Below are 72,089 nucleotides of genomic sequence, written 5' to 3'. Positions count from 1 at the left end.
CAAAGAATGATATAATTCCTCTACTGAAAACGGCACGGCAACAACAACAAAAGAGTTTCAGTCTTCAAGTCTAAGGCCTCTTAACCAAATTTAGAACGCGACTCAGAAATCCCCCATGCTGTTCACAGTCCCAATCACTGCGTGATACTTTTCGAAATCGGAAAACTAAAAAATCAAAATTTTTTTTTGTCTTTCATGGGCGAGTTTCCTGTAAGGAAGTCAAAATTTGTCTTTGTGCAGAAGAGTTTAGGCTTTGTGCAGAAGAGTCACCAAGCTTGGAAAAGATCATTAAGAGCGCGAGGCTTTCCAGTCAGTCAAATGACCTGTCGTCATAAAATCCCGGGCATGTTCAACACTTCAAAAGAAGGAGTTCAATAGCAGAAGACGAATTCCACAATCACAATGACAGATTGAGTGACAGGAGAAAAACAAAAAAACAGTTGCACTACGAACAACAACCTATCCAGAAAAACATTAGAAATAAAAAAATTTTCTTCAAATGTGGTTTTGTTGTTAACAGTTCCCAATACACACGCCGCATTAGTTATTTGGATTGCAAGGGATGCTATGTTTCAAAAAACTGCCACATCTAGGCTCATTTTTCAAAATGCAGAAGGATTTACATATGCCTTTCTGAAACTCCTCTGTGGTCGGTCCCCCACACGCTTGAATTGCAAACGCTAAAGCCGAAACAAAAAAAATTTTTGAACAAGTCTTTTTCTTGTCAATTTCCTCTCCTCGGCTTCCGCTGCAGCAATTCTAAGGTTACAAACCAAGCCAGCAGACTAACGACTGGGAGACAAACTATCCACCAGTTACATCCCACTAAAGTTATTTGCCTTTTGTCCAGGGTACAAGAGTCATTAAACCAGGTCTTCTGTTGTCACGTTTGTAGAGACGAGCTGGTTTTAAAACAAAGGGGACACGAACAGAGATTAGACTTTGTTTAAACAGGCGGTTCAAATTAGCGTAACTTGAGAATATCCCAGCACTCCTTACACAAGCAAGCCCGAGCAAACCCGAGGCTTCCAGTTTTTTACCACAGACACAGTGAGGCTAGCAGATTTTTGCGACCACGCGAAGCCCTACAGAATTTCTCAACTGTTGATTTGAGGAATAAAGATTAAGGTTTTTGCAAGGTATTACAATCAGCCATTGTGACGCAAATTTATCTTGATTTGCATTTAGCCATTTTACTCCGTCCTCAACTAATTTAAGCAACAAATTGGTAAGAACTTCTTGATTCAGAACCTTAGACCAATTCTTCTGATGTTCGTTGTCTGGTGTTTTAAGGGTTCCTGTCACTGAATACCACTCTTCCTGGCCACAATTTAACTAATTGTTTACGATGTTCTCTCCAAAGTGCTGTTCCAGTGCTTCACGAGCACCCACTGCTGAAGCTAAAAAAGCGTTAAAAGCAATTAGTTGTGCAGAAGAAACACATAAACAACCTATGTGAGGACGGAAGATCTGACTGAGTGCACAGAGAATCAGTGAAACACTAATTTGTAAATCAGGAAACTAGTAGTAGTAGTATTGCTGTAGCTGGATGCTTTTGGTTGAATGATGGCGTCCTTCGCATTTCTTGGTATTCTTGCACAAATACGTGGCCAAGCGGTTGAAACAGTGCACAAATATTATACAGTTTGTGTTATAGGTCGTATTAACATTTATTAGACAGATCGAATTGAATAAATGTCCAGAACTACCAAAAAACGAAAATATAGATGTAGTGACTTAAATAGTTTACAATGGTTGATATTTCAATCGAAAACCGCGACCAAGCAGGTGGTATGTAGGGATTCACAAAGAATGATATAATTCCTCTACTGAAAATGGCATGGCAACAGCAACAAAGAGTTTCAGTCTTCAAGTCTAAGGCCTCTTAACCAAATTTAGAACGCGACTTAGAACTCCCCCATGGTGCTCACAGTCCCAATTACTGCGTGATATTTTTCGATATCGGGAACCTAAAAAATCACAATTACTTTTTTTTCCTTCATGGGCGAGTTTCCTGTAAGGAAGACAAAATTTGCATCCGAGTTCAAAGCTGGTTGGCAGTTGAGAAGCAAAAGATTTAAGCTTCGCACGCACGAAACTAGCTCCAAGACAAATTTTAAAATAACCCTAATGGTAAAATTTAAGCTTTGTGATTCTGAAATCCCATTTTTCTTTGCCTTCCGTGTAACTCATTTCCTACCCTTTTTCAAGAACTTTCTATTCGATATCACGTTTGGATGAAGAAAAATTTTTCCTGCGATAAACCGACTGCTTGTAGTCTTGCAATTTGAAATTTCGAGCAAAACACTTAGATAGGCAGCGGGACTCTCACAAGTAATTATGAGGGGTATACCTTTCGTAAGTTCACCGCTCCTTGATATTGATATGCCCCGCCGTCTAGAAGAAAAACAAATGCCGTCGACTTTGAGTCAAATGCAATTCAAAATACCTCATTTCCTGCCCTTTTTCAAGCACTTTCTTTTCGATATCACGTTTCGATGAAGAAAAATTTTTCCTGCGATATACCGACTGCTTCTAGTCTTGCATTTTGAAACTTCGAGCAAAACATTTAGATAGGCAGCAGGACTCTCACAAGTAATTATGAGGGGTATACATTTCGTAATTTCATCGCTCCTTGATACTGATATGCCCCGCCATCTAGAAGAGCCAAAAATGCCGTCGACTTTGAGTCAAATGCAATTCAAAATACCTCATTTCCTACCCTTTTTTCAAGCAATTTTTTTTCGATATCACGTATGGATGAAGAAAAATTTTTCCTGCGATAAACCGACTGCTTGTAGTCTTGCAATTTGAAATTTTGAGCAAAACATTTAGACAGGCAGCGGGACTCTCACAAGTAATTATGAGGGGTATACAAGTTCACCGCTCCTTGATACTGATATGCCCAGCCGTCTAGAAGAGACAAAAATCTCGTCGACTTTGAGTCCGATGCAATTCAAAATACCATCATTTTCTACCCCTTTTTCAAGCACTTTTTTTCGATATCACGTTTGGATGAAGAAAAATTTTTTTGCGATAAATCGACTGCTTCTAGTCTTGCAGTTTGAAACTTCGAGCAAAACATTTAGATAGGCAGCGGGACTCTGAAAAATAATTCGGAGGGGTATACATTTCGTAAGTTCGCCGCTCCTTGATACTGATATGCCCAGCCGTCTAGAAGAGACAAAGTTACCGTCGACTTTGAGTCCAATGCAATTCAAAATACGACCGTTAATTGAATCAACACTTTCGGATACACCAGTAACAACAAGTTTCACACTCTTGTCTTCAACTGGATGAATATTATCAATAATTTGTGGAAGTGCGGTTACGGCAACAGATCCAAATTCCTTTTCAGCAGCTTTTACCATGGCCATGGCTGTTGCATTTTCCAGCGCAGTTAGAATCTACAGTTGCGTGTTCCATTTGCTCCAAGTACGTTCAACAGGAGCTCCAACCGCTATACTTTATAGCCTGACAAAAGTGCACAAAAAGGGAATTCCTTCATGCTCAGTGTTGTCTATACCGGGCAGTGGTTCTAAAAATTCGAACAAATTCCTCGCACCAATTTTTGGAAAGTTCCAGGTGCCAACAAGACGTCAATACTAAATGCACGAGGTAAACTGGAATCTACCAAAATGAGTTTCGATGCGAGCTTTGTTTTTTTGAACGTGAAGAGCCTATATACAACCATCTCAGGTTAATGAAGCAATTGAAATAGCCTTGAGGAGTTTGTACTCTAGTGACCACGCCCCAGAGATGTCAAGATCGACATTGAAATCACTCTTGAGACCAGTTGTAACAGCTGCCTGTTTTAAATGCTGTGACAATTGGCTTTGTCAGTTGAATATCTTAGCAAGGGGAGCATCGCTTGCGGCTACTCTGGAAAGACTTTTGGAAGAAATGATTTGAACATCAGATCAAGTCAGCGAGTGATATCTTCCACAAATGATAGCTCCCTGAAAATGATCTTGAAGCCTGTCCTGAATGCAACCGCAGAGACACTTATAGATAAAAAGGAGTCGAATGTGAAAAATGCGAGTGTTGGTTCCATGCAAAATGCCAACGTTTTTGGTGATCATTTTTAAGGAAAAATGAAAGACATGGTGTGGTACTGCTCTAATTTGCAGAAAACTTACAAATTAGATAGTAAACCGAAAACTGAAACAAAATTTTTCTGAAGATTTGTAGACGATATATTTTGTACTGTAAATGGTGAACCGGATAGTTTGCACAGAAAACTCAACAACCTTGACAGGAAATTGGAATTTACAATGGAGATGACAGATTAAAATGGTGATTAAGCCCTTTTTAGACAAGGAATCAAATATTATAAGCTGTAAATCAATAATATGTGAGTGGTAGCAGAAACCAACCCATGCGCGGTTCGTCTTGAATTTCTTTAGCTTTGCATCAATCCAATAGAAAAAATATCGAAGAGGGGGCTGCTCATATTTAGAAGCACCAGCACATGACAAAAAATTGATAAAGCGCTGAACAAAATGAGAAAATTTGTCTAAAAAATCAAAACCCGGAAGGTTGCAAGTCTAGAATTATTGTCATAATACGACTCCTCCATAACTTGATAATGATATATATATATATATATATATATATATATATATATATATATATATATATATATATATGATAATCCTATGTTAATGTACTTGTGTATTATAGATGTCTGATGTTTGATTCAATAAAAGCTTGACACTCAAGCCGTGTTCTCTGTCGTCCACACATCAATTTTATTGAATCATCTACATGCGATTCCACATCCTGAGGGAGTCTCCGACACCGAACCTCTTCCTCGCAGACTCACAAGGTAAGGCGTTGAGGTTTCCTAATTTTAACGTCTTGTCCGCCCCGGGAGCGCAAATCAAAGACTTCTACAACTTCCTTCCACAGCCAGGTCAGTACGAGACCATCGTGCTGTTCGTTGATGGGAACGACCTCTTCAACGGTCGAAACCCCTCATCAGCCTCTGAGTTGGACATTGCCAACGAACTCTGCCTCCTCGCTGACAGGGCCTGCACGCTCGCACCGAGAGTGTTTGTCATTGGAATCCCACCAAGACAATATCAGCCACAGAGGTCGAAACATACCAACCAAATTCTAGCGGCACAGGCCTCGGGTTGGTTGTTTCGAGGAATTTCCAAGGTCATCTACGACGAGGACCTCCACGTTCGAAGGGACCGGGTCCATCTAAATCACAGAGGACTCAGTGGGGTGAGAAGCATCCTCAAACAACGGGTCCTCAGAGCCAAGTTCAGCGAGCGAGTGGATCGAGAGGGCCACACGGGAACCTTCTACTGCTCACACCGCCGCTGCATTTGTGGCCTTTCTCGAAACTAGGCTAGTGTTCTAAGCCCCGATACTTGTTTAAGTATCACCGGCTTCACAAATACCAACCCCGATACTTCTTTAAGTATCACCGGTTGCTCCTCTGTTTGCGTATAACTTGACTTACATCGGTTCCCCAAAAGAAAATCGAGATGAAGTTCAAACTACCTGACCTACGGGCAACTCCTACCCCGGAACAATGGAAGTGGTTGAAACGTTGCTTTGCAGATGGACTGCGCATTAATGGCACCACCACAGATGCTGACAAGCTGGTCTTCTTGCGAACCTACGTAGGGGCCGACTACTTTGCGCTTCTTGAGAGTGCTACCGGCTACAACGAGGCCATAGCGACACTAGACAAGCAGTTCCTGAAGCCAACAAGGGTCCTATTCGCGCGTCACCAAGCCTTAAGTGCTAGGCAAAAGGAGGACGAAACTGTAACACAGTTCTTTGGACGTTTGAAACGCCTGGTCGAGAACTGCGGATGTGCCGACCTGGACATTCAACAGCACAAGGATTATTTAGCCCGCAATGCCCTAATTGCGGGACTTCGTTCCGACACGATTCGTGCGTGGTTGTTAGAGCTGGAGGATTCCAAAGCCGATATTGATAGCTGTGTTTCCTTGGCAAGTGCAATCGAGCTTTCAACGGACTTCTCAAAGTCTTTCAAGTCGCCTGAAGCATCAGTTGTTCCAGTTGCGGATACGAATTGTGCAACTTCCACAATGTCATCTACAAAACCTGGTACACAACGGCCACCCTTCAACGGTACCACCAAAGCAAAATGCAACTTCTGCGGTCTCAAGTCACACCCTCGCAACAAATGTCCAGCGAAGCGCGACACCTGCCACAAGTGCTCGAAGTTGGGTCATTGGGCGTCTGTATGTCGCTCCTCGTCTGCAGCCTTGTATGCTTCCCCTGACAAACGGAGACCAGAAACGGGGACCAAACAGTCGCATCAGTTCTTTGTGCTACAGGAGCGGCCAGCACTGTGCAGGCAGAAATTTTCTTCAAAGAAGCGGGAACGTCCGTTCAGGGAATGATCGACACTGGCTCGACCGGATCGTTCATTACTCTGGAAGCAGCTTCAAAACTCGCCCTCAAGATCAATGAGAAGAGGAAAGAGACAACTCTGGCCAATGGAGACACCTTGGTAACTAGTGGATCGACACAAACAACAATTGTCATGAACAAAAACGAGTATAACGTAGCGTTCACAGTCGCTAGGTCGTTGGTCGCAGACGTAATTATTGGACTGGACGTGCTTCGAAGGCACCATGAAGTGAACCTGATGTTCAATGGTCACCGACCAAAAACAAGTCTGATATGCGCCTCATCCACGCAACCTGGTTTCCCAACAATGCAAATTGACCCACCCGTAATTTTTTCGCCTTCGGTTTACAAAGCAAAGCCTATCGCTTCAAAATCCCGCAAACACAATATCGAGAACCGCAATTTCATGGACACTGAAGTTAAAAGGATGATCGCGGATGGGATCATCACAGTCTCCACGTCCCCGTGGCGCGCCCAAGCCTTCGTAAATAGAGATCACAAGCCCCGCATGGTGATAGACTACTCCGAAACAGTGAACCGATACACCTCCAAAGACGCGTTTCCCTTTCCGGATATGCAAGAGCTCTTGGACAAAGCAGCCCAGAATACTGTATTCTCCAAAATCGACTTGAAATCAGCTTATCACCAGGTCCCGATAAAAGAAGAAGATCGCCCATTCACCGCCTTTGAGGCTTGTGGCCAGCTCTTTGAATTCACCAGGCTCCCCTTTGGCCTCACGAATGCCGTCTCCGTCTTTCAAAGGGAGATGCTGTCCTTCATCAAACGAAATAAGTTAGAACGAACCTTGGCCTATCTCGATGACGTCATAATAGGGGGACGCACAGTGGAGGAACATGACGCAAATCTAGATCACTTAATGGCGGCTGCAAAGCGAGAGAGCCTAACCCTCAATGAGGCGAAGTGCGTTTTTCGTACCAAAACCGTCGCAATGTTGGGACACATTGTGGAAGCTGGAACAAAACGCCCGGACCCGGAGAGAATACGCACCCTCCTAGATTACCCGGTACCAGAAAACCAAGCCCAATTGAAACGCCTGGAAGGCTTCTTTGCCTACAATTGCAAGTGGATAAAGGATTTCTCCACTAAAATCTCAGCGTTACTCAAAGCACGGAAGCAAGGGGCTTTTCCCCTGGACTCCGAATGCAAGTCTACAATTCAAAAACTCAAGGTAGTAGTTGGAAGGGCCATTTTATGGCTTCTTGTACCAGGTGAGCCCTTGGTCCTTGAAACTGACGCCTCCGGCTCAGGGATTGGTGCAACCTTGAGTCAACAAGGAAAACACGTCGGATTCTTCTCCCGTACACTATCCAAAGCCGAAACTGCATACGCAGCTGTTGAACGCGAAGCGATGGCCATTGTTGAGGGCTTTCGACGATTCTCGGATTTGTTACGCTGCTCGAGAGTCCTGGTAAAAACTGACCAAAAAGCGCTCTCATTCATCTTCAGTCGCAATACGTCACGGATAAAAAATGAAAAGTTAGTCCGATTGAGACTAGAGCTCTCACAATACAATTTTGACATTAGTTATCATAAGGGATGCGATAACGTTTCTGCCGACGCCCTTTCCAGATTGGCTTCACTCGAGAACAAAACCTGCCAGCAACTTCACAGGGATCTTGCGCACGCAGGCATCACACGTCTCTACGAATACGTTCAGCGATATAAGCTTCCCTTCTCTGTCCAAGAAGTCCGACAAACGGTAACAGATTTTCAAACTTGTGCCCTCTGGAAGCCCAAGTTTTATCAGCCACCAAAACAACAACTCATTCAGTCAACTAGACCCTGGGAAGGTTATCCATCGATATCGTGGGGCCCAAAGAGATATCACAGTCTGGAAATCAATACTTATTGACTGTAATCGACGAATATAGTCGGTTCCCCTTTGCCTTTCCACTCCGCAAGATTACATCAAGCAGTGTGAAAGGCTGCCTTGCTCAACTCTTTTCAATTTTTGGTCCTCCGAGTTTCATACACTCAGATCGTGGCACCCAGTTCCAATCAGAGGAATTCCAAGAGTTTTGCTTCTCACGGGGTATCGGTCTCTCTCGAACGTCACCGTACCACCCCAAGGGAAACGGGCAGAACGAAAGATACAACCGTGTCATCTGGAAGTCCGTACAGTGCCTTCTCCACTCGGAAGGCCGGAAAGGCTCTGCCTGGGAGGATCTCTTGCCTAGAGCACTGTCCACCCTTCGAACCCTCATCAACACCGTTACCCGCGAAACTCCTCACGATAGGCTGTTCAACTTCACAAGGAAGGCAGGAGGAGGTGTCTTCGCCCAGGCGTGGTGGATTCGAGCCGGCAGTGATGCGTACTTGAAAAAGCACGTCCGAAACAAAGATGAGGTGCCTGTTATTCCTGTGAAAATAGACGAGGTCATAACACCGAATCTGGCGAGGGTGAGCTTCTCTGATGGTAGAATAGACACCGTCTCTGCCGGGGACTTGTCGCGAAGGCCAACCGACGACACCTTAAACATACCTTCGCCGGCGTCGGAGGACGTTGAGATTGCTAATAGGGGATCGCAGGATAACGATGTACCACTCATAGATGACGACCAGCCAGCGGCCACTGTTCCTGAAGAGACCGCCACGGCGCCGCGAAGATTTAACAGAGTCCGAAACAAACCTAAGCATTTGGAAGACTACGAGATAAACATAGAGTGACAAGAACTTGAGTGGGGAAGAATGTCATAATACGACTCCTTCATAACTTGATAATGATATATATATATATGATAATCCTATGTTAAAGTACTTGTGTATTATAGATGTTTGATGTTTGATTCAATAAAAGCTTGACACTCAAGCCGTGTTCTCTGTCGTCCACACATCAATCATCAATGGCGAATTACAAAAAAAATTATAAGTAAACCTCAACTGAAGAGAGGTGGCGAGAAAGTACATCAAACAAGGGACAAGAATCAGAGTTGAGAGCTGTTAAACCTTGATTATTCCTGCAGTACCCAGGTAACATCAGCCTTCAATTGAAGCAAAAATTGAAAAAAAATATGTTTATTGACAACCATCATCACGAACTAAATTTTTCTGGGTGCAATTCCTTCGATGTCTGACAAACTTGTCAACATTTGACAACGAGAATTTCGGAGCACCAAGATTTTCCTTCAGCGGTGGATCAACATATTGTGAAAAATTTGGGGGGCCCTCACAGCCTTTAATTATAAGATAATAGATCAATATCAGAGTACTGAAAAACTTATAATCAAAAGCTCTACAAGGTGGCTGCAAGCAACAACTGATTAAGCGGGACCAGTAAAAGAGCCTGTAATTAACACTGAAATATTAGTTGCAGACCATGTTCTGCCGAAAAACAACTTTTCGTAAGATCTTTGCGCAACGTTTAATCGATTACAAAAACCAAAATCTTCCATTGACAACTTATATAAGAAAAAGTTCTTTTTAACATTTTTTACAAATTTTATTGTAAAAACCTATTGGAATTTTGGAAAAAACTCGAAAATGTAAATAGATATTCAAGACACGTTGCTGTATATATGCATATTTGTATATATTTAACAAATTTGTAACTCCTGAGGATGCAAGTTATTGCGAAAACGTTCGAGTAATTTAACATTTTCATATCAACTCCTTTTAACATTTAAAGTCTCATTTTCGAATGATTCGAGAACAGAGGCAAATTTAGAATCAGTTGTGAGAAAATCGTTTCTATACATATATGGCAAGGCAAGACACAATTTCTTGAGCCGCGAAGCCACTTTACTTCATCCATTTTCACACAAACACAATTTGCGCGATACCAAATGCTGCACTTTTCTTAAAATATTGTCATCGTTTTTTACTGGCGTCCTGCAGATGGATGAATTCGGTTTACTTGGCAATGTCAAAGCATTCAATAAAATGAAACCGTTTAATATCTTTAGCCCTTAAGATATAGTTTTGTGCAGTTTTCAGCGCAGGATAAGTTTCAAGACATGATTACCCCCATATGCCCGTGTTCTTTGGAAGCAGTTGGGTGAGGTGTTGATATACAGTATAGTGAACCATAATGTATGACATGCTCATAAATTACATATTAAGCGCATAATTCGAAATTTTCATAAACAAAAAGGAGAACAAAAAGAGATGGTTACTAATAGTAAACCGGATTTTAACAATATAGAGAAAGCATCATAAATAATGATGGGAATCATCATAGAATTTAATATTGACGGGACACGTCAAGGAATATTTGTTCATGACGGGATTCGTCAAGCAGGTAAACCTGTTATCTGTTAGTTTAACTAACAGGGACCCATGCGGTAGAAAATAACTATGAGAAAATCCCACGGAGATTAACGAAAATGGGTAAAAATAACCTAAGATTAATTAACCATTGATAGGACTGAAACCAAAGAAAAAATTCAAACCTAAACCTTACACAATCGAGCTGCCTCTCTTTAATTGCTTTACATTTCTCATCTTCACAAATCTTCTAATATTTACAAGCAATTGATCTAATTTTGTATTAAACTGATTGAACTTTTACATTTGCTCCATTAAATTCAAGTCCGAAACTTGGAAAATTTTCCTCAGTAACTCCGAGGTTTAAAGCGCTTAGGAATAACATCCAACCCAAACCGTAACCGTTGACACTGCACGGATATTACACTGGCGACAGAGATTTAAAGGAAAGTTAACATTTTAAAATCTTTAACAAATTTGTCCGTAGGGAGACGCAAATAAAAAGCACTTTAACCCCAAAAACTCCGAGAATCGAATTATTCTCGATACTAACACAAAGATTTGGGATATCAAATCTTCAATTACCACCCATTTCCACCAATTTGTGTGGGAGTCAATTGCAGAAGCCACAGCGGGGGACATCAGTCACAGGACATCAGTCGCAGGAAAGCAAGTGGGAATTTACTCGCGTGGTGCTATCTTTTACTCGTTGGTGGAGACAGAAACTTCTCTGAAAGGAAAGACCACATCATACCAAGTGAGTAGAAATAAAGAGTTCTTTCTTGTTTTTGTCGTTCGTAATTGAAACTGATCGCCACTGCGTAATTCCTATTAGTCAAGGAAATATTTTTTTTTGACCTTAGTTGCTAAATTGAGTTCTAGAAAACGATCGGCATAACCATCGAAAAAAAACAGTGAGGGATAGTCGCCTTGTTGAATCAATTGAAACAGTTGCTGAAAGTTATATATTGACTTTTTCTGAAACTACCATTAAAAAAAGAGAATATAAAGCGAAAAAAGTTGATCAGGTAACAATCTTTAAAACAAGGAAAATCGAAGTTCAGCCAAAATCATATTAAAAAAACAGAAATCAATTGGGACAGTCGTCTATAAAACTGTAAATTAAAACTTCCTTAAAAAAAAGGAGAATAAATAAATAAGTAAAAAAAAGGAGAAATACCGTATTGAAATAAGCGTTAGATTTCTATAGAGAAAAGTTTTTAAACAGTAAAAAAACAGAGAGTGCTATAGGAATTCGAAGTTAAAAATAGAAAACACCTGCCGGTGACGATCTATTTGACAATTATTTTATAGAAACTATTAATTTCAACAACTCAACAAAGTTTTAAAAGGGCACGATACAAGTAGGGGAACGATAAAATGGCAACGGGCTCAAACTCTAGAATGCTATTACCGGAAGCATTTACCGGTTCAAACGACTTGGAAAGTTACGTGACGCATTTTGAGCTATTAGCGGAACTACAAAAGTGGAAAAGAACTGAAGGAGATCCGGCTCGCGAAGTTGATGAACGGCCGCATTACTTTGCACTTAGGCTACAAAAATTTGCCATAGAGTTCTATCGCACTGTACCGCAAGCTACACGAGAAAATTATGATGAATGCGTTAAAGCTTTTCGAGAACACTACAGCGAAAAACCTGTCGTTTTCCGGGGACGGCTAGCTCGCCGCGTACAGCAACCAGGAGAAAACCTGACTGATTTTTAGGGAAATTTAAAGCAGTTGGCTTTGAAAGCTTACCCAACGGAGTCGCAAGACATTAGAGACCATCTCGTTCTGAGAGGATTTCTAGAAGGAATCAACCATAGTCAGGTGAGGTTAGATCTCAGAAAGCAAATCGGCGACAAGGATATGAAAATTGAAACAGTTTTGGAATGAGCATTGCATCTGGAAGCTGCAGCAAGAATAGAGGAGGAAGAGCAAACACCAAAAGTTGCGGTAATTAGACGAGATGAAACAAAAGATTTAGTGGAGGCCGTCACCAAGCTTGTAAACCAATTGTCAGTAGATGACAAACAGCGAGAAAACCGTCGAAACCAATCTAGGGAGCGAAGTGGTTCCCGGGGACGGTGGGGTGACGACAGACGTGACAGAGGACAGCAACAAGATCGTGGGTTTAACGATCGGCGGCGATTTCCAACGCCAGGACCTAGTCACCGAGACAGATCTTTTGGAAGAGAGGAACCGTCTAGGAGGAACAACAGGCAGGGTTTCAAGTGCAGAGCCTGTGGACAAGAAGGACACCTTTCGAGGAATTGTCGAAATTGTTTCCTATGTGGAAGTTCCCAACACGTGAAAAGAAACTGCCCTTTTAAAAAGAAAACCACCGAGAACTGCAATGTCATTAGAGTTTGTTCGACAAACACAATTAAATGTCTAAACGCAGAAATCATACTTCATGGGAACAGATGCGTTGGATTAATAGACAGTGGAAGTAGTATATCGCTTTTGAGCTGGTCCACATACGAAAAACTGGGAAAACCGGGAATTGTACAAACATACACGAAACGAGTGTTAACAGCCAATAACTCAGCTGTCAAAATAATAGGCAGAGTAACGCTTTTGGTACAGATGCAACCAAGACTACCGGAGGTCGAACAAGAGTTTGTGATAACGGCAGACGAAGGTATAGAATGTCTACTGGGAATTAATTTCCTGAAAACCAATAAATGCGTATTGAACTTACACGAAGAGAAACTATAAAGCAGTCACTTTAAAGTTTCAATACCGCTCACCACAGAGAAAACGCAAGGTGTTCAAGTTTTTGCGATTGCGGGACAAAACACTTATATACAGAGTAAAAACGAAAATCTAATCAAAATTAGATTAGCTGATGAAAACGGAGAAGAAATTCCGGGAGTGGAAGGATTAGTGGAAGCAATTGGAGATTTTGAACTAAAGACTGGTTTGCTTTTAGCCGCCTGTATGATATCAATGGAAGATGGTTGGAGTTTGATAAAAGTGTTAAATCTAACGGACGCACCAGTAACCGTGCATAAAAGCACTAAAGTGGGCACTTACTTTGAAAACAAACAGAACTTAGTTGTGAATGGAATTTTCACAAATCAAAATAAGCCAAAAACATTAGAAATTTTTCAAATGGGAAAACACGCAAACTTGGAAGGTTCTAAACTAAATGACCAGCAGAAAGAGAAAGTACAGGAATTGTTCACGAGACATCAACAAGTCTTCTCACGAAACTCAAATGACTTAGGATATTGTGACAAAATTAAACACCAGATTAAACTCAACAAAGATGCACAGCCGTTCAGAAAAAGTTATTGCAGTATGAGTTTTGACAAAAGAAAAGCAATGAAAAAAATTGTCGAAGATCTAGAGGATGCAAAATTAATTGAACCAACCCATTCGTATTGGGCAGCACCATCAATATTGGTGAAGAAGAAAGATGGTAGCTACAGACTAGTTGTAGATTACAGAGGTTTGAATAAACAAATCGAGAAAACCAGTTGGCCGCTACCAAGAATAAATGACGTTATTGATTCTCTAGATGGAAATTGTTACTTTTCCAATATCGATTTGACATCGGGATATTTTCAAATGGCACTCGATGAAGTGTCACAGAACGTGACAGCCTTTGTAACTCCAATGGGACTCTACAAATGGAAGAGACTACCCATGGGTTTGGCGTCAGCGCCAGGAGCTTTTCAAAATTTAATGGAAATGATCATGTCGGGACTCTCCTATGAAGTGGCTCTAGTATACCTGGATGACATAATCATCTTCGGTAGATCCTTTGAGGAGCATCTCAACCGCCTAGATCTCGTACTTGGGCGATTTAAAGACGCTGGATTGAAAATAAAAGGCTCAAATTGCAGGTTTTTTCAGGAAAAAATTCATTTCCTGGGACACATTGTATCAAATAAAGGCGTAGAAGTGGATCCGGAGAAAGTAGCGGCAGTCAGTAAAATGAAAAGCCCACGAACAATAAAAGAATTGAGAGCTATATTAGGACTAGTAGGCTTTTACAGAAGATTCATACAAGATTTTGGAAAAATAGCAGAGCCGCTTTATAAGCTATTAAACAAAAAAGAACGTTTTACTTGGAGCAAGGAATGCGAATCAGCAGTTGAACAACTAAAACAAGCTTTACAGAAAGCACCGATTTTGGGTTATCCGAATGACACGGATCCCTATACGTTAACCACCGACGCCTCTTTGTTTGGAATTGGCGCAATTATTTCCCAAAGACAACAATGGGGTGAAAGAGTTATTGCATACGCAAGCAAAACGCTCAGCAAAAGTCAACGAAACTATTCTGCGACAAAACGAGAACTTTTTGCAATAGTTTATTTTACTCAACACTTCCGAAATTATCTTCTTGGACAAAAATTTTTAATTGTTACTGACCATAGGGCCCTCACGTGGTTATATAGTTTTAAGGAACCAGACGGATTATTGGCCCGGTGGATAGAAAAGCTCGGACAGTTTGACTTTGAAATCAAACACGAAGCGGGAAAAAAGATCCCTCACGCGGACTGTCTGTCGAGAGTTCCACAGACTGAAGACCAAGTCGAAGACTGCAATCAAGTGAACCAAATAAATACGGAAGAAAAAAATATCTGGTCCATTGGACTAGGGAAATCTGTTGAACAACTAGTTGAACATCAGAAAAATGCAGCCGACCTCATTATACTGAGAAACTGGATTGAGAACGGGAAACGCCCTCAAAGAAAACACATGGCAGGAGCCTCTAGGGCACTGTGGAAACTTTGGGCTGATTTTAGAAACTTACGGATTGAAAAGGATCTAATCAAGAGACAGAAACATATTGACGAAATTAAGAACTTAACACAAATAGTCATTCAGAGATCACTTTTAAAAGAAATTCTACCTTTCCTTCATGAACATTGCGGACACTTTGGTATGGCCAAGACATTTGATCGGGTTCGAGAACGATTCTACTCGCCCGGGATGAAAAAAATGTCCATGAGTGGGTAAGTTCTTGCGAAGAATGCTGTCAAAAGAAATCTCCACACCAGAAACACATACACAGTCTGACAACGTGGAAACCAAATCATCCGTTCTGGCAAGTTGCCTTAGACATTATGGGATCTTTACCCGAGTCCAGCGGAAACAAATACATTCTGTTAATTGGAGATCAATTTACAAAATGGTATGAAGCAATTCCCATGAGCAACCAAGAAGCTTCAACGGTCGCTAAGGCCTTTGTAAATGTATGGGTTTCAAAGTTTTGGTTGTCCGGCAAATCTTCATAGCGACAAGGGCAGTAATTTTATGTCGAATCTTTTCAAGAACATGTGTAAAGAGCTGGAAATTAACAGGACTTCAACAACAGCTTATCACCCTCAAAGAAACGCAATGATAGAGCGCACCAATCGCACAATCGAAGAGAGTCTTGCAAAATACGTGGGTGAACATCACAACACCTGGAGCGACTACCTTCCGCTAGTAATGATGGCGTACAGATCATCAATTCACTCTGTTACGAAGTACAGCCCCTTTTACCTCCTTTTTGGACGATCATGCGCGCTGCCGATTGATTGCATGTATCAAACAATACAAACCAAAATCTACCCAACTTTGAGTGATTATGTTGGTTGCTTGAAAGATGAACTACAAACGTGCCATGAGCTGGTACGGGAAAGCATGGATGTGGAGCAACAACGACAAAAAACCTACTATGACCGTAGCACATTTGGACCACAATATGAAGTAGGTGATTTAGTAATGGTGTTCAGCCCCACAATGAAAACTGGCCAGACAAAGAAATTTAAATCCTTTTACAGCGGACCGCAGGTAATACGAGAAATAATAAACGATCTGAACTTTGTTATTGAGGATGTGAAAACAAAAAAACAACAAAAGGTCCACTACGATCGACTCAAACGTTTTAACAGTAGAAGTGCTACCACCGATAAAAAAGAACCTAAGAAGGGAAAGATTGAACCGAAAATAGCACAAAACGACCTTACGGAGGACAATGATTTTGTGGAAATTGAAGTGGTGACCCCGAAACAGAATGACACAGAAAGAAGAGAAGTTCAACCTGAAGGAAATATTAGTCAAATTAAGCCTAATACTGAAACTCACAATGAGACAGTCAAAGACGAATCGTTTCAAACACCTATGGGTGGGAGTACAAGAGAATCAATAAATACTAACGCCAACAATAAGAGCAGAAGCACAAAGATACCTGCGCCCAAAGTAGCCACACAGCAGAAACGGGATAGTCTGGTGTCAACATCCGAAAGGAGTGAAGGCGAAGAATTTCCAAATAGGAGCACGGCTTCTACTTCGCAAAATGTCACCGAACGACGATATCAGACGAGAAGTGCGTCGGGAATAACAAGACCACGGAAACTGAAAGACTATTTTTTATTCAAGGATAACGATTCAGTTGAAAAATTTGATAAAGATGTATTTTTTTAAAAGGTGATACGACAAAATGCAGAGTGCGTGGAACCCACATTGGATCGTGCAGCTGAACTGGAAACTTCTTCAGTTGGTTAGCATATTAGGTTTTTCACAATCCTTGGAGATTGTGGGGTATGATTTTGAGAACATTCTACAGACACAGAAATTTGCAATGACGGAACCGACAAAATGTGAAACGTCACATATAAATGAGGAGCAGGTAAACAAAGGAGGACTGATCTACGCCAAAAGCAGCATGAGTAAACTAAAATACTGCATGTACAGGGCTGCATATACGGTAACTGTGCTGAAAAAAAGTAGTTGGTATGACGACGCAACTTACTTAAACGAAAAATCACAAATAATTCCAACGTTTTACCCAATAAAAGAGTCAGTCTGTCAAAATCTATGGCAGGGACACAAAACTCGGTTACCGGGTCTTGGTGATTTTGAATTCAATGCTCCCAAAGAAGTCCTCAACGAGATGAATATTGACCGAACCGACGCTGAATTTGTTCAGAAGATATCAAAAACTTTCATGAAAGGCGGAAATGAGAAAGGAGTGAATTATGTCTACCCCGTGGATTGGATCAATCCAAAAGGTGAAGCACAGAAAGGTAACATCATGATAAATGCAGAAATTTTCATGGGGACTTTGTTCATTGAAACTAGGGAAGCAAATGAAGGAACATGGTTATATTTTAAAGACCCTTTGAAACAGGAGCAGACCTTGTTATATCAAGGAGACACATTTGAAATAGATTCAGTGCAATATCTGTTCGACCAAGACAAAAAAGCAAACATCTTAACGATCGTTAAATTTTCAGACTCGATAACAGCAAAACTAGTCCGCGCTGGAAACAAAAAGTACTTGACGAGCAAATTAGACAGAAAAAGAAATTTAGTTGTCCAGTTGAAAAACAAGACAAAACATATAGACAGTTTTCTGCTTTTTGAAATAAACCACAGAAATTTGTTTTATACAACGGAAAAGTTGACGGCCACGGAACAAATTTTTTCAACAACAGATATATCTGAGACAGATCTCAGGGACATAAAACTCGATCAACTTTTTGTGTGGGATTTTCGAGGCATGTTTGAAAACCTGAAAGAAATAGAGTTATTAAATTGTCACATAGAAAAACTGCACAGAGCTATGATTCTAACGACATCAACTAACGGAAATTCACACCAAATTTTCTTAAGTCAACAAAACGCTCTGGGTACACACGCAAAAAGAGCGGGAGGAATACTATATGTCCATAGGTGCGCTAAAGTAATCGTACATGTTGTCGAAAATCAGTTTTGTACGGAGGAAGTACCAGTTAGGGTGTTTTCTGACAACACTTCAGAAGTAATTAGATACATGGACCCCATTTCTAGAGTATTCTATAGAAATTTCACACTGATTAATTGCAACCCCATGTACCCGAACGCTCTTGAATTGCAGAATGGGTCATGGATAACATATGGGCGAAGGATACAATTACTTGAAAAACCCAATGTTATGCTTAATTATAGAGTTAACGTCAATTGGTCAACTTCGGCGCCAATGGAAGGGTTTTTCAATGACAAGGACCTGGAACTTAGCAAAAGGGCCCAAAGGTTAAGGCATTCGAGAAAGACGATAACAGGAAGAGAAGTTTTCCTAGGACAAGGAGGTTTATATGAGCCTGAGACTCTAGAGAATTTCAACACGGATTTAAATTACAATAATCAGTGGCATGAATTGCTGATTTTTGAATATTTGGGTAATGAAGTGAAAAAAATCTGGCATGTGGCCAGGGAAATAACCATCAGTTTAATGACTATTTTTATTGGATCTAAAATCATATTTTGTTTGGTACGCGTGTTTCTTTCAATCGATATGCTACGCAGTGGCACCAATCCTGTAATTGCACTGCAACCCATTAACCCAATGGGGAACTAGGTTATTTTCATTATCTAAAACAACGTACAAAGGAACAAGAATTGACAAGAAAAAGGACAGTTGAACGGTGTGATGGTGAAACAAACATCGTTGTTATAAAAGCAAAAAAGGTAAAATCTGTACCAGATTTGGCAGAAATTGAAATTGATACCTTAGACTAATTTACGTGTATGATATGTAGGAATGGCAGAACCAAAAATCGGTGATTATTGCTACTATCTACCCGAGTTTTTCGAAGTGAGGTCAATAGTCAGGCAACAAGTGTATCGGATTGTTGGTGTAACCTCAAACAAAAGGTACGTGGTGCCACTGACGCAGCTGCAACCACCCAATATAGTGGATAGAGCCGCAATTAGCGTTGATGAGTTAAATGAGATGCAACACAGAATCGAGGAACAACAAAAGAAGATTGACAACAGCGAAATGCTGGGAACAGCCGGGGCTCGGCTCGAAGAGGAGCTCCGGCAGTTAAAACTTGAAAGTCAAAGATTAGGTGATCAATTGCTGGAGAACCAACGGCAACTTGAATACGCTGGGAATCAGCGGGAGTCCTGCAGAAGGCAGGTGGAAACATTGAAGAAAGAGTTGGAGGAGGTTACAAATGTAGCCGAAACAAAAACAAGGGAATGAATCGCTCTGGTGGACGAGCGGGAGTGCTTAGCTCGGGAGTTGGAGAATGCGGAGATAGACAATAGAAAGCTGAGGGGTAGAGTAAAAACAGAGCAAACCTCAAAGAAGGTCATACAGAGGAGGCTGGAGGCGATCAATGCGCAGAGCCCGTTCAGTCGACCTCCAAACTTTTATGAACTTCTATTCCTGCCACAGGGGGCCACAACCAGTACTATCCAGAAACATTTCAAAACGTTAGCAATGCTTTGTCATCCGGACAAGGGTGGTCGTGAGGACATGTTCAAAATCATTCTTCAAGCAAAGAAAATTATGGAAGACGAGGAGGCCCGTAATATCTATGACAAGTACGGCATTGAAAAAGCACAAGAATATATGAACTCGAAAATGGACATTTGAAACTCTTGCTGTGTGAGTGAGTGGAACACTCACATTTTTCTAAGAGGGAGGCAGTATAGTGAACCGTAATGTATGACATGCTCATAAATTACATATTAAGCGCATAATTCGAAATTTTCATAAACAAATAGGAGAACAAAAAGAGATGGTTACTAATAGTAAACCGGATTTTAACAATATAGAGAAAGCATCATAAATAATGATGGGAATCATCATAGAATTTAATATTGACGGGACACGTCAAGGAATGTTTGTTCATGACGGGATTCGTCAAGCAGTTAAACCTGTTATCTGTTAGTTTAACTAACAGGGACCCATGCGGTAGAAAATAACTATGAGAAAATCCCACGGAGATTAACGAAAATGGGTAAAAATAACCTAAGATTAATTAACCATTGATAGGACTGAAACCAAAGAACATATTCAAACCTAAACCTTACACAATCGAGCTGCCTCTCTTTAATTGCTTTACGTTTCTCATCTTCACAAATCTTCTAATATTTACAAGCAATTGATCTAATTTTGTATCAAACTGATTGAACTTTTACATTTGCTCCATTAAATTCAAGTCTGAAACTTGGAAAATTTTCCTCAGTAACTCCGAGGTTTAAAGTGCTTAGGAATAACATCCAACCCAAACCGTAACCGTTGACAGTGCACGGATATTACAACAGGATGAACATTAAAGGCTCTAGGATTGAGCCCTGTGGTACTCCACTGGCGATCTTGGACGTTTCAGGCTTCTGCTGTCTAATTTAAACCCTTTGCTGTCGGTATGTCAGGTAGCTTTCCCAGCAGTTCCCATGTCACCAAGCTTGGAAAGTATCATTAAGAGTGCGAGGCATTCCAGTCAGTCAAAAGGACCTGTCATCATAAAATCCCGGGCATGTTCAACAATTCAAAAGAAGGAGTTCAAAAACAGATGACGAATTCCACAACCACAATGACAGATTGAGTGACAGAAAAACAAAAAAAACAGCTGCACTACGAACAAACACATTTTCAGAAAAACATTAGAATTAAAAAAATGTCGTCAAATGTGGTTTTGTTGTTAACAGTTCCCAATACACAGGCCGCATTAGTTATTTGGATTGCAAGGGATGCTCTGTTTCAAAAAACTGCCACATCTAGGCTCATTTTTCAAAATGCGGAAGGATTTACATATGCCTTTCTAAAACTCCTCTGTGGACGGTCTCCCACACGCTTGTCCAAGCGGTTGAAACTGTGCACAAATATTATAGTGCTAATCCCTCGTTTGGCTGTGATAGTTTCATCAAGTCACACGGTCCGCGGAATTATGGGCACTCCCCGCGAGTCATTACCAAATGCATTTTATTTTCTTTCAAAACATTAGACTCTGTTGAGGGATGGCTAAATGAGGTCATAATATTATAAACACTGGCAATTTCCAACCGAATCAGATTTGAGATCCAGTCTGCCCCCCCCCCCCAGTATTTTCATAAACAAAAAGGAGAACAAAAAGAGATGGTTACTAATAGTAAACGGATTTTAACAATATAGAGAAAGCATCATAAATAATGATTGGAATCATCATAGAATTTAATATTGACGGGACACGTCAAGGAATGCTTGTTCATGACGGGATTCGTCAAGCAGTTAAACCTGTTATCTGTTAATTTAACTAACAGGGACCCATGCGGTAGAAAATAACTATGAGAAAATCCCACGGAGATTAACGAAAATGGGTAAAAATAACCTAAGATTAATTAACCATTGATAGGACTGAAACCAAAGAACATATTCAAACCTAAACTTTACACAATCGAGCTGCCTATCTTTAATTGCTTTACATTTCTCATCTTCACAAATCTTCTAATATTTACAAGCAATTGATCTAATTTTGTATTAAACTGATTGAACTTTTACATTTGCTCCATTAAATTCAAGTCTGAAACTTGGAAAGTTTTCCTCAGTAACTCCGAGGTTTAAAGTGCTTAGGAATAACATCCAACCCAAACCGTAACCGTTGACAGTGCACGGATATTACAACAGGATGAACATTAAAGGCTCTAGGATTGAGCCCTGTGGTACTCCACTGGCGATCTTGGACGTTTCAGGCTTCTGCTGTCTGATTTAAACCCTTTTCTGTCGGTTTGTCAGGTAGCTTTCCCAGCAGTTCCCATGTCACCAAGCTTGGAAAGCATCATTAAGAGTGCGAGGCATTCCAGTCAGTCAAAAGGACCTGTCATCATAAAATCCCGGGCATGTTCAACAATTCAAAAGAAGGAGTTCAAAAACAGATGACGAATTCCACAACCACAATGACAGATTGAGTGACAGAAAAACAAAAAAACAGCTGCACTACGAACAAACACATTTTCAGAAAAACATTAGAATTAAAAAAATGTCGTCAAATGTGGTTTTGTTGTTAACAGTTCCATATACACACGCCGCATTAGTTATTTGGATTGCAAGGGATGCTCTGTTTCAAAAAACTGCCACATCTAGGCTCATTTTTCAAAATGCAGAAGGATTTACATATGCCTTTCTAAAACTCCTCTGTGGACGGTCCCCCACACGCTTGTCCAAGCGGTTGAAACTGTGCACAAATATTATAGTGCTAATCCCTCGTTTGGCTGTGATAGTTTCATCAAGTCACACGGTCCGCGGAATTATGGGCACTCCCCGCGAGTCATTACCAAATGCATTTTATTTTCTTTCAAAACATTAGACTCTGTTGAGGGATGGCTAAATGAGGTCATAATATTATAAACACTGGCAATTTCCAACCGAATCAGATTTGAGATCCAGTCTGCCCCCCCCCAGTATTTTACCCCCCCCCCAATTACAAATTATATGTGATATAGCACGCTACTATGTAAAAAATTAGCGCGTGCGCCTGGGGCGTAAAAGATATAAGCCCACTAAGCTGGGGGCCAAAACAGGATAGATCACAGAATTGTTTAAAAGGAGAAGCATTTATTTTGACACGTCTGCCATTGAAACGACACCTTTTTCTAACCCCAAGTTTACTGGCGTTTAGTTATGAGCTCATAGGCCAGATAAGTAAGGTATTTGAGCTATATCTTATTTGAGCTACATTTAAGGTACGAAATGATCGCATTTTATGATGCATCTGAAGTCTCAGTTAATTTCCTCGGCCAGTGGTCTTCGGATGTTTACACAGGGCCTCAAAACACTGGATGTCAAGATTTTTAGACTGGCATCGAAAAAATCATACAATTATGTCGAGCCATCAGTTATTCGCGAGCGTCTATTAAATAGAGCGCTCTCGAAAAACATTAGCAGGAAAGCTGTGTCTTTTAGTGAAGACAACTCGGTGGCTTTGGACTTGCTAGCGAAGACTTTAGAAGAGCGGTATCCGAACAAGAATCGGTGTCATTTGATAGACTTCTCTCTGCTTAATGGTTTATTATCAAGAAGACTTGTACGGGAAAAATGGCCGCGAATCACAGCTTGCGAAAATATGTCTATCGGAAATGTTTTGAATTTGAGCGATCTGAAAGTACCGAGGGGTGTTGATTATCAAATTGTTGTTGATAGTTTGTTTAATTTTCAATCCGATAATGCGAAATTCTCAGAATTAGTGTTTAAGGGCTGTAACAGGAGCGATCCTAACATTCCAAGTCAACTTACAGACTTGTATAACCCAGAGTCACATTGTTATGAGATTATGTGCAGCAACGGTGGTAGGCAATCAAAATGTCACTTTGTTGCCGTAGGATGTTTCGGAGAGTCAAAAGGTCATTTCCGAAATTTGAGTCATTATGCTTTTCAATCTCTTGGGCATTTTTATCATTCTGAACACAACTTGCTGGAAGTTTTGGCGTTCGTTCCTGACAAACTATTGGATTTGATTTTTTCCGATCAACTAGGAAAGGTGTACTATAAATTTCTTCTGGACTGTTTTTTCACAGCAGAAAAAATTGCAGAATTGCCGACAGATGGCTTTGAGTTTTACTATAAACCTACAGAATTTTTGCCTGAAAAGATGTCACTAGTTCACATCAAACCGCGTACCAATTTTACATCAGAACGCTTTCACGGCGTGGAGCCAGAGTTTATGGTTGGTCTGTATTGCTTCCAAAATCAGTGGTCATTTTCACCATCGAGACCTCTGGAAAAGTGTCTGGACTTCTGGGTGATGTCATCTTTGAAACAATCTCTATCGGCTGCTCAGCGAGAAGCCGTCTTGAAAGATTGCACTATAGAGGAAATCGCTGCTTTGTACGTCGAATTACTGAAAAACCAGGAATTTCAGATTGTTTTGGACAGTTGGATTTCTCAGAAATTCGAGCGTTCTCCTCAATATTTGGGTGCTGCTCCTGATAGGAAAAGTGATCATGTTGCTAAAGAGAAACAGAAGCATCGTGCTGCAGGAATTAACTTAACTGATAAATTTATTGAGAAGATTAATTGCAGCCTGCCTTTATTTTGTAATAGTTGAGTATAATTAGAATGTCGAGTTTTTCTTTTCGCTGGGCGACGATTCTAGTAGAATTTGTTAAATTAGAATAATCTCGACGCTGTTGCATGAGCAAGTAGAATTAAAATGTGAATGTTAGCGTGTGCTCTCTCTATCTACGACATACTATCACTATTATCATCAAACTAACAAACACTGCTCGTTGCTCTAAGAATTGCGATGATCTAACGGCAAAATTTGATGTTGAGAACCGACGCAAGATTGGCTTAAAGTAATAATATCAACCGTTTTGTACGTTTGTATGTAATCGACTGTCTGACTATAATAACTTTTATGGGTCTAAAAACCATCTTCGATATAATCTTTGACCCATGTAGTTTAGTTTGGAATGCTCCGAGGCAACATGTTGTATGAGATTTTACCATTTAGTGTTGCATGATTGGCAGTATCAGTCAATTGTCAGAAAACATCGCGTTATGTTTTTTTTTCAAAATTCAATTCATAATTGACCCCAAAAACGAACTGGGGAACCATCCCTGCACGAGTTAATCGGCTTTTCCATAATAGTTGACCAACTATTTGAAAATTAACAATGTTCGTGATCTCTGTTCTAATTCACTCCGTATGCAGGTTAGTTTGCAAAATACATATTCCAATGCTAAAGACCGCCGCTGAAAATTCTGTAAAAACATTTAAATGTCTCATTAAAATGGCTTGATTTTTTGGGAACTCACAATATTTGAAAGGTATGCCTATGATTATATTCCCTCGAAGTTTCAAGCAATAATTGCATGTGTGCCTTTTTATGCAAAAATTCTGGCCGTTTTCTAAAATGTTCGTTTCTTTTCGCTTAAGCTGTTTGACTTAAGTCAGACAAATGCATTGAATCCCCACCTGTTCCTCCAGAGCATTTCATCCGACGTTAGTTGGTTCGTGTTCCTGAATATGCAGTCAACTAATATATTTTGCAATTTCCACTTACTAAATTCAATTGATCATTGGGAATCATCATAGAATTTAATATTGACGGGACACGTCAAGGAATGTTTGTTCATGAGGGGATTCGTCAAGCAGTTAAACCTGTTATCTGTTAGTTTAACTAACAGGGACCCATGCGGTAGAAAATAACTATGAGAAAATCCCACGGAGATTAACGAAAATGGGTAAAAATAACCTAAGATTAATTAACCATTGATAGGACTGAAACCAAACAACGTATTCAAACCTAAACCTTACACAATCGAGCTGCCTCTCTTTAATTGCTTTACATTTCTCATCTTCACAAATCTTCTAATATTTACAAGCAATTGATCTAATTTTGTATTAAACTGATTGAACTTTTACATTTGCTCCATTAAATTCAAGTCTGAAACTTGGAAAGTTTTCCTCAGTAACTCCGAGGTTTAAAGTGCTTAGGAATAACATCCAACCCAAACCGTAACCGTTGACAGTGCACGAATATTACAACAGGATGAACATTAAAGGCTCTAGGATTGAGCCCTGTGGTACTCCACTGGCGATCTTGGACGTTTCAGGCTTCTGCTGTCTAATTTAAACCCTTTGCTGTCGGTATGTCAGGTAGCTTTCCCAGCAGTTCCCATGTCACCAAGCTTGGAAAGTATCATTAAGAGTGCGAGGCATTCCAGTCAGTCAAAAGGACCTGTCATCATAAAATCCCGGGCATGTTCAACAATTCAAAAGAAGGAGTTCAAAAACAGATGACGAATTCCACAACCACAATGACAGATTGAGTGACAGAAAAACAAAAAAACAGCTGCACTACGAACAAACACATTTTCAGAAAAACATTAGAATTAAAAAAATGTCGTCAAATGTGGTTTTGTTGTTAACAGTTCCCAATACACACGCCGCATTAGTTATTTGGATTGCAAGGGATGCTCTGTTTCAAAAAACTGCCACATCTAGGCTCATTTTTCAAAATGCAGAAGGATTTACATATGCCTTTCTAAAACTCCTCTGTGGACGGTCCCCCACACGCTTGTCCAAGCGGTTGAAACTGTGCACAAATATTATAGTGCTAATCCCTCGTTTGGCTGTGATAGTTTCATCAAGTCACACGGTCCGCGGAATTATGGGCACTCCCCGCGAGTCATTACCAAATGCATTTTATTTTCTTTCAAAACATTAGACTCTGTTGAGGGATGGCTAAATGAGGTCATAATATTATAAACACTGGCAATTTCCAACCGAATCAGATTTGAGATCCAGTCTGCCCCCCCCCCCAGTATTTTACCCCCCCCCCCCCCAATTACAAATTATATGTGATATAGCACGCTACTATGTAAAAAATTAGCGCGTGCGCCTGGGGCGTAAAAGATATAAGCCCACTAAGCTGGGGGCCAAAACAGGATAGATCACAGAATTGTTTAAAAGGAGAAGCATTTATTTTGACACGTCTGCCATTGAAACGACACCTTTTTCTAACCCCAAGTTTACTGGCGTTTAGTTATGAGCTCATAGGCCAGATAAGTAAGGTATTTGAGCTATATCTTATTTGAGCTACATTTAAGGTACGAAATGATCGCATTTTATGATGCATCTGAAGTCTCAGTTAATTTCCTCGGCCAGTGGTCTTCGGATGTTTACACAGGGCCTCAAAACACTGGATGTCAAGATTTTTAGACTGGCATCGAAAAAATCATACAATTATGTCGAGCCATCAGTTATTCGCGAGCGTCTATTAAATAGAGCGCTCTCGAAAAACATTAGCAGGAAAGCTGTGTCTTTTAGTGAAGACAACTCGGTGGCTTTGGACTTGCTAGCGAAGACTTTAGAAGAGCGGTATCCGAACAAGAATCGGTGTCATTTGATAGACTTCTCTCTGCTTAATGGTTTATTATCAAGAAGACTTGTACGGGAAAAATGGCCGCGAATCACAGCTTGCGAAAATATGTCTATCGGAAATGTTTTGAATTTGAGCGATCTGAAAGTACCGAGGGGTGTTGATTATCAAATTGTTGTTGATAGTTTGTTTAATTTTCAATCCGATAATGCGAAATTCTCAGAATTAGTGTTTAAGGGCTGTAACAGGAGCGATCCTAACATTCCAAGTCAACTTACAGACTTGTATAACCCAGAGTCACATTGTTATGAGATTATGTGCAGCAACGGTGGTAGGCAATCAAAATGTCACTTTGTTGCCGTAGGATGTTTCGGAGAGTCAAAAGGTCATTTCCGAAATTTGAGTCATTATGCTTTTCAACCTATTGGGCATTTTTATCATTCTGAACACAACTTGCTGGAAGTTTTGGCGTTCGTTCCTGACAAACTATTGGATTTGATTTTTTCCGATCAACTAGGAAAGGTGCACTATAAATTTCTTCTGGACTGTTTTTTCACAGCAGAAAAAATTGCAGAATTGCCGACAGATGGCTTTGAGTTTTACTATAAACCTACAGAATTTTTGCCTGAAAAGATGTCACTAGTTCACATCAAACCGCGTACCAATTTTACATCAGAACGCTTTCACGGCGTGGAGCCAGAGTTTATGGTTGGTCTGTATTGCTTCCAAAATCAGTGGTCATTTTCACCATCGAGACCTCTGGAAAAGTGTCTGGACTTCTGGGTGATGTCATCTTTGAAACAATCTCTATCGGCTGCTCAGCGAAAAGCCGTCTTGAAAGATTGCACTATAGAGGAAATCGCTGCTTTGTACGTCGAATTACTGAAAAACCAGGAATTTCAGATTGTTTTGGACAGTTGGATTTCTCAGAAGTTCGAGCGTTCTCCTCAATATTTGGGTGCTGCTCCTGATAGGAAAAGTGATCATGTTGCTAAAGAGAAACAGAAGCATCGTGCTGCAGGAATTAACTTAACCGATAAATTTATTGAGAAGATTAATTGCAGCCTGCCTTTATTTTGTAATAGTTGAGTATAATTAGAATGTCGAGTTTTTCTTTTCGCTGGGCGACGATTCTAGTAGAATTTGTTAAATTAGAATAATCTCGACGCTGTTGCATGAGCAAGTAGAATTAAAATGTGAATGTTAGCGTGTGCTCTCTCTATCTACGACATACTATCACTATTATCATCAAACTAACAAACACTGCTCGTTGCTCTAAGAATTGCGATGATCTAACGGCAAACTTTGATGTTGAGAACCGACGCAAGATTGGCTTAAAGTAATAATATCAACCGTTTTGTACGTTTGTATGTAATCGACTGTCTGACTATAATAACTTTTATGGGTCTAAAAACCATCTTCGATATAATCTTTGACCCATGTAGTTTAGTTTGGAATGCTCCGAGGCAACATGTTGTCTGAGATTTTACCATTTAGTGTTGCATGATTGGCAGTATCAGTCAATTGTCAGAAAACATCGCGTTATGTTTTTTTTTTCAAAATTCAATTCATAATTGACCCCAAAAACGAACTGGGGAACCATCCCTGCACGAGTTAATCGGCTTTTCCATAATAGTTGACCAACTATTTGAAAATTAACAATGTTCGTGATCTCTGTTCTAATTCACTCCGTATGCAGGTTAGTTTGCAAAATACATATTCCAATGCTAAAGACCGCCGCTGAAAATTCTGTAAAAACATTTAAATGTCTTATTAAAATGGCTTGATTTTTTGGGAACTCACAATATTTGAAAGGTATGCCTATGATTATTTTCCCTCGAAGTTTCAAGCAATAATTGCATGTGTGCCTTTTTATGCAAAACTTCTGGCCGTTTTCTAAAATGTTCGTTTCTTTTCGCTTAAGCTGTTTGACTTAAGTCAGACAAATGCATTGAATCCCCACCTGTTCCTCCAGAGCATTTCATCCGACGTTAGTTGGTTCGTGTTCCTGAATATGCAGTCAACTAATATATTTTTTGCAATTTCCACTTACTAAATTCAATTGATCTAAAATTACGACACTAAAACTTCAACCATTTGCGCAAAGATTGAGGATCTTGGAATTGTCGAATTATCCCTAACAATATTGGCGCGAAGGACAATGTATAAAAAAACTGAAATCAGGTATTCCTTAATGTTCCGCATCTGTTACAGTTCATAATAGCAAGTGAAAGAGTTTTAAGAAGTGCGTTAAATACTGCTTAGGAGCTAGTCCACCAAATCCACCTGGTTCAAAATGTAATACATGCAAGGCACATAAGTTTATTAATTGTCTCGGAAACATTCCGAAAAATTTCTGTTAATATCGCAATTTGATCAGCGTAACGCCCGATGCGGAAATAATTCAATTCCTTATATGCTGTTTGTTGCTGTGATCCATTTTTTGTTCAACAGATTTATAAATCACATCTTATCGCTCGATATAATTAAAAGCCAGATTTTCCCAGAGAAATGCTTAATAGAAAAAATGCTTCTTAAAACGGTTCTACATTTTCAAAGCTCATTGAAACGGTTTTCAGTACTTTTGTTTTGCGATTCCTGCAGACAATTGCTAGTTAACTTTAAAGAATTTATTTGGCATTGACTCGTTAAACGGGAATTGTGCTTTACTCACTAGTCCAATAGTACAATAATAGTATAATGGTCATTTTCTTGCAATAAATTTGTCAGATATGCAGTGGTGATGCAGATTCATATCTGTCTTATAAAAAAGCATCTTTTGGGAAAAGGTACAGTGACTATAAAGTAGCTCACTGTACTTGGGCACGAAGAACCATGAGCTAAAGTTTTCAAATTACTTGTTCCGACCTTTTTTTTGTTAAGTCAATTCTGACCGCTAGATATGTTTATTGTAGAGTTTTGAGTGGCATCATTAGAAAGCTAGTCCAGCACAGAATATATAATTGGAAAGATATTTTCACGGAATTACGGAGGTTTAAAGTTTTCTTTCATTATTGATGTGACAGAGGTGTTGCTAAAGTGTTTGATTGGCATTGTTTTGCTCCAGTTCTTTTGTGTTAATTACAGGCCAGCATGTTTTCAAATCAAAACTCAATTGTCGGCAGATCAAATTTAAGTGTAATTGAGGAGCAATGACATATTTCAATTTAGGTGAAAATCTCACGTTTTTGGCCTCAATACTGTTTTCGTAAAATTGTTCGCGAATTTTTGAGTTTTGCTGGTAATTGTTGGTGTTGAGTAGTATTTTGACTTAGTGTCGCTACGACTTCGTCACTGTGCTCTCACAAAATTTAAGAGAATCTTCGATTTTTGCCCGTATTTCTCATACAACTGTACTCGTATGACATTCTAGATAAAGACAGGAAATGTCTGAATGGGTACCTATGGAGGTATGAATTTGGTAGACAGGTAAGTCAAATATGTGGATGAGCGGAGTCGGAACATTATGTGCAAAGGCACCTTTCCGAGCCTCCGTGTTTCTTTATATGGTCAACAGCTTACAGATAATCTGAACAAGCATTGTTACGTTGGTCAATTTGAATGCAATTCAGTGATACTTAGTCATCTCCTAACTTGTTGTGAAAGTTTCTGGAGCCCGCTGGAAAAACCTGGATATATCCTATCATGCGTTTTGAAGAACAACAAAAACAGAAAAATAAAGTTTTTCTGACTCACTAGCGATACTTCCTTACTTTAACAGGAGTGGTTTTCAATCCTGCTTTTTGCCGTTGCTCAGAAAAGTATTTGGACAGTTCCGATTTATTATTTACACAAAATTCCAACTGTTAACGTCCCTTTTTATTGATCTTGTTTGAATTACATGCAACACTTAACATTCAACACTTTGAATTACATGCGGACACCTATTAAATATATAAGTAGCATAATTTAAACAATAACTGAACTTTAGGCTCATAATGAAAATCAAAGTTGCTAATTCCTGATTTTCAACCAAACTTCTGACAGAAGAACGACAGAAGAAAAGTAATTGTCATAGATTTGCATCGCTCCTGAAGTTTTTGAGAACTTATTTTCGTTAAGTGATCAATGGTGTTTAGAAACTATTTTAGTTTTCATCCGATATTTCATATTTTGTCAGTCTTGTTTGATTTGAGCGAAGAGCTCTCTAAAATGAAACCATCAAAAAACATTGAATAGTAACCAAATCGGTGAAGTTTACAATTTACAATCTGATACTAGCTTGAATTTAATATGATTTTGAACAAACGCGACGTATAACATTTGCACTCAGTTGTCGAAAAATAATTTTATGTAAAATTTCGAACTGAAGAATTTTCTGAAGGTTCTTGGCATAGTATTTGTTGTTTTGACGGCGGATGAAAAGATGCCAAATGTGTTCTTTTATTCGTTTTTAAAGCAGAAAAATAATGTTTTCGGTTAGATTCTTTTTCTAAAGGATCAATCTTTGTCCGAATTTAAAAATTCATGCCGAAGAATCTAGTTGTTTCACAAGTAAATCAGCGGCTGCCAGTGACTATATCCAAGTTTTTATAAGCTGCTAAAAGCTTGTATCCGATTTTTTTGCCTAAAAATAGCCAAACCATTTATTTTGAAACCCATACATTCTTGCACAGTGTAGATGATTTCACGGAATTTGGCTGAGTGGTTGTTTTTGCTCCGCTCGAATTTCGTAGTCTTCAGAGAACTTAGTTTGAGCGGTATTTAGTTTTTACAGTCCTTAACTGTCACTCAAATTGTTTCGAGAGCTTTTCAATTTTGCAAAGGTTGCGGTACCAGCAAAACGGAATAGTTCTGGGTTAATCTTTTATAGCGTCAAACTAACTAAGAATTATGCAAGATATTACTTGTCAAGTTTGTCACAGTTCTTTTGGTTCTTGAAAATTTGTCTTGTTTGTGATCAACTTAGGCCAATGATGAACAGAGCCTGCTAGTAAGTTATTGTTGGAAAACTTTACAGGGGATCAAATATCTTAGAAATATAATGCGACGACATGAGGACGCCATATGGAACTTGTGTTTAGAACCAGACATGTTTACGCAATCAAAATAACATAAAGCAAAGAAAAACAATGCATTCACATTTAAAAGACTTATAGCCGAGTTAGTGTTCCTTGAAATTTTTATTAATTTCAAATTTTATTTCTAATCTTAACGCATAATACAGTCAAGGTAAACAGATCGTCATCAAAATTTTTTAACTTATTTGAAAAAATTTCTTACCGAGTTCGACCAAAAAGTTTAGCGTCCTAACACGAGCGAACATGCTCTCAGGGGTTTAATACAAGGCTCAATTGCGTTAAGATTTTTGTTTAATAGAGAGAGAAACGCTGGAAATTTATTCTCAACTAAAAAGATTTAAAAATGGTGTTCTTGCGAGAAGTCCAAACATTAGGTTAAGAATTTAGATAGTAGCCCAAGTAACAGACAAATAAGCAATAAAGGTATAATTAAATAGAATTTGTCCTGATATTCAGTGAGGTTTCCTATGCAGTTGTGATACCTCTTGCTGTGTAGGTATCTAATCTAGCCACGAATGAGCTGTAGATTATCTGAATTGGATTCGAGGCGCGAATCTGATGTATTACTAAATTGTTGGATTACCACTTTTAATTTTATGCTCTAGTGCCAGAAATGTAGTTCTAATGAGACGACGTGGAATTCCTTCTCGAATCCAGATAGGATGATTCTGACTCCAAAACTGAGAAGATTAAGAACAACCGAATTATGAGAAATAAGTTTAGCGAATGAATATTAACAAAAGTGGGAAGTGTGAGCAACTGAAAACTTGACTTTTTAGTCGGCGGTAAAATAAGCTTAAGTTAAATATGGTTAGAGATGACTTTTACGAAGGCAAGGACAAACTTAATATAATTTAGTACAAATCAAATGAAGCCTCGTCTTCAACAAATTTTAGACTGCATATGTGTGAAATTTATGATAGTAATAACATATGCACTGGTTATTAAAAATAGTAAATAAATTTGAAGAATAACAATCCAACAGATTAAATGCACGTGAGGTGAGGCGATTAAGCAAGAGAAAGTTAAAATTAATGTAAATCCATTGCGTTTACATTGAACAGTACGCGTGAAACATGAATTATTGCGCAATTGAGGTGCGAATCCAATATTTTTCAAGAAATTAAATGCACTATAATGAGTATCCAAATAAAATTTAACAACTGTAAACCAAACACGTTTACAAATAAATAATGGCAATGAACACAAAAGGTCGCGCAATTGTTGCACAATTCCAGTATTAGATTGAATAAATGACAAGAGATGAACAATATAAACTAAAATTATATGATTGCAAGAAATTATTCAGTCTTAAATGGCATAGTTTATTGCAGAGTTTAAATTTGATTCTCGGCGTCAAAGACGCTCATGCTAATCTCTCTTGCATAATTGTCATAATCATACTCTTCCGGGGACCAAGTACCGATGGAGGACTGACTACTGGCAGCTCAGAAGACGTATTGGGTGCAGGCGGTTGAAGCTCCTCTTCTTGGATTACCTTTTCGATGACGGGAGTGGTGAATTTGTGCAGCTTTGGCACATGAGCAGAGTCGTCGCTATCCGAACATACCAAAATTTTGAAGCCGAAATAATATGGGGCCTTTCGGGTTTGTTTCGATTTAGACATGGAAGGCGAGGCGGTTGACGAGGTGACTGATGACGCAGCAACTGATGAGGCATTAGAGGTGTTCAATGTAGTGTAGGACTGACGTGATCGATTTCTCCCCGCTTGAGTCTTTTTAGGCTTGCGTGAGGACATGGCTTTTGACATTGCTGTTTCCGGACGAGACTCCAGAAGCAGCATCAGACTGAGTAGGTCGGTGTCTGATTTTGATTTCCCCCCGATATTTCTTCTTCGGATCTTTTGTGTGCTGAGCGATCTTTTCCTCAGTTGTCTTATCGTAGGGGAGAGGACGTCGTTGGGCATACTGCCAAAGGTCAGTGTTGCGCTCAACACGAGTCCCAAACTTGGCAATGTCTTTTTTCCTGACTCTAACTTCGGGGACTCCGGGTTCCTTGATTACAGTTTTTGTGTGCGAAGTTCTCACAACAGTGCTACCTGGGGCCAACGTCTCCCAGAGTCCTCGGAGGTCCCGCTTTGACCGTTTTTAAACTTTTCGGGCTAATTTGACTTCTAAAGATCGCTCTGACCGCGGTATCGGGTTATTCAATTTGGGGTGCATAATGAATCGTGATATAGATTCATTTTTGTCCCCATTGTACCTCCGTCCTGCGTCCACTTGAGCTTTTTGCATCGCCTCCTCTATAAGATTGTCACTGCGATCACCAGTCACCCAGCCATTGTCATCTAGATAGTCCTCCACGGGAACTGTGTCTGCGTCTGAATAGTGGTGAAGGATGTTCTCATATGATAAATTTGACAACTTTGGTATTGTACTAATATTACTTAGTGGTGTGTATGGCTTTCTACCAAAATATGCTTGGAAAGGTGTTACGTCTGTTGTTTTTTGTGTGCCTATACGTAATTGATTTACTCTTGACTTTAATGCTTCTTTAATTGTGAATGTGTTGTTTCTATTGTCTAATTTCATGTAGCTTAGACGCCTTTTAATTGTTTGTATCAAACGCTCCACTAATCCAATGGCTCTATGACCGTTAACAGGAGCAGTGATAATGTTAATATTGTGTTGTTTACAGAAATTTTATATTTTATATCCAATTAAACAACGTGCTTGATCTAACCTAATGTTTCGGGGAACACCATGTATTTGAATAAATTCATCTAAAAATTTAATTACATTAGGGCCATCAGCTTTATCAAAAACTACTCTAGGGTATTTAGAAAAACGGTCAATGCATGCGAGGGAATGTATATCTTGATCTTTTTCATTCGTTATAGGACCGCCGAACTCAATTTGTATTCCTTCATTAGGTTCTGAGCAATTTAATAACGGCTTCCATTTCGACGCTGGAACGATGGGTTTGAGGTTCTTACCAATATCAGTACAAGGCTTGCACTGGGCAGCCTTGTCAAGGATCTCGCGATGCATATATGGCCAGAACGCATACTGCCCAAGGGTAATCATACCCCAGCTGCCAAGGTGGGTGAGGTGGAGACTTTCTAGAACAGCGTCCTGAATTGAATGTTGTATTGCCACACGTTCGTCTACGCAGACGCAGCCTGACCTCACATGTAGGTCCCTCCAATAGGAGAAGAGATAAGGGTTCACCTCCTTGCATCGTTGGGCGTCGTTTTGAAGGATACAGTCTCGCACTTCTTTGAGCACTGCTTGCTCCTCAAGACAGCTAGGAAGCCTTTAGTGAACAATTGAGTGAGGTTGTTCTCGAAGACCTCTTCTTTTGAGAGTTCAAGTTTCGGTGAAGTTTGGCCGTCATTAGAGGAATGCGTTAAATTGACTGCCAAATTCGGCGTTGACTCGAAGGTTACCCTACTGTGGGTAGGAGGAGTTTGAGGGTTTGACTTCTGGCTACTCATTATTGCGTTAGGATTTGAGTGTATTTGTGTTATGTTTGTTTGCAAAATTAGAATGAGGTTGGAGTTGAGTTGTGTGTGTTAGCACGTTAGAATTGAAGTGGATTAGTGCTGCCTCTGCAGAGTTATCAAGAAGCAACTGAGTTGTATTACGATTAATGGCAGAAATTAAATTAGAATAGTTTGTTGAGTGAGAATGTGAGGCACGTGTGGACTGTGTGTGATTGACGCTGCTAAGGTGCTGTGATTGGCAGTTTTGCTGAGTGGTATATACATAAATTGCTGCAATAGCGTCACAAATGCGGCTAATTGCTGCTACCGCAAATTCCTCATCATATTTGTTTGTAACTTTTGCTTCTTGATTTGGTTGGCGAGAAATGTAATCTACCAGCCCCATTTTTGCGCCTGGTATATGTTCAATATTAAAGTCAAAGGGTAAAAGGCGGTCGGCCCAACGGAATAAACGACTTCTATATTATTTGTTAGATCGGTGCTCTTTCACAATAGAAAGTAGTGCTCGATGATCTGTGATGATTGTGAATGATTTGCCAAAAAATAATATTTAAAATATTCTACGGACCACACAACCCCTAATAATTCTAGTTTATTAATGCTCTAGCGTTCCTCATTTGAAATCAGGAAACGAGACGCGAATGCAAACGTACGCCAACCTATCGATGAACGTTCTAATGCTGCTCCTAATCCAGCTCTAGATGCATCGCATTTGAGCCGGCTTTCCAAGTGTGGATTATAATGTGTGTTTTGTGTTGCGTTTGCGACTTTATTTTTTATTGATTAAGAATGAGTTTCAAGTTCATCATTCCAAACGAATTTCTTATTCTTTTTAAGCAATGGTCGAAGTGGATGGCTTAATTGAGACAAGTTAGGGATGAATTTACCTAGGTACTGAACTGAACCTAAGAATGATCGTAATTGTTTTAAATTTTTTAGCTGCTGTTAAAATTAAAATTGCTGCTGTTTTAGTTTCAAGTGGTGCGATTCTTGATTGAGTAAGTTTATGACCTAACCATTCTATTTCAGGTTTAGCGAAATGACATTTAGGTAAATTTTTTCTCAAATTATCCTCGTACTATTTTTTTTATACAGTTGTAGAGTAACTTTATGTGATCTTCTTTAGAGCCGCGGCTGACTCTTATAATATCATCTATGGAACGATGATTATTATTTAGTCCGACTAGTGTATAATCCATTACTTTTTGGAATGCTGCTGGCATGTCAGTTAATCCGTAAAATCCTGTAAGGAAGCGGTTTGTACCAGTACCCTCACCACTAATAATGTTGAAGTTGCAATGCCCAGCCGTTTCCGGCTCTAAACTAAGTCGACTGTATGCGTACTTCAAATCCAGTGTTTAAAAATATGCTGTTTCATGTGACGCGTTTGTGTTTAGATTTTGTTGAATTGTGTCAATTAAGTTGTCTATATTAGGCATTTGATATTTATTTTTGTGAATAGATTTGTTCAAGATTTTTGAGTCTAGGGCTAGTTTAACTGTTTTATCTCTTTTTACCGTGATAACTATAGGTGAGATGAAATTTTTATCTGAACAACTGTTTGTTTTATAATATGCTTTTCTGCATGTAGTTTTTTAAGTTCGTCATTAACTAAGGGTTGTAGGTTAATTGGGACCCTACGGCCTTTTTGATATGTAGGTGTAAAGTTTTTGTGAAACATAGATTTAACTGAGTGTTTTATTGATTTACCGATTCTTGAGATAAAACCTGAGAAATCAAATGCTATCTGTTTCTTGATTTAACATTGATTTTGATCAACATTTGCAACTTGTTTTGTTTGAGTGAGCGAAAGACCAAGTTGTGGGAAGAGATCTCGTCCAATTATAGGTCTATGGCCATCTTCAACTACTGTCACCTTAACACCCGTAGCTATCCAATCATTACATTTGATTGAAATCTTGATCACTCCGATAGTTTTGATTAGTTCATTAGAGAAAGTTTTGAGTTCGTGCATCTCTGGTGGTTGTACCCAAAAGCTATCTTTACAATCCGACACTACTGTTGTTGCGAGGTTTTTATTAATTATAGTGCAAACGCTTACCGAATCCAATAAAGTTTTTGTACTGGTAATCCCGATGCAAATTTTTAAATTCACTGGCTCCACTTCTTTAGTGTTGTTATTGATGGAGATTGTAGCAACACAATTGTCATCATAATCGTCGTAATCTGAATCGTAATTTGCATCGTAAATACTATGTTTTTGGATCAATCTATCAATATGGTTAACTTTCTCTCCGACCTTTGCTGAAGTACCCACTGTTGCTTCCTCGGAAATGGAATCATCAACATTGTTTACTCTAGTTTTCGGCTCGAATGGATGTTTAGGTTTTGTACACACTTTCGCAAAGTGATTGGCAATTCCGGAGTTTTTGCAGTTCTTCCCACGGACAGGACAGTTTTGTGGATAAGCGGCTGACCACCCATAGCCACAGTTTGGACAAATTGTAGGTTTCACCAAATGACTCGTTGAAGGCCGCGATCTGTTCCAAGAACCTTTTATGTTGTTTATAGATGTGGTCGTGATTTCATTTGTAGTCTGATGAATGGCGGTTCCAGATGTCTTCAACTGGTTCTGTATACCCATCTTAAAATTCATGGCCATTTCTAATGCCTTTTTAGCCGTTCTCGTTTTTTTAGCAGTTCTCTCTGAATCTCACTGTCTTGCATATTCGCTATGAAAAATCCCAAATGATGGATTCTTCGTGACTTCCTAGATCGCAGTTCAGAGACAGTTCCCGGAGACAACCATAGAACTTTTCCACGGGTTCGTTCTCCTTTTAATTGTTTCCTGGTTAGGAAGGTATAACGATCAAAAGTTATATTTCGTTGCTTTGTAAATACCTGATCTAGACTCTCCCAAAAATCCTTTGTAGATACCCGATCAATCTGGATATTTGGTTCTTGGGAACCAAATATTCGACGTCCTTCAATCCCGCGACTAAGATAAGTTAGAGAAACAGCTTTGTTGTCGCAAAACTTCCAGGGCTCTTCGCCGCACAATATCCCTGCGAGTTCTTTTTTCTGACATCTATTCAGTCATGCATTCTTGAGTTGCTCGTTCCTAGTTTTTCGATCTTTCTCACCCTGAGTCCTACTATTGTCTACATTATCTTCGTAGATGAGTTCGGGAGGAAAAGTGACTTTGTCTGGAGGATCTTCGCGAAGAGTGTCGATCGAATTACCCTCTTTTGCCAGGATAGACAGTTTCAACATTATCTGCCAGCGATCCCATCTTAAGGGTGGTTCTAGAGTTGGTTTCTCCCAAAACGGTTCGATTCCAAGGAGTGCACGTTTTTTGACTGCTTACTGCGCCATGTGTTACCTCTTGCTGTGGAGGTATGTAATCGAGCCAAGAATGCGCTGTAGATTATCTGAATTGGATTCGAGGCGCGAATCCAATGTATTACTAAATTGTTGGATTACCACTTTTGGTTTTACTCTGCACTAGTGCCAAAATTGTAGTTCGAATGAGGCGACGTGGAATTCTTTCTGGAATCCAGATAGGATGATTCTGACTCCAAAACTGAGAAGATTAAGAACAACCGAATTATGAGAAATAAGTTTAGCGAATGAATATTAACAAAAAAGGGAAGTGTGAGCAACTGAAAACTTGACTTTTTAGTCGGCGGTAAAATAAGCTTAAGTTAAATATGGTTAGAGATGACTTTTACTAAGGCAAGGACAAACTTAATATATTTTAGTACAAATCAACTGAAAAAGGTAAAACCGTACCACAGCAGTATTTATAAACAAATTAACTAGTTTCAACTCATCGCGTATTTAGCGCCTGTGTAGTTTTTTTTATCCCTACTCCCTATGAAAATCAAGTAGCGTTTTGTGCGGCGCGTGCTTATGTAAATTAAGTACAATCCAAAGTAATTGGATTGTGTTGGTGTAAGTAGGTACCGTTAAAGTTCTTGAAAGCATTTTTTCACGTGCGGCGACATGACTGCTGTTATAATTTTTCTTCACTTGAGTACTATTGACCTGATATATAATTTCTATAATGGCGCCTATTTGCAATTGATTGAACTCCTTGACAGGCAACTAATGCTTAATTTACTTTGACACTATTTGTCATAAAATGGCTCCAATTTTTTTCGAAGGTTTTCATTCATTGAGATACGATTTGTCTTGGAAGATTCATGTGAATTTGCCAATCTGGCTTTTATTTGTAGTTCTATTGTCCATCTTTCATTAAAACTCCTAAAAAGGTTTTGGGTTTTTTAAATTGTATCATTTGCTGTGGTTAACTGTTTTGGGTTGAAGTTATGAGGTTCTCTTAGTTTGGCGCCACTGGTTTTCAATTTTTCTGATGTTGCCAATTTTTAGATTTTGCCTCTTTTTTACTTTGTTTGTCGTTGATTTCCACAAGATTGTTGTATTATGTACTCATTCTTGGGACGCATATGGTTATAATGTTCAAAAACTGTTGTATTATGGGGATTCTTAAAGCACTAAATCTAGGAAAATTACATTTGTTCCGTTTTAGGTGGTTAATGTGCTGAAACTGCTGTAAGGCCTAAATTCAAGGCCTAAATTAGGCATATTAAAAATCCGTTTTTATGTTAATTTTTGAATCAGTTTCAAAACCAAGCCCATTAAAAGACAAAAAACAAAGTTAATTCTTATTTTATTTTACGTAACATAAAACTTTATAGAAAAATTTGTCTGGACCTTTTTATTGCTACGAATTTTCCATGAAAAGTAAAATAATTGAAACTGTCTTTTTTTCTGTTAAATAGTTGTTACACTCTAAAAGGACGGTATTTGTTTGCGCGAAACTAATAACAGGCAAAGGTTTTTAAGTTCACTGAAATATTATACAACTGACCATATTGCTTTTTTTAGACCATTGAACGCTACCTTGTGATTTGATGCTGTTTTTTAAACAATAAATTGGCAGTGTCAATGACCTATTCAGAAGTAAAAAGTGGAATCGGTCAAATTGAAATATATCAAATGACATTATCAAAAATATCTTAGCTCTCTTTATATCGCTTAAATTCAAGTTAATGGGTTCTTCTTTAAGTTTTTTTTTAATTTCTCATCCCTTTAAAACTGTCAACTTTCACGGATTTGAGTTTGATTTTGAACAATACGTACTTTCATATGAAACGAAAAACAAAAATAAAATGAAGTTTGATATGAAAGCACAAAAATTTGTCTTAAATTAGCTGACACGATTAGAACGATATAACAACCCAGAGCGGACTATATATGTAAACTTAAGTACCATAAAAAAAACCATATATGGTACCTTACTTGCCATTGAACGGACCATTTATGGAAACTTACGTACCATAAAAATACCATATATGGTATCTTACTTACCATGGAACGGACCATATATGTTTAATCAAAACCATTCAAAAACCCTTTGTGTTCAATGTTCATATGGAAACTTACCATAGAAAGGGCTATATATGGTTCCTTACTAACCATAGCAAGAACTTAAACCTTTTTTTTTCATGGCTTTGATGGGCCATAGATGGTCCGTTCTATGGTATTTTAGGTACCATATATGGTACTTTTTATGGTAAGTAAGTTTGGCCAACATTGATCAAAGAATGCTAGACGCCAAAAAGCTGTCATTAAATGTTTGACTTGATAAACACTTGTTGGTCACAAAAATGTACGTTTTTGAACAAACATATCAAAGTAAATTGCGTATTATAGCATTGGGTATATTGGAATTGGGTAAATTCTCCTGACACCGTTTTGAATACGTTGGCAAATAATAATATTGTGACAAGTCAAAATTAACGTTTATTTGGCGCTGATATTAATTCGGTTCAGAGTTGGTAATCCGCGATGATCAGTGATTGCAGTTTCTGAACTAGCCTCGTGGTTACTAGGTTTTTGTCCTTAAAAGGTTGATATTGTCTTGAAAAAAGGTTGTGAACTTCATCTATTTGAGTGCCTTCGTTAAAACTCTTGATTTTTAGCTACAACTTCTAAGGCATCAAGCTTGAGTGACGTTTAATGATCAACCTTTGTCATCTTTGAGTGGCATTTCATTGTCGAACTACCAATTTTTTAACCTCTGAAGTGTCCCTTTAACAATGCCAATTCAGGATTTTTTTATCTGTCTTTAAAGATAGCTGGCTCTTCATTGAAGTGTTTTTTTTTATTTTATTTCTTTTTATTACTTTTTATTTCTTGTACTGTTCTGAAATTTTTCTTTCTCTTGCAGATTGAAGGATAATAGGGCCTTCACATGAGCAACAGGATTTTCGATAGTTTTTTTCTATGGACCTTTATTCTAATCAGATTATATTATGTGATAAAACGGCGTGTGGTTGATATTTGAAAGTAGCCCAAAAATTGTTACGAGCATTAACACAGAGAATTTGAATTATGGGTCTTTATTAAAATTTTGAACGGATCTGCAGACATTAATCTCCCATGACTTGTTGCTTACAATATAATCAGATGGCAAAAATGAAAACTCAAAGTGAGAGTTCTGCTTATTTGTCGAACCCGATAGATCATGCAAACAAACAAAACGACACTTTCCTACCCGACGTTCGGGGGAGGAAGAATATGCTCAATTGGGTTTTTGTGCTCAGTCAATTTTGGCCGTAGTCAATTTCACTATGAAGACCCTCATGCTCAGACTGCAAAATTATTTTTTCAAATTTTTTTCCATTTTAATTATTTGTGGATTTTGGCGAACCTGAAGAAATTTAAAGGCTTTTTTCTGAGCCTTGTTTTATGAATAAAACGAATTTTAATTTTGATCTTGGTTGCTCAGTTTAATTAGCCATTTTTTGTTTTGAATTTTTTTAAGACCATTTGGCGTGTTTTAGTTTTTTTCTCGTGAACTTCTGGCTAAGTATACTAATTGCGACTTGCTTCTTTTGGTGGTGTATAAATTCTGTTGTCTGAATTGGCCTCATGGCAAATAGCGATTTAATTGAATTTGACGCTAAAAGTTTTACATTTTTTTCTGCAAACTTTATTTATTTAGTACTTTATGCTTTTTTGTCACTGAGTATCAAAATTGCCGGTCTCACAAGTTTTCAAAGTTCTATAGATCTTTTTAACGAACATAAATAAAGTTCACATTTTATACTTTATGAGAGTCAATACTTTCAATCTATTAACTTTAGTAACTTTTAGTGTACGTTTGCGTTTTGTCTATAGATGTTTCTTCTGTAGTGTTGTCGCAGTCTAAGTAACGAAAGGTCGCATTGATTTCAAAATAAGAATGACGGAAGCTTATCAATGGCTTTAGGCCATAGCTATTGGTGATTTTTATGTCTGGAGACTAAATGTTTTCGAAGAAAGCGAATTCAGAGTTGTGCCTACATCTCTTGTTTTGCCCGCAATCTCGTTCGTTCAAGTCTTCATAAGTCAATAATGAAGCACATGTAAATCTCAATTTGTTTCTCAACTGACAGCTTATCATAGATATGAAAACGACTCCATCTAAATTTGTACAAGTTGGAAAATTTGTGAGTTTTATTCCAGATCCGGTTTTTCACTCAGTTGGTTTTTTGTTTCCTTAAAACCCGTTCTGTTCAAACGGTCTTTTCAATTACTTTGATTGCGTAATAGTTACAGTTGTTTTCCAGGAAAGCATAACTGAAACTTCTAAATATCTCAATTTGACAACAAATGATCTCAAGCTTTTTTCAAAAACAAAACATAAAACAAAATATGGAAAAAAAGTTCTCCTCAATATTTTGTTGTGGACTTGTAAATCAAGGTATTTAGCCAAAGAATCTAGCTAATTCATGTTACCGCATATGTGTTTGTTCTCAGTATTTTGAATTTTTTAAAGTTTGTGGGAGATTATGTTTATTTTTTAAAATTTTGCTCCACATTTTTTAAGAAATTGGGAGTCGTTTTTTTAGTTGATCTTCAATGTTTTTTTTTTGCAGATTTGGGTTTCCAAGTTTTGATAACAGGGGCAAGACTTAGCTTGTGGTTTTCTAGCTTGGGCGAGAGACCTCTATTTGAACTTTCTCTCTGAACTTATATTTATAATTGAGTGATGCAAAACTACTTGAATAACAATAAAAGTTTTACTTCAGGGAATTTTGGATTTGAATTTTTTGTTTCAAGATGTTATAGAACTAATAATTTCTCTGTCCAATAATCTGTTGTTTGCTAAAAATTAGTTATTTACATGTTTGAAAAGTCTTCTTACATTATTGAAATTGGCCTTGATTTCGAATTACTGTCGGTCGTTCCAATGCTAAATGTTTGCATAAATTTTTGTTTTTATTCGGTTTTTCAATCTTTTTTGTTATATTATGATGTCTACTTTTGAATTTAACATTTTCTTCCATTGCTGACAATCGGTTTTCTGAAAAGAATTAATTGAATGTATTCATTTGACAACATATGGTTTTAAAATTTTGTCCAATAAAAATTGACAGATTTTTGAAAACCTTTGTCGGTTCGTATAATAATTCCATCTGCAAACCTCTGTGCTCCTTTTTTATTTTATTTTAAATTGTGCGTGTGCATTCGGTTTTTAGATTTTTAACACCAAAAAAGATTTTTTTGTGCTAAAATGTCAGGATTTTTCCTGTTTTTATATTTTCGCATGTGTTTATGTGAAATAATAACCAATTTCCTGGAACAATCTTTTGATAAGTTCCAAGGGCTGGCATTACTAACTTCAATTGTGATTTACCTTGTAATTCTATAGCTTGGTTAAAGTTTATTTGTTTTTGGTCTGACTTCATTTTTTTTTAATTGGTTAGTTGAATTGGAGTTGGTTTTATGTCTGTTATTCCGTTTGTTTGAGTGTTCAATCTGGCCACTTAAAGAAACTTGATCTCGCTTATGGGAACCGTTTTTGGTACCGACGTCTGGCTTTTTAAAGAAATTTTAAATTTAAATAACAAAATAACAACTACTTTAAAGGCAATCTATCTCCGCTTTTATTGGTAGACAATTGAGACAATATTAAGTTTTATTGGTCATTAGCGAGCCTCCTTGTTTGTCATAGAAAATGGGAAAAAAGTATAGCCAAAGCATGTTTTCATTTCAACATTGAAAAAATTAGATCATAAAACGCAAGTAAATAGCTAGATGAATGTGATTTCTAATGAAATGGAGGTTTTACTGGTTGCGGCGATAAATAAAAATAATAAAGAAATTTAATCCAACTTTAGAGTGCACTTGAGTTGATGTTTGGTCTGTGAGCTACACTTTTGTGGACTTTCATCAAGTTCATAAGTTTTTGGTGTCACAGTAGCGGATCCGGGCTTCCCGGGAGTAAATTTAATTCCCAAAAACTCATTTGGCAGCGGAGAAGCAAACTCTAAATGAACTATAAGTTTTTTTTGGCAATTGTGTTCACCTTCCAGGACCAGGCTGGCGCAGCAAAACAGGTGTGGGCCAAAAAAATTGAGTAGCTCACGTGGGATCCGTTGCGACATAGCTCATATCGTAGAAAAATTTGCGGTCGGCTCGTTCCATCTGCCCTTTACCTTAAGTTTGTTGTCATTGGTGTGGCTTGAGTATGTTCGGTTTGAACCAGGGTGACCATTTTAGGTCTGTTCTGTCTGGCCCCCCTGTCTGCAACCCACTTCTGTCTGGCCCATACCTGTTTTTTTTTGTCGGGGACCTCATCCTGGGCTTGAACATAATTTAGGGAGAACCTGTTCAGACGTAATTCTAAGAAGTTGATGGCCAATGAATCAATTGGTAGGGCTTCTGACATGTGATATGAGGAGGTACACTACCAGCACACTGATGGGCCTAACTGACATTTCTTCGCTTGTCTCCACTCCTGGAGGGACAAGTCCACAGTGCTTCACTTCACTCAGATATATACAGAACAGCTCTTGAAGCTAATTTCCTGTACGCAACCTGAGAGGAGCTCAAAACAAAAGTCAGGGTCACCAAAACGTGATGGACACCTAAGGTTGTGATTGTGTGTGGCGGTACGATTCGATCGATTTTTAGTTTGAGACTACAATCCACCGGTTGTCTATCAATGCAATGAATGCCGTTTTACATTCAGTGATCATGATTCAGTCTCTGAGTTCGGCAGCAATTCGGGAATATCTCGACAGAGTTGGACAAAACTGTCGGATTCAGATAATAAAGCATCTAAAATTTCACATCTCTCACGACGATAAAATTTTCTAGGATGAATGTATATATTTTTATAATATTATGCTGTGACTTTTTTAGATGATGTTGTCAGCAACAACTCACATTGGGTGTGTAGAGGTGGCCTGTGGCAACTTGAAGCATTTATAGTGGTCTGTCACTACTATCCTTGGCGCCAGCCCACATTCTCACAACAAAAATATGAAGCTCTAATCGCCAGTGGCGAACACTTACGGAAGTGCCCGGGTTGAATTTTTCCGCCCAAAATGATGTAAGAGTGGGGCTGCAATGGGAGGATTTTTTAGGAAAATGCAGCTCAAAACTCTTACGTCTTTTTGGGCTGCATTGGGCTTCCAAGGGGGGTAAAATGGTGTAAAAGTGAGGGGGTAAAAGACAAATTAACCCCCCACTCTTACATCTTTTTTGGTCTGCCATGGGGGATAAAACGATGTAAGAGTTGGGGGGTAATTTGTCTTTTACCCCCTCACTCTTACACCATTTTACCCCCCTTGGCAGACCAAAAAAGATGTAAGAGTGGGGGGTTAATTTTTCTTTTACCCCCTCACTCTTACACCATTTTACCCCCTTGGAAGCCCAATACAGCCCAAAAAGACGTAAGAGTTTTGAGCTGCATTTTCCTAAAAAATCCTCCCATTGCAGCCCCACTCTTACGTCATTTTACCCCCCTTGGCAGCCCAACTCTTACATCATTTTACCCCCCACCCCCCCCCCCCCCCCTGGCAGCCCAACTCTTACATCATTTAACACCCTCAATCTTTTAGCCCCCATACCTGAAGACTGCCAGTCTTGAACCCACAACCTCTTTACCCTCAGCTGCGTCGCCTTATCCTCCAGACCATCGATGCTTGTCCAACTCTTGACGGTCTATATATATAAATAATAATTGTTAGAATTGCCCCATCACAACAAATTACCCCCTCACTCTTACACCATTTTACCCCCCTTGGCAACCCAACTCTTACATCATTTTACTCCTCTGAACAAATTACCCCCTCACTCTTACACCATTTTACCCCCCTTGGCAGCCCAACTCTTACATCATTTTATCCCCTCTGAACAAATGACCCCCTCACTCTTACACCATTTTACCCCCTTGGCAGGCCAACTCTTACATCACTTTACACCCTCTGAACAATTTACCCCTCACTCTTACACCACTTTACCCCCCTGGGCAGCCCAACTCATACCTCATTTTACCCCCTCTGGACAAATTACCCCCTCACTCTTACACAATTTTACCCCCCTTGGCAGCCCAATTCTTACATCATATTACCCCCTCTGAACAAATTACCCCCTCACTCTTACACCATTTTACCCCCCTTGGCAGTCCAGCTCTTACCTCATTTTACCCCTCTGGACAAATTATCCCTCACTCTTACACCATTTTACCCCCCTTGGCAGACCAACTCTTACCGCATTTTACCTCCTCTGGACAAATTACCCCCTCACTCTTACACCATTTTACCCCCCTTGGCAGCCAAACTCTTACATCATTTTACCCCCTCTGAACAAATTACCCCCTCACTCTTACACCATTTTACCCCCATTGGCAGCCCAACTCTTACCTCATTTTACCCCCTCTGGACAAATTACCCCCTCACTCTTACACCATTTTAACCCCCCTTGGCAGCCCAATTTTTACATCATTTTACCCCCTCTGAACAAATTAACCCCTCACTCCTACACCATTTTACCCCCCTTGGCAGCCCAAATCTTACATCATTTTACCCCCTCTGAACAAATTACCCCCTCACTCTTACACCATTTAACCCCCCTTGACAGCCCAACTCTTACCTCATTTTACCCCCTCTGGACAAATTACCCCCTCACTCTTACACCATTTAACCCCCCTTGACAGCCCAACTCTTACCTCATTTTACCCCCTCTGGACAAATTACCCCCTCCTTCTTACACACTTTTACCCCCCTTGGCAGCCCAATTCTTACATCATTTTACCCCCTCTGAACAAATTACCCCCTCCTTCTTACACACTTTTACCCCCCTTGGCAGCCCAATTCTTACATCATTTTACCCCCTCTGAAAAAATTACCCCCTCACTCTTACACCATTTTACCCCCCTTGGCAGCCCAACTCTTACCTCATTTTACCCCTCTGGACAAATTACCCCCTCACTCTTACACCATTTAACCCCCCTTGACAGCCCAACTCTTACCTCATTTTACCCCCTCTGGACAAATTACCTCCTCACTCTTACACCATTTTACCCCCCTTGGCAGCCCAACTCTTACATCATTTTACCACCTCTGAACAAATTACCCCCTCACTCTTACACCATTTTACCCCCATTGGCAGCCAAAATCTTACCTCATTTTACCCCTCTGGACAAATTACCCCCTCACTCTTACACCATTATACCCCCGTTGGCAGCCCAACTCTTACCTCATTTTACCCCTCTGGACAAATTACCCCCTCACTCTTACACCATTTAACCCCCCTTGACAGCCCAACTCTTACCTCATTTTACCCCCTCTGGACAAATTACCCCCTCACTCTTACACCATTTTACCCCCCTTGGCAGCCCAACTCTTACATCATTTTACCCCCTCTGAACAAATTACCCCCTCGCTCTTACACCATTTTACCCCCCTTGGCAGCCCAACTCTTACCTCATTTTACCTCCTCTGGACAAATTACCCCCTCACTCTTACACCATTTTACCCCCCTTGGCAGCCAAACTCTTACATCATTTTAGCACCTCTGAACAAATTACCCCCTCACTCTTACACCATTTTACCCCCATTGGCAGCCAAACTCTTACCTCATTTTACCCCCTCTGGACAAATTACCCCCTCACTCTTACACCATTTTAACCCCCTTGGCAGCCCAATTTTTACATCATTTTACCCCCTCTGAACAAATTAACCCCTCACTCCTACACCATTTTACCCCCCTTGACAGCCCAAATCTTACATCATTTTACCCCCTCTGAACAAATTACCCCCTCACTCTTACACCATTTTACCCCCCTTGGCAGACCAATTCTTACATCATTTTACCCCCTCTGAACAAATTACCCCCTCACTCTTACACCATTTTAACCCCCTTGGCAGCCCAATTCTTACATCATTTTAACTCCTCTGAACAAATTAACCCCTCACTCCTACACCATTTTACCCCCCTTGGCAGCCCAAATCTTACATCATTTTACCCCCTCTGAACAAATTACCCCCTCACTCTTACACCATTTAACCCCCCTTGACAGCCCAACTCTTACCTCATTTTACACCCTCTGGACAAATTACCCCCTCACTCTTACACCATTTAACCCCCCTTGACAGCCCAACTCTTACCTCATTTTACCCCCTCTGGACAAATTACCCCCTCCTTCTTACACACTTTTACCCCCCTTGGCAGCCCAATTCTTACATCATTTTACCCCCTCTGAACAAATTACCCCCTCCTTCTTACACACTTTTACCCCCCTTGGCAGCCCAATTCTTACATCATTTTACCCCCTCTGAAAAAATTACCCCCTCACTCTTACACCATTTTACCCCCCTTGGCAGCCCAACTCTTACCTCATTTTACCCCTCTGGACAAATTACCCCCTCACTCTTACACCATTTAACCCCCCTTGACAGCCCAACTCTTACCTCATTTTACCCCCTCTGGACAAATTACCTCCTCACTCTTACACCATTTTACCCCCCTTGGCAGCCCAACTCTTACATCATTTTACCACCTCTGAACAAATTACCCCCTCACTCTTACACCATTTTACCCCCATTGGCAGCCAAAATCTTACCTCATTTTACCCCTCTGGACAAATTACCCCCTCACTCTTACACCATTATACCCCCGTTGGCAGCCCAACTCTTACCTCATTTTACCCCTCTGGACAAATTACCCCCTCACTCTTACACCATTTAACCCCCCTTGACAGCCCAACTCTTACCTCATTTTACCCCCTCTGGACAAATTACCCCCTCACTCTTACACCATTTTACCCCCCTTGGCAGCCCAACTCTTACATCATTTTACCCCCTCTGAACAAATTACCCCCTCGCTCTTACACCATTTTACCCCCCTTGGCAGCCCAACTCTTACCTCATTTTACCTCCTCTGGACAAATTACCCCCTCACTCTTACACCATTTTACCCCCCTTGGCAGCCAAACTCTTACATCATTTTAGCACCTCTGAACAAATTACCCCCTCACTCTTACACCATTTTACCCCCATTGGCAGCCAAACTCTTACCTCATTTTACCCCCTCTGGACAAATTACCCCCTCACTCTTACACCATTTTAACCCCCTTGGCAGCCCAATTTTTACATCATTTTACCCCCTCTGAACAAATTAACCCCTCACTCCTACACCATTTTACCCCCCTTGACAGCCCAAATCTTACATCATTTTACCCCCTCTGAACAAATTACCCCCTCACTCTTACACCATTTTACCCCCCTTGGCAGACCAATTCTTACATCATTTTACCCCCTCTGAACAAATTACCCCCTCACTCTTACACCATTTTAACCCCCTTGGCAGCCCAATTCTTACATCATTTTAACTCCTCTGAACAAATTAACCCCTCACTCCTACACCATTTTACCCCCCTTGGCAGCCCAAATCTTACATCATTTTACCCCCTCTGAACAAATCACCCCCTCCTTCTTACACCCTTTTACCCCCCTTGGCAGCCCAATTCTTACATCATTTTACCCCCTCTGAACAAATTACCCCCTCACTCTTACACCATTTTACCCCCCTTGGCAGCCCAACTCTTACCTCATTTTACCCCTCTGGACAAATTACCCCCTCACTCTTACACCATTTAACCCCCCTTGACAGCCCAACTCTTACCTCATTTTACCCCCTCTGAACAAATTACCCCCTCACTCTTACACCATTTTACCCCCCTTGGCAGCCCAACTCTTACATCATTTTACCCCCTCTGAACAAATCACCCCCTCGCTCTTACACCATTTTACCCCCCTTGGCAGCCCAACTCTTACCTCATTGTACCTCCTCTGGACAAATTATCCCCTCACTCTTGCACCATTTTACCCCCCTTGGCAGCCAAACTCTTACACCATTTTAACCCCCTTGGCAGCCCAATTTTTACATCATTTTACCCCCTCTGAACAAATTAACCCCTCACTCCTACACCATTTTACCCCCCTTGGCAGCCCAAATCTTACATCATTTTACCCCCTCTGAACAAATTACCCCCTCACTCTTACACCATTTTACCCCCCTTGGCAGCCCAACTCTTACATCATTTTACCCCCTCTGAACAAATCACCCCCTCGCTCTTACACCATTTTACCCCCCTTGGCAGCCCAACTCTTACCTCATTGTACCTCCTCTGGACAAATTATCCCCTCACTCTTGCACCATTTTACCCCCCTTGGCAGCCAAACTCTTACATCATTTTACCCCCTCTGAACAAATTACCCCCTCACTCCTACACCATTTTACCCCCCTTGGCAGCCCAAATCTTACATCATTTTACCCCCTCTGAACAAATTACCCCCTCCTTCTTACACCCTTTTACCCCCCCTTGGCAGCCCAATTCTTACATCATTTTACCCCCTCTGAACAAATTACCCCCTCACTCTTACACCATTTTACCCCCCTTGGCAGCCCAACTCTTACCTCATTTTACCCCTCTGGACAAATTACCCCCTCACTCTTACACCATTTAACCCCCCTTGACAGCCCAACTCTTACCTCATTTTACCCCCTCTGGACAAATTACCCCCTCACTCTTACACCATTTTACCCCCCTTGGCAGCCCAACTCTTACATCATTTTACCCCCTCTGAACAAATTACCCCCTCGCTCTTACACCATTTTACCCCCCGTGGCAGCCCAACTCTTACCTCATTGTACCTCCTCTGGACAAATTATCCCCTCACTCTTGCACCATTTTACCCCCCTTGGCAGCCCAACTCTTACATCATTTTACCCCCTCTGAACAAATCACCCCCTCGCTCTTACACCATTTTACCCCCCTTGGCAGCCCAACTCTTACCTCATTGTACCTCCTCTGGACAAATTATCCCCTCACTCTTGCACCATTTTACCCCCCTTGGCAGCCAAACTCTTACATCATTTTACCCCCTCTGAACAAATTACCCCCTCACTCTTACACCATTTTACCCCCATTGGCAGCCCAACTCTTACCTCATTTTACCCCCTCTGGACAAATTACCCCCTCACTCTTACACCATTTTAACCCCCTTGGCAGCCCAATTTTTACATCATTTTACCCCCTCTGAACAAATTAACCCCTCACTCCTACACCATTTTACCCCCCTTGGCAGCCCAAATCTTACATCATTTTACCCCCTCTGAACAAATTACCAACTCACTCTTACACCATTTTACCCCCCTTGGCAGCCCAACTCTTACATCATTTTACCCCCTCTGAACAAATTACCAACTCACTCTTACACCATTTTACCCCCCTTGGCAGCCAAACTCTTACATCATTTTACCCCCTCTGAACAAATTACCCCCTCACTCCTACACCATTTTACCCCCCTTGGCAGCCCAAATCTTACATCATTTTACCCCCTCTGAACAAATTACCCCCTCCTTCTTACACCCTTTTACCCCCCCTTGGCAGCCCAATTCTTACATCATTTTACCCCCTCTGAACAAATTACCCCCTCACTCTTACACCATTTTACCCCCCTTGGCAGCCCAACTCTTACCTCATTTTACCCCTCTGGACAAATTACCCCCTCACTCTTACACCATTTAACCCCCCTTGACAGCCCAACTCTTACCTCATTTTACCCCCTCTGGACAAATTACCCCCTCACTCTTACACCATTTTACCCCCCTTGGCAGCCCAACTCTTACATCATTTTACCCCCTCTGAACAAATTACCCCCTCGCTCTTACACCATTTTACCCCCCGTGGCAGCCCAACTCTTACCTCATTTTACCTCCTCTGGACAAGTTATCCCCTCACTCTTGCACAATTTTACCCCCCTTGGCAGCCAAACTCTTACATCATTTTACCCCCTCTGAACAAATTACCCCCTCACTCTTACACCATTTTACCCCCATTGGCAGCCCAACTCTTACCTCATTTTACCCCCTCTGGACAAATTACCCCCTCACTCTTACACCATTTTAACCCCCTTGACAGCCCAATTTTTACATCATTTTACCCCCTCTGAACAAATTAACCCCTCACTCCTACACCATTTTACCCCCCTTGGCAGCCCAAATCTTACATCATTTTACCCCCTCTGAACAAATTACCCCCTCACTCTTACACCATTTTACCCCCCTTGGCAGCCCAACTCTTACATCATTTTACTCCCTCTGAACAAATTAACCCCTCACTCTTACACCATTTTATCCCCCTTGGCAGCCCAATTCTTACATCATTTTACCTCCTCTGAACAAATTAACCCCTCACTCCTACACCATTTTACCCCCCTTGGCAGCCCAACTCTTACCTCATTTTACCCCTCTGGACAAATTACCCCCTCACTCTTACACCATTTAACTCCCCTTGACAGCCCAACTCTTACCTCATTTTACCCCCTCTGGACAAATTACCCCCTCACTCTTACACCATTTTACCCCCCTTGGCAGCCCAACTCTTACATCATTTTACCCCCTCTGAACAAATTACCCCCTCGCTCTTACACCATTTTACCCCCCGTGGCAGCCCAACTCTTACCTCATTGTACCTCCTCTGGACAAATTATCCCCTCACTCTTGCACCATTTTACCCCCCTTGGCAGCCAAACTCTTACATCATTTTACCCCCTCTGAACAAATTACCCCCTCACTCTTACACCATTTTACCCCCATTGGCAGCCCAACTCTTACCTCATTTTACCCCCTCTGGACAAATTACCCCCTCACTCTTACACCATTTTAACCCCCTTGACAGCCCAATTTTTACATCATTTTACCCCCTCTGAACAAATTAACCCCTCACTCCTGCACCATTTTACCCCCCTTGGCAGCCCAAATCTTACATCATTTTACCCCCTCTGAACAAATTACCCCCTCACTCTTACACCATTTTACCCCCCTTGGCAGCCCAACTCTTACATCATTTTACTCCCTCTGAACAAATTAACCCCTCACTCTTACACCATTTTATCCCCCTTGGCAGCCCAATTCTTACATCATTTTACCTCCTCTGAACAAATTAACCCCTCACTCCTACACCATTTTACCCCCATTGGCAGCCCAAATCTTACATCATTTTGCCCCCTCTGAACAAATTACCCCCTCCTTCTTACACCATTTTACGCCCCTTGGCAGCCCAATTCTTACATCATTTTACCCCCTCTGAACAAATTACCCCCTCACTCTTACACCATTTTACCCCCCTTGGCAGCCCAACTCTTACCTCATTTTACCCCTCTGGACAAATTACCCCCTTACTCTTACACCATTTAACCCCCCTTGACAGCCCAACTCTTACCTCATTTTACCTCCTCTGGACAAATTATCCCCTCACTCTTACACCATTTTACCCCCCTTGGCAGCCAAACTCTTACATCATTTTACCCCCTCTGAACAAATTACCCCCTCACTCTTACACCATTTTACCCCCATTGGCAGCCCAACTCTTACCTCATTTTACCCCCTCTGGACAAATTACCCCCTCACTCTTACACCATTTTAACCCCCTTGGCAGCCCAATTTTTACATCATTTTACCCCCTCTGAACAAATTAACCCCTCACTCCTACACCATTTTACCCCCCTTGGCAGTCCAAATCTTACATCATTTTACCCCCTCTGAACAAATTACCCCCTCACTCTTACACCATTTTACCCCCCTTGGCAGCCCAATTCTTACATCATTTTACTCCCTCTGAACAAATTACCCCCTCACTCTTACACCATTTTAACCCCCTTGGCAGCCCAATTCTTACATCATTTTACCTCCTCTGAACAAATTAACCCCTCACTCCTACACCATTTTACCCCCCTTGGCAGCCCAAATCTTACATCATTTTACCCCCTCTGAACAAATTACCCCCTCCTTCTTACACCATTTTACCCCCCTTGGCAGCCCAATTCTTACATCATTTTACCCCCTCTGAACAAATTACCCCCTCACTCTTACACCATTTTACCCCCCTTGGCAGCCCAACTCTTACCTCATTTTACCCCTCTGGACAAATTACCCCCTCACTCTTACACCATTTAACCCCCCTTGACAGCCCAACTCTTACCTCATTTTACCCCCTCTGGACAAATTACCCCCTCACTCTTACACCATTTTACCCCCCTTGGCAGCCCAACTCTTACATCATTTTACCCCCTCTGAACAAATTACCCCCTCGCTCTTACACCATTTTACCCCCCTTGGCAGCCCAACTCTTACCTCATTTTACCCCCTCTGGACAAATTACCCCCTCACTCTTACACAGTTTTACCCTCCTTGGCAGCCCAATTCTTACATCATTTTATGTAGACCGAAAGCAAAGAAAGCGCGGGGGGTTGGGAAGGCAACTAACTTGGGGAGATTTGGGGGCGGGTAAAACCCCAAAACCGAAAGCAAAGAAAGCGCGGGGGGTTGGGAAGGCAACCAACCTGGGGGATTTGGGGCGGGTAGAACCCCAAGAACTGAAAGCAAAGAAAGCGCGGGGGGTTTGGGAAGCCAACCAACCTGGGGGGATTTGGGGAGGGTAAAACCCCAAAACCAAAAACAGAGCGCGCGGGTAAATAATAAGATAAATTTTTAAAAACTGTCTTTTGGTCTTTTGAATCTGCTTTCAGTCTGTTGTGATGTTTTGCGAACCCTCTTGCTGTTACATTTGGACTGTTTTTGTAAAATTTCTAGATCTTTGGATACTGAAACATCAAAAAAACTCATGGTGCAGATCAATTGTTTCCCATTTCAATCAATTTTTTAGAGCAATACTTAGCTTTTTCAGGGGTTGAATTCGTTGCCTGATGTGGTTGGGCGTCAAAATTTGTTATCAAAAACAACTTAATTTGGGTATTTGGGTGGGGGTTATCGTTCGAATGTGCTAATAAAAAATGTTGTTTGTTATTTTGATTTAGATTAAATATTTTAGTTTCCTTTGATTGCGAGTGTTTTGTATGATTGTAATTTGTGTTGTGAGGCTCGTGTCGAAAATCAATTGCGTTCGTTTTCGACAAAAAGAAGTCATGTCAGTGACATCCTCGGCCCCAATTGTAAGATCACGAACTGTTGCTGTACTGTATGATATCGGTGTAAAATCAGCAGGATAAGAAGACAAGATAAGATAATCGATCGCAAATATAATAATCAGAAAAGGAAGTTTGGGAGGAACTAAAGGTATGGGCGACTGAAAGGGGGACAAACGAAATCGAGCAAAAGAATATGCCAAAAATAGTTTGGCGCGCAAAAGGGACGGCAGATATTGGAACAATGCTTGACTATTGATCGCAAAACTTAGACATTTGATGTAAAACTTTGCAATAATGTAACTTGTTGCATCAACTTTTGGAGACGACTTGACTTACAATTCTATACATTTTCCTATTGAAAACTAAAGTATACATCTGCTCGTGAGAACGAGAAAACAAAATAACTCATTTGTTTATTAAGACTTTGCTTAGCTTGATGACTGGTCTTACTTTCTCGCCTTGTGGAGATCTCAGTTTCACGGAGCGTACTACACCATCTGAACCGGGGTAAATTTCTCTAACTTTTGCAAGAACGACCTCGTGGCGTGAAGTCTTCAAGTAGCCAAACCAAATCATTTACCTTAAGGTTTTCAGAAGTTTTGTTCCACTTCGACCTTGTCTGTTGATTAGGGATGTATTCGCGAAGAAATCTATTCCAAAAATGCGAGGCTAGCTCTAGAGCAGATTTCCATGACCTGGACACGGTGACCTTTTGCGTTTCGAAAAGACCAGGAGGGTAGTTAACTGACGCTCTTCCGAGTAAAAAGTGGTTAGGCGTGAGAGGCAGAGGATCGTTAATTTCACTCGGGACATTAGTTAGAGGTCTAGAATTCATATTGGATTCAATCTCACATACCAGTGTCCACAAAATATCCTCTGAAAGGGTTCTTGATCCAATTACTTTGTACAGAGATAACTTGAATATCTGCACTAGGCGTTCCCAACTTCCACCGAAGTGTGGAGCCGCAGGAGTGTTAAACACCCACTCAATTTCGACCTGCATCAGATGCAAATGACTTGCAAAATCATGGGAATTTCTAAGGCTTGCAATACTGGGTTGCAAAGAGCTATTTGATCCAACAAAAGATTTTCCACAATCGGAAAAGAATTTTTTTGGTTTGCCTCTACGGCTTATAAAGCGGCGGATGCAATTGATTGTTGAATCTGTTGTCAAGTCGACAGCAACTTCTAGACGGACAGCGCGTACTACTAAGCACGTGAATAGGAGTATGTATCTAGGCCTGTTTCTTCCATGTTCTTTAACTGGAAAGGGTCCTACGAAGTCTAAGCCTGTGGTTTGAAAAACTTGATGATTTTCTCTTGGTAATCTGAACTCTGGGAGGTCAGCCATTTGGGGGGCAGCTACTTCTTGGATCATACGTCTGCATGGAATGCATTGTCTAACTGCTTGTTTGACTACCACTCTGCACCTAAGAATCCAATAGAGTTCCATTAATAAACTTCTAGTTTGTTCTGTGCCACAATGCATGCTTGTTTGGTGAAAATGTTTTTCCATTAGTCTAACACTCTGATTATTTCCATCTAGGATCAACGGGAAGCGCGCAGTTTCTATTCTCAATGCTTTAGACAACCATCCTCGAGCACGCAAGTGCTGGTTATGATCGACGAATGGTGATAATGATGCAATTCTACTGGTAGATGATACTGAAATATCTTTTCTTAAGTTCGAAATTTCCGATTTAAAATCTTGATGCTGGGGGGTTGGGAAGGCAACTAACTTGGGGAGATTTGGTGCGGGTAAAACCCCAAAACCGAAAGCAAAGAAAGCGCGGGGGGTTGGGAAGGCAACCAACCTGGGGGATTTGGGCCGGGTAGAACCCCAAAAACTGAAAGCAAAGAAAGCGCGGGGGGTTTGGGAAGCCAACCAACCTGGGGGGATTTGGGGCGGGTAAAACCCCAAAACCAAAAACAGAGCGCGCGGGTAAATAATAAGATAAATTTTTAAAGACTCTCTTTTGGTCTTTTGAATCTGCTTTCAGTCTGTTGTGATGTTTACGGAACCCTCTTGCTGTTACATTTGGACTGTTTTTGTAAAATTTCTAGATCTTTGGATACTGAAACATCAAAAAAACTCATGGTGCAGATCAATTGTTTCCCATTTCAATCAATTTTTTAGAGCAATACTTAGCTTTTTCAGGGGTTGAATTCGTTGCCTGATGTGGTTGGGCGTCAAAATTTGTTATCAAAAACAACTTAATTTGGGTATTTGGGTGGGGGTTCTCGTTCGAATGTGCTAATAAAAAATATTGTTTGTTATTTTGATTTAGATTAAATATTTTAGTTTCCTTTGATTGCGAGTGTTTTGTATGATTGTAACTTGTGTTGTGAGGCTCGTGTCGAAAATCACTTCCGTTCGTTTTCGACAAAAAGAAGTCATGTCAGTGACATCCTCGGCCCCAATTGTAAGATCACGAACTGTTGCTGTACTGTATGATATCGGTGTAAAATCAGCAGGATAAGAAGACAAGATAAGATAATCGATCGCAAAAATAATAATCGGAAAAGGAAGTTTGGGAGGAACTAAAGGTATGGGCGACTGAAAGGGGGACAAACGAAATCGAGCAAAAGAATATGCCAAAAATAGTTTGGCGCGCAAAATGGACTGCAGATATTGTAACAATGCTTGACTATTGATCGCAAAACTTATACATTTGATGTAAAACTTTGCAATAATGTAACTTGTTGCATCAACTTTTGGAGACGACTTGACTTACAATTCTATACCTTTTCCTATTGAAAACTAAAGTGTAAATCTGCTCGTGAGAACGAGAAAACAAAATAACTCATTTGTTTATTAAGACTTTGCTTAGCTTGATGACTGGTCTTACTTTCTCGCCTTGTGGAGATCTCAGTTTCACGGAGCGTACTACACCATCTGAACCGGGGTAAATTTCTCTAACTTTTGCAAGAACGACCTCGTGGCGTGAAGTCTTCAAGTAGCCAAACCAAATCATTTACCTTAAGGTTTTCAGAAGTTTTGTTCCACTTCGACCTTGTCTGTTGATTAGGGATGTATTCGCGAAGAAATCTATTCCAAAAATGCGAGGCTAGCTCTAGAGCAGATTTCCATGACCTGGACACGGTGACCTTTTGCGTTTCGAAAAGACCAGGAGGGTAGTTAACTGACGCTCTTCCGAGTAAAAAGTGGTTAGGCGTGAGAGGCAGAGGATCGTTAATTTCACTCGGGACATTAGTTAGAGGTCTAGAATTCATATTGGATTCAATCTCACATACCAGTGTCCACAAAATATCCTCTGAAAGGGTTCTTGATCCAATTACTTTGTACAGAGATAACTTGAATATCTGCACTAGGCGTTCCCAACTTCCACCGAAGTGTGGAGCCGCAGGAGGTTTAAACACCCACTCAATTTTGACCTGCATCAGATGCAAATGACTAGCAAAATCATGGGAATTTCTAAGGCTTGCAATACTGGATTGCAAAGATCTATTTGATCCAACAAAAGATTTTCCACAATCGGAAAAGAACTTTTTTGGTTTTCCTCTACGGCTTATAAAGCGGCGGATGCAATTGATTGTTGAATCTGTTGTCAAGTCGACAGCAACTTCTAGACGGACAGCGCGTACTACTAAGCACGTGAATAGGAGTATGTATCTAGGCCTGTTTCTTCCATGTTCTTTAACTGGAAAGGGTCCTACGAAGTCTAAGCCTGTGGTTTGAAAAACTTGATGATTTTCTCTTGGTAATCTGAACTCTGGGAGGTCAGCCATTTGGGGGGCAGCTACTTCTTGGATCATACGTCTGCATGGAATGCATTGTCTAACTGTTTGTTTGACTACCGCCCTGCACCTAAGAATCCAATAGAGTTCCATTAATAAACTTCTATTTTGTTCTGTGCCACAATGCATGTTTGTTTGGTGAAAATGTTTTTCCATTAGTCTAACACTCTGATTATTTCCATCTAGGATCAACGGGAAGCGCGCAGTTTCTATTCTCAATGCTTTAGACAACCGTCCTCGATCACGCAAGTGCTGGTTATGATCGACGAATGGTGATAATGATGCAATTCTACTGGTAGATGATACTGCAATATCTTTTCTTAAGTTCGAAATTTCCGATTTAAAATCTTGATGCTGGGCACTTTTTATCAAGTAATTGTACGCTTTTGTATAGTGTGCTAGTGACAAAATGGATTCCTTTTTTCTGCATTTATCTGCAAACAAGAAGCAAAGCGCTGCAACTCTAAGTAAAGGATTCCAGTTGCTGAAACGCGATATGTCAATTTGGCATTTCAGTTCTTTTATTGGATCTGCCATTAAAATTTTAACATTTAGAGCAGAAAGTAAATCTTGTTTCGGCCACGTGTTTTTATTTTGAGACAAAAAGGATGGACCTAATAGCCAACGTGAGTTGACATTCATCTGGTGAACGTTGTAGCCTCGGGTACCATCGTCAGCGGGATTTCTGGTAGACCAATCTTGGGCAGAGGAAACGCCTAAAATTTTGGCTAGTCTGTTAGCAATGAAGATCCGATGACGAATCTCAGGAGTCCGTAGCCAATACAAAACGGTCGTGCTATCAGACCAAAAAACTTGTTTATTGATTTCAATATCCATCTCATCTCTGACAAATTGAGCTAGTTGAGTACCATATACCGCAGCCTGTAGCTCCAAATTATGAATCGTCATCCGTTTTATTGGCGCAACTCTTGCTTTAGCGATCACAAATGCGACTGAGACCGATTCATCAATGTGTTCAATTCTTAGATAACTGACTGCTGATAATGCTAACTCAGATGCATCTGTGAACGTGTGTAGTTCAATCAATGAAATCGGTATCTCGTTTAACAATTTGCGAGGAAGATGTACATCCTGAAAAGACGAAAGTTCTTTTTTCAGAATCTCGAAATCAGAATTCTCATCGAGCTGTAATGGCTTGTCCCATTTTGGACCGTGGTTCCATGCTCCTTGGAGAACTTTGCGGAATCTTATTGTAAAGGTGGCGATAATTCCTATGGGATCAAAGATGGAAGCAACAAAACGAAGTAGTTTACGCTGACTCGTTTTTTCATCGAGCTTGATCTTATGGAACAATTTTCGCTCTATAACAAATGTATCTGCTTCTGGAAACCAGGGCAAATCAAGAACCTTTTGACTTTGTGGGGCGAATGTTTCTGGATTGAGTCGGATATCCGGATTCAGCTGGTCAAGAACTTGATGACTATTTGAATTCCACTTTGTCAGATTGAAGCCACCAGTAGCAAGAACCTTGCGAGTGTCATGGACAATGTTTGTAGCTTCATTTGGACTTGATACGGCAACAAACAAATCATCCATGTAAACGTTCCGCTCTATAACCTTTTGAACTTTTGGATATGTTTTTGCATTGTCCTGAGCAGATCTTCTGAGCGCGTAAGATGCTATGCAGGATGAATCTGTTGCCCCAAAAATATGACTTGTGTATTCGTAAGTCTCTATGTGTCCACTGTTGTTCCAGAGGAAGCGTAAGTGGGGTCGGTCTTCAGGGTCAACTTTCACTTACATGAACATTTGTTCTATGTCTGCGCACAGGGCAATTCGATTCTCACGAAACCTCATAATGACACCAGTTAAGTTGCTGAGCAAATCTTGTCCGTTCAGTAAATTAGAATTGAGGGACTGACCCTGGAAAATGCTGGAGGCATTTGCAACTCTACGAACCTTACCTGGTTTATTTTCATTGGTCACTGGGTGATGAGGCAAAAAGGAGACATTTTCTGTTAGAGATTCGGAATCATGCACTTTAACAACGTATCCTTTTTCCAAGTCTGCGTCCAGAGTGGCCTGGTACTTTTCCTTTAGTATCGGATTTCTTGAAAGCTTTTGATCTAATTGGTCAAGTTGTTTTCATGCTAACCATCTGTTGTTCGGAAGAAATGCACCTTGCTTCCAGAGGAGACCTATTTGATAATGACCGTCAACAATTTTGGTTGTGGACTCTAAAATTTCAATCGCTCTTTTATCGTTTTCCGACAACGCTTTTCGGGGCGATGCAATGCCCAAGTTCTCCACTTTCATCCAATCTTGGACCAATTTGAAAAGAGAGTCGTCAATATTAGGGCATTTTTGCACCTGAGTATACTGTGCAGGTGTAGACTCATTGAATACTAAATTCGTTTTACCGGAGGACGTCCAGCCTAATGGAGTTTCAACGCCCCATGGGGCATTTTTTGGACCTTTTATAATTTGTTTATAGTGAATCAAGTCCAAGTTGTCAATGCCTATAATTTTTGGGACATTGTTCCGTTCAAGTTTGGGAAAATTTATATGACTGAGATGATCAAAATTATTGCACAAAGCGTTTAGTTGAGCTACATTCACTGCGGACATGTTCAAATCTGGTACTGCCATAACATCATTAAGTCTGACAGGTTCGACTGAGCTATCTTTTGCCTGTATGTCAAAGCAAACTTTGGAGCAATCAATTTCCTTAGTCGTGTGATAACCACTTATAGGCATTTTACCTGTTTTTTCGAGGTTAAGACCAAGTTCTTTTGCTGTTGATTTCAGAAGTAGACTTTGACAGCTACCGTTGTCTAGGTATGCGTATGTTTTCACAGACTGGTTTCCATTTATCAATTGAACTGCCACAAAGGCCACCTGGCCTGTTCCAACAAATTGCACTGGTTTAACGTTTGAGTTGCTTTTGTTCATAAAACTATCGTGCAGAAGTGTGTTATGTCTTTTGCAGCAGCCTTTTGAGCGGCAGTCGTTTTTTGAATTGCATTGATCTACATGATGATTTCCAAAACAATTGAAACAAAACTTTTGTTTCCCCAGTGCGTCGGATCCCGGAAATCTTATTAAGATCCCGGTTTTTTTCCGGACAAGATCCGGGAAATACACGGGGAAGATCCGGGGATCTTACCGGGAAAATTACCGGGAATTTCAAGATGTGCCAAGATAGAACAAGATCCCGCATTTCCCGCCGGGAAATCCGGGACATTTAAGAACCCTGACAGGAAAACCGGGAAAAAATTAAATCTCGGCGGGTTTTCCGGGATTCACCAGTGGGATCTTACCGGGAAACTCGGGAACTTTAAGATTCCCGCCAATTTTTCCGGGATTTCTCCGCCGGGATCTTACCGGGAAAATCGGGAAATTTAAGATTCCCGCCAGTATTTCCGGGATTTACCGGCCGGGATTTTACCGGGGAAACTGGGAAATTTAAAATTCCCGCAAGTATTTCCGGGAATGAGATGCTGGTCTTACCGGGAAAACCGGTAAAATTATGATTGTTCTGAGTGAAATCAAAAACGGTCGCCAAGTTTTTTTCTTGGAGACAGATAAGAAACGTTTTTTTTTCTCCGCAAAACAGACAAAACTGCTTTTGATATTCGACGAGCGCAGTATTTGATCACCCAAAATTGGAGCACAACACATACGGCACAAACAAAACAGATGACATACGGCACACATTACATGATCTTTCCTGTTTGGGGGACTCAGTGCTTGGAAATGTATGCATTTGTAGAGGTATTGGCAATAGTCATTGTTAGGACAACTAACGCTTTCTTTCGTCTTAGACTGAAATTGCCCTTGTTCCCTGTTACTCAGCAATTGATGCTTTGATTTCGGATTTTCATTATTTCCAGTAGAGTGCGACGTTTTCCAAGCCATTTTATGAACACCAATGTTTTGAGAAGATGGGAGGTTTGAGTTTGTTGGTAAATTTCGGCATGCTTTTGCATAGTTTAGGAGCCACTCAGCAAGTGCTTTTAAAGATGGCTGTGTCATGGTTTTTTCTAGGACGTAACGGTTCCATTCGAGTCTGACTGGTATTGGTAATTTTGTTAAAGCTATGTTCATGTTGATTGTGGAGTGAAGATCATGAATAAAACCGAGTTGTTGAAATGTGTCGACAAGCATTAGAAGAAACGAGGAGTACTGTGTATAACTTTCCAGATTCGATAAGTTTGGATTTCTAAAGTTCGATAATTTGTCCAGAAAAGCATTGACAATCCTCTTTGAATTGCCAAAATGTTCTTGCAGTCTTGATAGAGCTGCTGCGTATAAATCACCGTTGCAACCGTAGCCATCAACTAGTGCTTTAGTTTCTCCTGTGAGCAATGATTGAAATGGAACATTTTTTCAGCTGACGACATGGGTGATTGGTCGATAGTTGCTTTGAAAATGCTATACCATTTTATCCACTTCATTGGATCACCGTTGAACGTTTCTGCGTGCAGTTTCGGGACAGATTTTTGGAAGCACACTGACACTGAGCTGGTTGAACATTGGTTTGAGCTTTCTGCGTTTAGAAGTCCTCGATGTTCGAAGTTACTGTTTGATGCGTTGCGTTTCGTTTCAGGGAAAATACTCTGAGGAGTAGGCCAATTGAAGGAATGTGCGTTAAGCAATGACGATGGAGCGGCGTTAGAATCAAATAGTAAGCTGCTGGGTGGAGAAAAACTGACATTGTTGTTCACAGCGGGCACTGATGAACTAACTGCATATTGCTCCTGATTGCTGATATCAAGACGAGATTGAACTGGGTTAGTAAATTGAAAATTAGAGCTGTCCGGCGGACAATTCGGTTTTTTGGTGGCACCAACACTGAGACTGAAGTCCTCTCCAGTATTTATCTGTGACTTCCCTTTGACATATTTTTTGAAATTATCGATACACTTTTTAACTTCTATCTTAAGACGACTATGTTTGCGAGAACAATTGCTCTGTTCTGATGGATCAATCAGGATTATTAATTGAGACACTACAGTTTCAAGTTTTTGCTGCTTCTTTTTTTATCTCTTCGACTGTTTTCTGTAGTATTTCAACATCTTCTGATTCATCAATTGAGGAGTTTAGGTATTCAAGGTGAAAATGTATATCGTCCGTTATCATCATTTTGGAAGATTCAAGCATCTTCTGTTCTTGAAGTGTTTCTGGTTTTTCTTCAGAGAGGCTCTCTGTTGGAGCACTAGAACATTGATGAAGATTCTCCAAGATAGTTGTTTCTCTCTGGTCGCTATCAGAGTTAGCGGTTGACCGAGTGTCTACCATGACTATAACTTAGACTGTTTTCTTTACATTATTGGAGAAAAGTTTTTGGTTTTTGGTTTATGGAGCTCACACCAGATAGGCAACACCAAATTAATTCTCAATTTCCTGACTGCTTGACAATTATCTGGTACAAATGTTTTCCAGGGGCTACTTACCAGCGCTATCTGGGTGTTTCTACATATACCAGTTACCTACCTGTTAAATGCTTACCTGTTACCTGCTACCTAACTGATAAAACTTATACAAATCAAGTCTAATTAAGGATTGTTAATAATCCAACTAACTAACACTTGCTACCAACCTGCAAACTTAAACCAAACTTAACTACCTACAAGCTCCCGAATTTCGCCTACCTGATACCTGCTACCTACCTGCTGCAATTTTTACCTACTTATACCTACCTGCAAACTTATACCAAACTTACCTACCTAGAAGCTCCCAAAATTTACCTATCTAATACCTGCTACCTACCTGCTGCAACTTTTACCTACTTATACCTACCTGCAAACTTATACCAAACTTACCTACCTAGAAGCTCCCAAAATTTACCTACCTAATAACAGCTACCTACCTGCTGCAACTTGTACCTACTTATACCTAAGTTTTAATTACCGGTTACTTTGTTGCTGGATACTTGCAATCTACCTGTAACAGCTTTTACCAATAGGTCCAAACCTATTAGTGAAATGCAGAAAGGTTGAGATAGTAATCAAACTCGGTAGTAGACGAAAAGCAAAGCTATCGTGAGTGGTCTGGAAGAAAAGAGACCGGGGAGTTTGTGGCGGATGAAACCCCAAAACTGGAAAGCGAAGAAAGAGCGTGGTTTTGGGAAGGCAACCAACCTGTGGGGGTTTGGGGTTGGTAAAACCCCAAAGACCGAAAGCAAAGAAAGCGCGGGGGTTGGGAAGGCAACTAACTTGGGGAGATTTGGGGCGGGTAAAACTCCAAAACCGAAAGCAAAGAAAGCGCGGGGGGTTGGAAAGGCAATCAACCTGGGGGAATTTGGGGTGGGTAAAACCCCAAAAATCGAAAGCAAAGAAAGCGCGGGGGAGTTGGGAAGGCAACCAACCTTGGGGGATTTGGGGCGGGTAAAACCCCAAAAACCGAAAGCAAAGAAAGCGTGGGGGGTTGGGAAGGCAACCAACCTGGGGGGATTTGGGGCGGGTAAAACCCCAAAAACCGAAAGCAAAGAAAGCGCGGGGGTTGGGAAAGCAACCAACCTGGGGGGATTTGGGGCGGGTAAAACCCCAAAAACCGAAAGCAAATAAAGCGCGGGGGGTTGGGAAGGCAACCAACTTGGGGGGATTTGGGGCGGGTAAGACCCCAAAAACCGAAAGCAAAACGCGGGGGGGTTGGGAAGGCAACCAACCTGGGGAATTGGGGAGGGTAAAACCCGAAAAACCGAAAGCAAAGAAAGCGCGGGCGGTTCGGAAGGCAACCAACATGGGGGATTTGGGGCGGGTAGAACCCCAAAAACTGAAAGCAAAGAAAGCGCGGGGGGTTGGGAAGCCAACCAACCTGGGGGTATTTGGGGCGGGTAAAACCCCAAAACCAAAAACAGAGCGCGCGGGTAAATAATAAGATAAATTTTTGAAGACTGTCTTTTGGTCTTTTGAATCTGCTTTCAGTCTGTTGTGATGTTTTGCGAACCCTCTTGCTGTTACATTTGGACTGTTCTTGTAAAATTTCTAGATCTTTGGATACTGAAACATCAAAAAAACTCATGGTGCAGATCAATTGTTTCCCATTTCAATCAATTTTTTAGAGCAATACTTAGCTTTTTCAGGGGATGAATTCGTTGCCTGATGTGGTTGGGCGTCAAAATTTGTTATCAAAAACAACTTAATTTGGGTATTTGGGTGGGGGTTATCGTTTGAATGTGCTAATAAAAAATGTTGTTTGTTATTTTGATTTAGATTAAATATATTAGTTTCCTTTGATTGCGAGTGTTTTGTATGATTAAAATTTGTGCTGTGATGCTCGTGTCGAAAATCACTTCCGTTCGTTTTCGACAAAAAGAAGTCATGTCAGTGATATGCTAGAAGAGTGTTCTTAGCGTAAAGAAAATGAAATACATGAGAAATATCTGAGTGGAGTTGAATTTTCTGCTGAAATTCTTTTTAAGGGTCGAGGTTTTAATGGATGAAGCAGCTAATTTTGTCTACTATAAGAAATTTGCTGAATCTGTAGAAAGAAAAAACTATGTAAAAATTGTGCTCAACGTGTTCTAAGTTTAGTTCTATGAGCTGAAGACGCAAAAAAAATTGTTGGCTTCCTTGAACCTATTTTTTAAAAGAATAACTGTTTAACACATTTCTTATATCAATTCAACGCTTTCAAAATATATCAGATTCGAGATGAAAGTTTTGTAATTATCTGAGGAAAGTGTAGAGAGGCTGTATTAAAAGCGGGACGGTCTGATCAGGTCAAGCGCACACTAGGCTGATCAGAGGCCAATTCGAGCGAATTTTTTCATCACATTTTTTCTTACTGACGGATGTTGTCTCTGCTAAGAGTCAACAATATATCAGCATTCTGATTAGAACTTTCCAAACTTCGCTGTGTCATCATTACGTTGCAAAAGGTACACTTGTTCAAGTAAATTTTCTCAAAATTTGTCACTTGAATTGTTCACGACCATATTTCAAAATTAGGGTTATATATGTTTGTGTGGCCAATTGTGAAAGCAGGCAAACCTAGCTGTTCCAAAATTATCTCAAGGGTTAACAGATCGAACTGAAGTTTAAGGGAGAAAAAGAGCAAAATGTTGTAGTAAATTTAGTTAGGTTAAAAAAGTTTTTTTTTCAAAAATAATTTACAGTTTCTATCAAAAAAAACAGCAAAAAACTATATGACCGAAAATTTACAATAAAAGAAAAATTGCTGTGTTCTGCTGGCTAAAATTGCTGTGTTATGAAGCGTCTTTTTAAATTAGAATAGAATTATTTTTGGGATATTGGACACTTCAGGCAATTTAGAGCTCTCAAAAAGCAAAAATTTTCTTTGACCTTGTTAAACTAAACTAAGAAAAATATATTCTTTTGTAAATACTACAGAAGTTTTTGAAAAAACTCTTCTCATTTAATCACAACTAACCTTTTGAGTTTTTTCATAACCTCGGAAAAAACCAATATCATGAACATCAAATCAATCAAATTCATTTTTGAAAAAAAAGAAGGAAATCATCTCTTATATTATTTATTTATTTTTTTAAATATCAGAGTGGATAGTTCGAACTAATCTTCTTCAATATAATGAAAGTGAATCTGAAATACAGATGAAGTTGAAAGTTAGAGAGTTTATAGATCATCATGTTTAAAATATTATTACGATAACTCTTTCATTGATTGCAAAAACTTTTATATTAATAAAAATTTTCTTTCCAAAGGACAATAAAAAATTTTATTTTCTTTTCCGGTTCTCATGAAAATAATTAAGTTTTCCTGTTTCTTTAAAATTACTCTTGTTTAAAAAAGAGAGGCCAAAACGTTGAACTTACTGATAACGAATATTCCTCAAAACTACTAAGAGACACTTTACGATTAGCTTTCAATGTTGCTTTACATGTTAAAAACAAACCTGTGACAGATGCAGAACCTGTCAGAGTATTAAAAAGTTAGACAATTAATTAGGTAAATAATTGCGAATAACTGCAGTTTTAGATTTACTCACATTTGCAGTTGTTTGTGTTTGTGTATGTGTGTGTGTCTGTGTCTGTGTCTGTGTGTGCGTGCGCTCCTATGGGTATAAGTATATTTGTGTGTATTTTCAATGTGTTTCGCTGAAAACATGTTTTGCTGCTTTTGTTATACTATTGGTCCCCTTATGCTCATTAAACATCAAAAATGACAAAAATTTCAAAACTCTTCAATTAATTCATTTCAGATTTTACTCTCATTTTTACGGTTACCGAAACATTTGCCTAAAAAAGTCCACACCTAATATTCTAGAGAAAACTCAAGTCAATTTCAAATGTTGACGAATTTTGAGTAACAATTAGATGCCAATGAGAGATATTTGCGATGTTTATTGGCGGTGAATTTTGTATATCAGTTTTTGCGTGGGCGCTTGTGTGGTTGTATTTATAAGTGTGCGTTTTTCATGTGTAATAGAGAAGGAGAAAAGGATAATTAGTGTGATCGAGCTAGTTAATTCTAACGTTAAACACAAATAGAGGCAGATTGAAAAAATATTAGAAGGAAGGAAACGTTAGAAAACTACTTCATACTCCCTACTTATTGCGGTTTGAAATATGTTCAATAGCAAAATTTATTTGTCCCGTTGTGCTCACGAAGTATCAATATTGAAAAAAATTTCTAAAAACATTTAAAAAATACATTTCAGTGTTTAGAGTCAATATTACAGTTACCGATACAATTGCCTCAACAAGTCCACACCTATTATTTTGATGAAAACAAAAAAGACCTAAATGAACAGTGAGATTCTTGAGTAGTGACCAATTGCCAAAAACAGAAAATTGAAAAAATGTTTTTTTTTGTTTTGGGCTTTGTATTTGTTTGTTAGTGTTTGTTTTTTTAAACTGTGATGTGTGTATCGTTTTGTGTGTCTTTGAGATTGTACTACAATTATCTTTCTAGAGTTTGTTCTTTTGAAAAAAGGAGGCTTTTTGGTTCAAACGAGACAAGGTATTTTTTCCAATGCATTTAAGTTGCTTTCGGATACTCCCAACGGCTTCTCTAACAGAGTTTTTTATTGCAGTTATTTTTTGCAATCTTGAGAGGTATTTTAGAACATTCTGTGCTATGCAAAGACTCGCGGGAGCCGTCTTGTTCAAATTGGTTTCAAGAATTTCAAGATTTCGGAGAATTTTGATGATCTTGTCGCGGTCGGAGGTCCCTGAGAGCATTGATTTTTCGACTGAACGTATTTAATTTTGGCTAGTTTATTATATGCAGCTATTCCATAGATATCTCTCAATTTTTTGCAAAAGTTTCAAAATCTTTCAGGGCACCTTTTATGTTCTCAAAAACCGCAATGAAATACAAATTGAATGATATACATTATACTCTGACATGCTTTCTGATTTTGCGGTTTACGAAGTGTATTACTTCTCTATCCATCGCAAGCTGAGGAGCCGTATCTACATTTCCTCATGTTTGGAATGTGTGACCATTTTTGATTGGTGAATTTTAAGTGAATAAAAGCTTAGTAAGTCTAAATTTTTCTAAATGTTTTGATGATTCAATGATGTTATGAAGTCACTGGCTGGTTTCCTTTTTTTGTTTAGACATATTCTGATCTTTTTGGTTGTAATTTTGTCGCGCACCTCTTTTGGCAGGGCAGAAGATATGATTGAGTTGATAAGTTAAATTTGGTATAATCATAGGTCGTTAATCTCAAACTGCATGTTACTTTTTGACATGATGAACATCCGGACACTGGTCATTTAAGCTTCACTGGGGTGGACCTGTTTCTTTACTCTCAATTTTACAGTTGATCTGTCTAGAAGCTATTGAGATTAATTGAAAAATTGTGCTTGAATTCACAATCAACGCTCTGAGCAGATTCAAAAGCCACTTTTTAATCGCTTCATTTCTCAGCAATATTCAAAACCCACCCGGTATTAAGAATAGCAAAAACCTCTCAAGTTTGTTGTGTCCAATTTTGAAGACATTTGAAGACTAATTACATATTATGCTGATAGAAAGCGAAGAATGTTGGACAAGAAAAGAAAATTTTAAAGACATAAATACTCGACTTTTGTTTAAAACTGCTTATTTTTGTTACCATATAATTGGAGATGTTATTGTACAAGAACCAACGTGTGCAGTAGAGTAATACACACTTTTAATGTATCTAATTGGTGTGGTAGAACTAAAAAAAATACCTTTTCAATATTTTTCAGTAACATCGCAGTTTTAAAATGTAAAACCAAAAATTGCGGTGTTTGATATTTTTTGTATAAGAAATTAATTGAACCAAAAATCAGGAGGTGATAGCTGTGCCTATTTTTAATTTTGTAGAAGCGTATTCTCATTTAGTGGTAAAAAATGGTTTCATTAAGAGGGCCTTACTTCAGATTGTTATTACGAATATAATACGTGCCCCTTAGGTGTGAACACTAGACATTAAACAGTAGACCTCATAAAAAACCATACATTAGTTTATCATACTCATCGGATTTGGATCATATCAGTCAGAGTAATCCAAAACCAACTGCTAATACGCGCCAACGAAAAGTTTTTGCAACAGTTAATCCGAGAGCCGGTATAAAAAACAGTCTAGTAGAATCGAGGTGATCAACTTTAAAATTCCCTTTCTTACCTTTATAAAATTGAAGTGAAGCATGCTAGCAATGGTCGTCCAATGTTTTATCCAGTATGGTCTTGTTGTCGTTTTTCCTGACACGGTCCTGTCTTATGCAAATATGTTTTCATGGGAAAAAAACGACAATTATTTGCTCATTGTTTTTAGGTAGCCAGATTGACATAAATTGGTCTAAAAACTGGGTGAATTCGCGTTCCCGAACACTAATTGGCACAGGAACAAGCAGCCGAAAGAAGCTGTGTTAGTTGTTTTAGAGTAAGAATTGATTTGGATCATGAGATGATGTATGAATACGAGTCCTTAGTTACAGTAATTATTATATGTTGTTGGACATTATTGTATAAATATATTACGGAAGTAAGGAAATAAGCTGAGCATTAGCTATTAATGCTCAAGTAATATCGCTAAGCATTCAACCGGAGAACTTGTTGTTATTCGCTGCTATTCCAACGCTGCTGGGCTTGAATTGCCAGCTGCTGGATTGTATCCTCACAAACTTGGAAAAGACTACTTTTCATAGTAATGGCTTACACTTAATGTCAGTTGGCATAGTCTGATTGGTTGATACACTATGTCGACATATACTAATGCAATAGCACAGTACCATTACTACAGTTGAGAGATTTACTAGTTTTTTAAGCGATGTCAATTTCATTGACTATCTTCAGCCTAAATGATTGACCGACACCAACCAATGTCATTGGTTAATTTATTTTCGCGCGGCAAAGAAAAAACAAGATTTTTGGTATTTATCACTTGGCACTCATCGCTTTTCAAACATTTTCATTATTGTTTACAAATCAAATGCGACACTGCTATATTGATTTTGTG

The 72,089-nt window shown here is 39.8% G+C and overlaps 2 protein-coding genes across 2 annotated transcripts; one reads left to right on the top strand and one right to left on the bottom strand.

Moving 5' to 3' along the window:
* The first annotated feature begins 5,498 nt into the window (after positions 1-5,498).
* On the top strand, positions 5,499-6,389 carry LOC142336650 (uncharacterized). The gene has a single exon (XM_075385560.1). The coding sequence runs from the start codon at positions 5,499-5,501 to the stop codon at positions 6,387-6,389; it is 891 nt and encodes a 296-aa protein (XP_075241675.1).
* Positions 6,390-38,748: 32,359 nt separating this feature from the next.
* LOC142336649 (uncharacterized) lies at positions 38,749-62,426 on the bottom strand. The gene is made up of 7 exons (XM_075385558.1): positions 61,850-62,426; positions 61,634-61,795; positions 60,335-61,465; positions 59,874-60,142; positions 59,058-59,345; positions 56,645-56,946; positions 38,749-38,944 (listed from the first exon to the last, which is right to left on the bottom strand). Exons 1-7 carry the CDS (start codon positions 62,424-62,426, stop codon positions 38,749-38,751), a joined length of 2,925 nt encoding a protein of 974 aa, XP_075241673.1.
* Positions 62,427-72,089: the final 9,663 nt, after the last annotated feature.

The sequence above is a fragment of the Convolutriloba macropyga genome, chromosome 3 (genome assembly GCF_964194025.1).
Source record: "Convolutriloba macropyga chromosome 3, txConMacr16.3, whole genome shotgun sequence".
NCBI classification, from domain to species: Eukaryota; Metazoa; Xenacoelomorpha; order Acoela; family Convolutidae; genus Convolutriloba; species Convolutriloba macropyga.
Note: the sequence above shows the minus strand (reverse complement) of the source record. Positions and strands in the feature narration are given on the sequence as shown.

Bases quoted from the DNA above. Each gene is read 5' to 3' on its own strand.
- LOC142336649 (XM_075385558.1), bottom strand. From the start codon at position 62,426: ATGCCTATAAGTGGTTATCACACGACTAAGGAAATTGATTGCTCCAAA. The intron at 61,466-61,633 runs GTAAGGTTCGTA...TGTTCATGTAAG, and splicing joins GACCAATGAAAATAAACCAG to TGAAAGTTGACCCTGAAGAC. The intron at 38,945-56,644 runs GTCATGGAAATC...ACCACCCTTAAG, and splicing joins CAAAAGGTCACCGTGTCCAG to ATGGGATCGCTGGCAGATAA.
- LOC142336650 (XM_075385560.1), top strand. From the start codon at position 5,499: ATGAAGTTCAAACTACCTGACCTACGGGCAACTCCTACCCCGGAACAA.